The 72089-nt window shown below is 35.2% G+C and overlaps 1 protein-coding gene across 1 annotated transcript; it reads right to left on the bottom strand.

Annotated features, from left to right (window-relative positions):
• Window positions 1-28486: 28486 nt before the first annotated feature.
• LOC145673788 (uncharacterized) lies at window positions 28487-63124 on the bottom strand. Its single transcript, XM_081743546.1, has 4 exons — window positions 62991-63124; window positions 51343-51859; window positions 34128-34300; window positions 28487-29354 (listed from the first exon to the last, which is right to left on the bottom strand). The coding sequence occupies exons 2-4, from the start codon at window positions 51784-51786 to the stop codon at window positions 29264-29266; spliced, it is 708 nt and encodes a 235-aa protein (XP_081599672.1). The 5' UTR covers window positions 51787-51859; window positions 62991-63124; the 3' UTR covers window positions 28487-29263.
• Between the last annotated feature and the right edge of the window lie 8965 nt (window positions 63125-72089).

The following is a 72089-nucleotide window of genomic DNA, read 5'->3' as shown; positions in this document are numbered from 1 at the left end:
CTGTGTTAACTCAAAGATCTAAAACAAATCTGAAAAATACTAAGGGATGCACTGAATGTGTGTACAAAATTTTAATATTCTAGGTGCGAAAATAAGACTACCAAAAACTAATAAAATAAAAAAGGTCTAACAATTTTTTTAAGTTATGACGTAATCACACCCAATGTCTCAACGCAGAAAGGCGTGAATTCATATGTAACGTGTTTTACAATGCCTCCAGGATTAAAAAGACCAAAAAATCTTACGGTACAACTTAAAAGAGCTAAAAACAAACGATAAACTTTAAAAAAAATGGTGAATAGTATAAGTTCTCACGCTGCACCTCAAATCTCCCTAACGACTGAAAATATCCAAAAATGCTGACACCAGTATTTCAGTATTTTCAATTGCCACGATCATAGGGGAACAGAATTTAATCAAATTTGTCTCAAGAGGCAATATGCCAGGGATAACTTAGAAATTTTGAAGAGCAACCGGGATTTTAGCTATGCATATTGAGAAGCATATAATAACATTTGTTCCACTTCCAGATCGCCATATCTTTTAATTAAAGTGACGGATGGTATATAAGTTTCCATGTAACACATTGGATATTCAAACTGACAGAAAATATTCAAAAACTCAGAAATAAAGGAACGATGGTCGTCGAGAAAGTAAATAACGTTTTGGCATGGTTAAATAAAAACGAAAGATATCAGCACAAAACTTTATTTACAAAGCTAAAGGACCTTCCTCTACTTTTCTATGTAATCGCCATAGTTGTCAACACACTTGTTTTAACTATGCCAGTGTTTTTCTATGCCTATGTTATACTCATCTACCACCAAAGATTTGGGACAGGTTGTCACTGCTTGCTTGAGTTCTTCATCGTTTGCGAACTGTTTTCCACTCAAACATTCTTTAAGTTTCAGGAATAAGTGAAAATCACTTGGTGCCAAGTCAGGGATGTGAGCAGATGACCAAAGGTTTCCCACTTTAGACGTTGAAGTTTCTGCTGTTTTCGTGCTTATGCATGAGGCCGGGCATTGTCATGGATCAACAACACTTTGTGGACAGCATTCCACGTCTCTTGTTTTGGATAGCGCGTCGAAGACGTTGCAGAGTTTCACAATAGGCCTCTGAGTTTGTTGCTCCTCTTGTCATGAACTCCGTTCTTCACATTTGGCGGGATTTTCGATTGATATTGGCATTTTGAATCGCTGCAAAAACCAAGTAGCGTGACCGCACAGCATTGAGACTAGGCTCACACTGAGGTGAAGGAAGGAGCTAACTGCCGCGCACGCGATCGGAGTGGTAGAGAGTCGGCGCCGCGCGTGATGCTCATCATTCTTTACTTTCTGGACGGTTCTCGTACAATCCCTATATCCCATCATTTTAAGTTTTTTCGCACTGGTTTAGTGGCTAGCGCATGCGTCTTTCGGTGCATATTATTCAGGGCTCAATTTCTTGTTGAGACAGATTTGAAATTTGAACGCAGTATGGCTTCCATATTAAAACTAGGTTCACTTCCCGTATAACCTTGATGCTGAAGACAAATGGGACGCGAAACTCCAAACTACCCATCATTTTAAAGGTCTATCATTATAGCAACTTTCAATCAATATTCAATAAGAATAGTCGCAGAGATGGTACGGAAAACAACTCAAATGTCACAAGCAGTTTACTAACATATCACTAAATATTATGTAAAACATTAAAAAAAATCTTTAAATTCAATTGGAAGTCACTATTTTTTTGCTTCCAAACTACTAAACGTGATTTTTTTATCTCACAGAAAAACTACCTACTATTGCATTATATCAAGGTCCAAACATTTAACATAATTACATGAGAGGCTTTGTCTGAAATGGCACACGGGAAATAATAGACAGGGCTTAAAAAGCAAAGGAGATTAAGTGATCTATCGTTGAAAAGATCTCGATGGATGAAAAAAAAAATTCTGCAACTTATAACAGGTGCGGCAGTGAAACTAGCGATTTTTCAACCCTGGAAATAGCAAGTTAAGTTAGGAATCAGAAAATGAGAGTGGTGCCATCTGGACAAGAAACCTTTGACATTGACCTTGCTGTTGCTGTTCAGTCGAAATGGCGTCGTGGATCAGTGAATAACGTGCTTTTGTCGTGAAGGCGTTTTACAAAAACGACAGCTCCGTAGCCGCGCAGCGTGTATTTCATACTCAGAATCTCACACGTCATGCCCCAGTTCCGTCTCTGCCTTTAATCATATTCACCATACACGTTCAATTGAATACCGAGGTGGGAATATGAAATAAAAGGAAGGATAGGACTGGAGAATGAAGCATTTAGGAGGAAGAAAATTGTGAATCTTTGAGTAAGCAGAGAGAAAAAAAAGAACATAAAATCTTTGGTGTGGAGTATTGTGTTATATGGGGTAGAAATATGGACGTTATGCAAAAGCAATGGAAAAAGACTAAACATTTTTAAAATGTAGATGTGAAAAATAATGTTTAGAACTAGGTGAGTTGAAGGGAATGCGAATGACAGGGTGTTAGAAATTGTGGGAGAGAAGAGTAAAATTTTAGATGTAACTGAAAAGAACAAATGAAACTAGATAGAGCATTGGGTGAGAAGGAACTTTATCATGAGGGACGTGATACAGGGTATGGTGACAGGAAAGAGATGATGGAGGCGAAAGCTAGTTGGGCGATATTAAAATAGATAAATCGTACGTGAAGACGAAGAGATTAGCTGAAGACTACGGTACATGAAAGCTTCACAGTTGCGGCAAGTGATTTGTCGATTACGGCAAAATACTTATGATGATGATAATCATTTCCAGGAATATGAAATATTCGACTGTCGCATAAAGGATACTCAACCTACGATCTCTGTTTCAGCAAAGCAGCGGGACATCAATGCTTTAGAGTTGTGAGTCATGAATATGTGCGATGAAACTGAGAATCCTGTCAATTGTTAGGGGGTAATTGTGATAAGGTTTTCTATTTCTGCTTGTTCCTGAAATTGAAAGTTTCTGTCCAGAATGCATTTGTCCACTGATAGTGAACTCAAGAACCTTAGAATACATTGGCGGAAGCATAGTACAATGATGCTATGGAAAAATTGGTTTCATACTATGATAAGAACTTGAATGTGGATGGAAAATATCCTGATAAGTAGAGCAAGATATGTTGCTTTTGTATCGTAAATCATATGCATCATTTGTTTGTTTCACACCAAAATTTTTCTTATTTCTTTGTATGTCTGTACCTTTTTAACTCGTTGTAGGATCACCTTTAGCTTGCAGAAATGCTTCGAAATGTTGTGGAATGAGGCATATTAGTAATGTGTGATTTCCAGAGGAAGATTATTCAATTTCTCATGCAGTAAGTCACTCCCTTTCGTCAATGAGAACGGAAAAAGTTATCTGCGGCAGAGTCTGGCCTCCAAAACTACCACAGGTTTTCAATAAAGTTGAGGTTTGGCTATTTGGCAGACCAGACTAGGTATTGAAGTTTATCCCAATATTCATTGACCTACGAGCCTACAACTCCAACAGTATTAATTGGCAAATTGTTATCTTATAAACTTTTATTATTTGCTTAATAACATCTGCACCATACCTGTGGTTAAGTAAAATATTCATTGTCAGTAATGCGACAAGTCAGTATAATCATAGACTATCAGGAGATTGTGGCTCATAGCATCATAAAGCTACAGATTTGTTTCACAATAAACCGGACACAGTTTGAAACATAAGTCCTTTTGATCGTCCAACACACTTAAACATATCTTGTTGTTATAAATAAGGTTAAAGAGGACTCGTCGTGCCATATTAGCAATCATTTTGGTCTATTACGCTGTAATGATGCACGTTTCGGTAGATATACACTCGACCATTTTCAAAACTATAGCCTATACGAGCATCCAATGAGAAAGAAAGTGCAGCGCACAATTCAGGCCATAATAATATACCTAGAAATGTGATATTTAGACAAAAAACTTTTGTTTACGAGAGCAATGGATAAGAAAGGAATTTTGGAACACAGTATATACCTCTAGCTAGGTTTCAACCACCAGTTTGATTAAAACACATAATCCTAAAAGAGTATAGAATTCAAAATTAATGATAAAAATAGAGTATCTCATAAGCCCCTAAATTATATTTTTGAAACAGGCGTTATCTGAAGTTTATGATGGCATCTTGGAAAACGATATACCTTTTAGGAATGAATCTTGGAGCATAGTTAATTCCTGCCTCAGAGTTTTCATCATGTGACATTGATTAAGGGGCGTAAAATAAAGGGTTACAGGAGTTGAAAATTTATGCGAAGTATAGAATATATTATGGGAGCTTATAATTACACTTTCATTGAAGTGTGTATCATAAGAAGGGCAGAAAATTAAAATATTTTCCAAAAACCTATTCTTCCAGTGCGAAGAGATGGTATTCTAACTAGTATTGGAATAAAACTATAAAATCTCTCTTGTCTTGCTAGGTCTTTTCATTGATAATTTACATTTATATTATTTTAACCGCTCTTTGCTTTTCCTGACTAAAATCAAGTTTCCATCTTTTCCCTGACTTTCAAGTATTTTTAACAACTAAGTTTCAGCTGTTTTGAACTTACCTTAGCCTCAAAATAAGTTTGTTGTTAATTTTATATTTACTTGAAGTGTGAATTTATGGGCTTTTTTTTTTTTTTTTTTTTTTTTAGTGGAAGGTTTCCAGTTCGTGCTGGTACTTTTAATGTTATGAAATAGCGGTGCTAATTTTGTAATTACTACTTCCCATTCATCACTTAATCATCCCTTATCCAAATTTAATTTGGGTTTTCTTAAGTGAATAAATAAATTTTCAAATATGAGCCTCTCTACTTGACTTTTGGCATCCAATAAAATTTTAGAATCCTGTACTTTGTGTTGAGTTTTGATCTGACATCGGGTTTTCCGCTTTTGAATCCCTAATATTCTCCTTGGCACCGACCTTGAGATTCCTCTTCGTTTTGCCTATGTAACTTTCGTAGTAACTGCATTTTATTTCACAAATACCGTATTTTTCATTGGTATTCATTTAATAACACTTAAACTGTATTTTGTTCTTTTCTAACTATTTGAGGGGTTTGAAAGCTGTATGGAAACAGCTGTTTATAGACCTTATTCAATGCAGTTGTCAATTTGGGAAAAATAGTCAATCCATATATTTTAGGTCACTCGTGTTGGTTTCAGGTCTATCGAAACGTAAATCTTCTTTAGCCTACCTACACCAATTAAATTATAATGGGACTGGATACTCGTTCATACTACTTTAGTTCAATAACTTTATAATGTTATGCTCATTAGAAACTCAATCGTCTGGGCGAAACTAGGATTTATTTAATACACTTAACTTCTGAGAGCTTTCGGAAACGAGTATATTATAACTGACAAGGCTTATTGCAATTATCAATTCGTCTCCTGAAAAAGATTTAAGTGTCATGTACTAATGATAGATATTATTTTTTTTTAAATACGTCTTCAGTGTTTTCTCGAATGTACAGTTTTCTTAAAAAATATTGGCCACCCACTTTGGTTTAAAGGACCATATTCTGTCAGCTGTTCGTAGGAATTTCTAATACTTGAACTTTGTATAAAAGCCTCGATTAGCCAAAGAAAATCCATTTAAATCCGAATGTATGTAAGAGTGACAGGCTTGTGAAAGTGAGATGCGTGGTCAGATTTTTTTGAACAATACTGTTCAATACTTCACACTCTTGCCCAGGCTGATTGTTCAAAGGTATTTGTATTTGTATATCGTACTTCGTTAACAAGAGTATATACCTACATAATTTCTTTTCTTCAAAATTTCTGTATTTACGAATAGATTTTAAAGTAACTTAAAGAAGAGCATGATTTTTTAAAATTATAGCAGTATGTTTTCATTTGAATGTCACCGAAAGAAGAAATATATTAAGTTTATTACACCTAAATCGTTGGGCGCTGTATGTGAATTAATTGCTTCTATATTTTAATCAACTTCCTAATTTTTTTCTGGTTAAGTTACTCACAAAGGAACTTAACTGTCAAAAGTAAAATTGGAAGATATACGCAATTGCATTGTAAATTTCGTATCTGAGCGGATGCCTATTCCACAAACACATTGGAATCTAATATAAATAAACTAAAAAGTTTGTTCGTGTGTTTGTCTGTCTGTCTGTTTGTGTGCGGCCTGAGTACCAGACGAGTGGACCGAGAGTTACCAAATTTTGGTCAGGGGTTCCTTGGACCAGTCCCCAGTTTAAGAAGAAGCCCTTTTTCAAATTTAGAACCAGAGGGTCTCAGGGGGGGGGGGGGGGAAGCGTTTATCGGAACCGGCTTGGAAACCAGACAAATTGACCGAGAGTTACCAAATTTTAGTCACGAATACCCTGGTCCAGGCTCCAGACCAGAGTTAAACGTTTTTGTCAACATTCGAAGCAGGGGGGCGTTTACCGGGACATGTAAAAGTAGTAGAAAATTACCGATATCAGTGTCGAATTCATAGTTTTCGCTGAAATCAATGGTGAAACTTCGATCGCATTAGCTTCCAAATTCACGCTATTTGGCTCCGGGTCGGGGGTCTCCGGCGGGTGGGAGGGGTGAGATAACGAGACATATAAAAGTAATCCAAAGTGACCGATATTAGTGTCAAATCCATAGTTTTCGCGGTCGCTGAAATCAATGGTGACACTTCCATTAGTGATGAGTTGCAAATTTAGTTACAATTGGATGCGGGCCGGGAGTCAGCGGGGAGGAGGGGGGTGAGAAACCGAGACATGTAAAAAATAGCCCAAAATGACCGATAGTAGTATCAAATCCATAGTTTTCACCGTCACTGAGTTCAATGGTGATACTCCAACAGACGTTCACTTCCAAATACAGCCCCGGACCGAAGCATGGGTATATTCATCTAGTACTAAATATTTATATGAGTTCACCTACTTTTTCCGTCATCTTAGGTTATATACACTACCGTGCTACTGTTTAATTACAGTATTAGCATATCACTTGGCTAAACACATATTTGTAGGAAAGTGGTCGTCCTAATAACAGTGAAAGTAATATTACCAACAAAAAAAGATGGTTGTGGGTTGTAAGAAGAGATTTCGCTGTATTTAATTCACTTTCTACAGATCTCATTACAAGGGATTTAAAATAATCACACGAATAAATCACTGAAACCTGGAATGAACTAACTAACTCTATGATCTGTGGAACCCGGAATTTCAATTCCACATTCACAAAATATCTTTATTGACTTCTGTCCTTAGCCAACTAGATCGTTTCCACATTGCATTTCTATTTCTATGAGATCCATCTTAATATTATCCTCCCATCTGCACCTAGATCTCTCTAATGATCGTTTTCAGATTCAATTTGAAATCATTTATACTTTCTTTCATTTTAGCTACATAACCTGCCCACCCGAGTTTGTTATACTTGATACCTCTGACAATGTTTCGTAAATGCTATAAATTATGCAGTTGCATGATGAAACCTGAAATTGAGAAGCAAAATCCTAAACTTGATAGATTTCTTAATGTCGATCCAGAATTATAGGTTTCACTGACTCATCAAATGATAAATCACATAATCGATTTATTTGTAATGAGACCTGTTATTCATCAGTACAGTTCTTATATATATTCCGAAAACGAATTCATGCTTTCACTAATTAGATAAGTGTTCAGTAAGTCTTCTGAGAATGGTTTATTGTTGTGCACATTAGGCTTGTTTCTAACCCTTAATATGGGGAGTGAGAAAGTGTATATTCGATTTGTGGTGCTTTAGGAATTTAAACAAGACAAAAGTGCTAAAGTAACAGCTGTAAAAATATGTAGTGTATACGGTGAAGGACTCATAACCGATCGGGCAGTTAGAAATTTGTTTGCTAAATTCCGTTCTCGAGATACTACCATAAAACACAAACTGAGGGTGGGATGTCAGATCTTGATGACAATCTTTTAAAGTCAATAAAGGCAAATTCACGTCAAGCAACAAGAGATATAGCAGAAAGGTGGAATACATCATAATCAACTGTTTATCGCCAGCTGAAGAAATTAGAAGTATGGGTACCTCACCATCTCAGTGAAGGAATAAACAAGATTGCATGTCAATAGCCGAAGTCTGCTCGCACGGGTAAAAATTGAGCCTTTTTTAAATATAGAGGTATTGTAACAGGCGATAAAAAAATGGGTTAACTATGACAATATCGCCCATAGAAGACAGCAGTTTGATAAGAACCAACTACCCCTACTAGATCCGAAACAAACATTCATGGAAAAAATATTTTATTATGTGAATGGTGGGATTGTCGAGGTACAATTCATCACCATTTGTTGAAGTCAAATTTAACGATTAGTGCAGGTACATACATTTAGTAGTTGCAAAGAGTGAAAGAGAAATTCCATTAAAAGTGTCCTTCACTCATTAATCACAAAAACGTAATTCGTTTACACGACAAAGATTATCACACACAGCAAGGGTTACTCAAGAATAAAATTTTGAGCTTATATGGTCCGCTTTATCACACTTAACTCCTTCCTTGTATCAACGCAGTACCACCTTACAGTTTCTTACGAAACTTAATCTGTGGATAAGAGCAAACTAAAGTCAGACCGCTGTTTCGTTCAATTTAAATCAAGTGCATTTTTCAAGGAGACAACCTCCCAAGAAGATGGGAGAAGGTCATACATAATAGTGGTGATTATATATTAAATTAATATAATCATGTTATTTAATGAAAGCAAAATAAATGTCTGATAAAAAGGAAAGCTATTTATGAATCATCCTATACCAACAAATTTTAAGGGGACATTCCTCACATCAAAATAGGACAAAAATTCATATTCACTTCTGGGTTTGAGTACATAATGTCAAAGCTAGGGTTGTCCAAAATTGTAGAAAGCTAAATTTCAATGTGCGGTACTTGGAGTTCGATAAGCCATGAGTGGTACTCCTTATCACCGTAAAGGAAGTCAAACATGCAAAATCCAAAAAGGTATAAATTTATCAAAGTGCAATAACTGCACAAGGGAATCCCTACGGATATAATCCCAGACATGTTCTCAACGAAATTCTTAGGTATCCTCTGGTTTCAAGGAGGGTCCGAAGTAGGTAAAAAGTAAGCCCTGACAGCAGTAAACACGGAGTTTAGGCGGGGAATCGGAACTGTTAGGAACCGCTAGTTCATAGTTCCTCGTGTACGGAATAATGTGTGCTAACATGTAAATTATTTTACCACGGTAAATTTCATGCTACTTTCACGCATAAGCGTGAAACAAAACATTGTAGCACGCGTTATTCCGACCACGAGGGACCGTGAAGCTAGCAGTTCCTAATACTTCCAACTTCCCCTCGAATCATTCCGTGTCTACTGCTGTCATAGGCTACTTTTGCATATTATGGACCAACCTTTAGGTCAGAAAATACCTGAGAATTCTGTTGGGAGCAAGCCTCGGATTTATACCCTATAAGGAATCCCTTGTACAACTATTCCACATTGAAAAAACGTGCATATATGCATTACCTATATATGTCTTCCGGGTTAACTACCGCAGATGGCGGCCCCGAAATACAAAATTAACGGGCAAATGAACAGTATCATTCGAAATGGCAGGACGAGAGTAACAAAAAAAGACAACAGTCATCAGCGTAAGGTGATTAATTAGGGAGAAAAACGGAAGTTAAATTTTAGACTATATGTGTTCACAAATTGTTGGATATTAGGTTAATAAGCAATACAGCATAATATGACAGTGTTTCAAACCAACCATCTTATTAATTAACCTAGAACTTATATGTTGCTGTAATGGAGGCAAATACAGAAATGTAGACCGGAAACTAATAAGAAGGGAGTTGCATCTGAACTGAATGTACTGAAATGTTGAATGAAATTTTGAATGTTTTCCCATTTTATGAATGTGCGGGGGGGGGGGGGTAAATTAGTAAACTCCACGGAAGCAATGTGTTAATTGATTCTACAATAGAATTACACAAGTAATAAAAATACAACAGGATCTTACATCTTACGTCCATATTAAGGTAGAAATATGAAATGGGAGGTGTGTTCTTTAACAAATAGTACTCTACAAAAACTCATGATGAGATGAAGTACTATGCCAAGGCATTGTAGAAAATGATTCTACAAGTGTCACAAGCCTGCAACACGTAACGTGCATGTATTTTGTGCCATATAAAATGTTTCTACTAGCAACGTTTATTCGTATACATACCGTCGCTGACGCACCTGATTCCTACGGACGCATCCTCTCTCTGACGCTCGGGCCCTCATGTTGCGCTCCAGTCCTAATATGGTAAGGTAGCATTCGTTCTTTTTATTGGCTACCTATTACAAGTTGGCTCGTCTTTTATGCACTTTAGTATTTATGCACACGTTCCCATTGTATTTGTACTTAGCCCTTCTCAAGTCAATCTGCAACAACTAGTAATGGTGCTCCTTATTTAGTGCATGTTATGCTAAAAGAAGTGATTTTTTCACGAATATAAGTATGCATCCATAAAATGGGATAGCACTAAGGAAAGAAGTATTTTTGTATGTGTTTTGTAATTTTTAATACCCGAGAGATGTGTTTGATAGGAAACACCATTCCAAAACTCCCTCTAAAATTTTATTTACGTAACACTGTAATATTCCTTTTTTAAAATAATTCCTGTATAACGCATACTTTGCAACACTTAACAGTTGGAGTGTAGTAATTTTGTGCTGTAATACTATATAGGATTAGAATTAGGAATTAGATTTCTGGGCTGTCGGCATCTAAGGCCATTTAGCCCGTCACGTTTGAGGGATGACGTCCCTCGGCGAGCACACTATCTGGGGAAAGGAAAAGAAGGAAGATTTTGGGAAGGAAGGATGTGGCCTGTATCATCCCGGCGTTTGCCTGGTGTGAATGAGAGAAACCCAGGAGAAACCTCTCTCAAGATGGCTGCCCTGAGAAAGCTGTTACACTTTCTCGATCGAGAAGCTCCATCAAGAATCGAACTCGGGTAAACTCACACCGAAGGCGAGTGCATTAGCGACAACGCTACGCGGGGCCACGTAATACTATATAGATATATGCGAATGTGGGAAAGAGCAAAGTAAGTATGTAATTAAGAAATATGTGTGATTAAAGTGAAAAGTGAATGCCGTAAATGAAATAGAGATAATTATAGGTAAGGTGTACACTAAAATAAAATAAGGAAAGTAGTAATATAGCGTTTAAAATAGGTTCATGTGTGTCTTATCCGGTGCTGCCATCTTCGGCAGTTTAGCTTGACTTCCTTTGCACTGATATGAACCAACACTCTATGATTTTTCGAATTCAAAATAGCACGTGCTGAAATTGAGCTTTTTCACGAATCTCCAGACCCTAGCTCTGGAAATATGCACTTCCAAATACAAGTCCGTAAGATTTTTTCTCTTCATTTGATGTGAAGAATCTTCCTTTAAAATTTGTCAGTATAGCTCATTAATACCGTACATATATTGCACTAACTTGAGCAAATAGTGTAAATCCTTTTGTGACACTACCTAGATATATTCACACATTTATCAAGTAAAGCGAGAAACCTTATTGTTTACAGGTTAACTTTACAACGCCCGCTCCAGCAGGTATTTCACTCAGAAACGAGAAATTACTCTCTATTAATTTTATGAAAATGGGTAAAAACTTAACCTAACCTTAAGCTAGCCCGTTTCTACCCTTACCCTATTTATCAAGATTTTACTCTACTCTACTGTACTATACCCTTTTAAAGCGGCCCTACTAATTGATGTGCAGCTGCAGCGTGTATTGTAAAGTTTACCCTTGCTTACATATATATTTGCTCATTTTAATTGTACATTAGCCCCCAAACTACAAAATTATGCTTCATCCCCGGTTCTCTGTTTTCTCTATTAAGAAAATTACGAAAAACTCTGACCTGTGATTATACCTAGGTACTTAGAATTTAATAATTTTATTTTAGCTATTTTGACATTAATTAGTACAGCAATTATTAGAGTGCGTATTTATTTAAGTATTCAATAGCTTCGAATAAATCAGCTTCGAATAAATCAATATCGTTTATTTTTAATTATATTCAAAAAAAAATTACCAACTCAATGTTGGATCTAGACAGAAAGCTCATCCACAGAATAAGAACAAGAGTATTGTTCTGATATTGCGAAACTATGCTCACTTAATGCTCCTCTGATCAGCATATTTTTATTACGTGTACATAATAATATACAGCTTAAAATATTAATGGAAAATGTGTGCAAATTCGACAGCTACCTGCACAAAGCAGATAATACAAATAAGAAATTTCTTTTTGGATAATTACGATCTTCTTTGATAATAATTATTGCCTATTCTATTTGAACATGTGCACTTCCGATACATGACAGGTTAAAAATATATTTGCATATTGATAATTGCTACATATTTTTTTTCTCGAGCCGATTTCAAATTTGGAGAAAACTTTGTGAAATATTTAGCATCAATTTTTTTAGTTGTAAATAATATCCTAATAAATTCTAGTATTTTTTCTACGTTGTAACAAATCCACCCCGTACAGATTTATAATATGTGTACAAATTGATTTGCCATTTGAACTAGTATTCGTATATTAAGTAGGGGCCGCGGTGGCTCAATGGTAGAGCGTTCACCTCTGGTGCTTGGGGTCCCGGGTTCAATCCCAGCCCCCGCCAAATGAAATTTGTAGTGAACAAACACCGTGTGCGTGAGTTTCCTCGAGGTTCTCCCGTTGCCTCCAACTTTCATCATTCCGCCATTTTCATTCATTACTCATCATCACCGTCTTCTTTAGCCAAAGCGGCATAATGCTTGCGTCCTGAGTGGAAAAGATTATTGATTCTTGAAGATATAATTTCCCCGTCCCCAAACTGAGAGAAGTTAAATTGCGACCTCATTTCACTGTTCCATTGTTGTACATAGAACTTTTTTTTAAGGGAACAATATTCCAGTGCAGCCCACTCGCATTGTTACTCTGTAGTCTACACGTTTGCTTATACCTTAAATTTATATCATATTCTTCAGATCGCCTATGTTTTCACGAATATTCTTTGCTTCTATTTCAAACATGGTTCATATTGTTGACAGTCTATTTTCTTGAAAACTATTCGAACTGTTCACATTACATATTTTGTGACATTTATAATGATTAGGGGCCTTATTCCGTATCAGTCTTTGGAATATCTGGTGAACAAAATGGAGCACAAAATATGGTAAGAAAAACGGTGGTAAGTCTGTGAAAAAGATGCGGTTTATATTCGATCCTAAATGCAAATTTGCGGCAAAGACGTCATATAATTAGGATAGCCGCTTCATCTACTCTCGGTATTATATTAGTGTGAATATTAGATTTATGCTTCCTTCACTCCTCACCAATAGCTATTAGTACATCAATTAGTGTGACATCTGGGAGATAACATCATAAACAAACTGCAACATGCTTTGTTATTGGATAAAGAAATAAAATACTGACCGCTTGCTATTGTTGAAATATAAATTAGCGAAGCAATGACAATAATAATTGTTCAACGGCTTATGCTCCCAGGAACACGTGAGAGGGAGGGCACTCTTCTACCCAGCAGTAAATCGTATGAAAATAATTAAGTATGTATTTGTAAGTATATGAAAATGGCGACAAATTTCAAGTTTTATGTGCCATGTGCCGTTTGATTTTTATGGCAAGTTTTTTTTTACTAGGTAAATATCACTACGTATATGTTATTTAATAACGTAACAATATTTTCTTCAGCGTACTAGTAGTTCTGAAATATATATTGTTGCATAATTCTTTACTAATTTTCATAACAATGAGCGCCGGTGCAGGCTATTGATGCTATTTATGTTATTCTGTTTTTTTAAAAAAATGCTGGCAGAATGGAATTGTCGTTAGCGTCCTCCTAAAAATGATAAATTAAAGATTTAAATAAGTGTGTGAGCGTGCAGATTTACTTTTGGTTCACCACTCAAAATAATTGTTCAATAACTATAATTACTTCACTAATTTTCTTCTTATTACTTCCTAAATGATTTGCGCTGGGCGACATGAAAATATCTCATATGACCCAGTTAAAATTCAAAGGGTACATCATAAGCAATTGTTGAAAATTTACAATTCTTTTACGATTTGCGTATAAATACGGCGTGCCAATGTAAGCACGAAAACTACAGTCCAGAAGAAACACGTGCTAGATGTCCACTAGAAGGCACAAATGCTATTTAATCGACTTAAGGCAGGACGAAGCTGGGGTGCCCGAGAGTTTGCGAGAGCGTGCGTCCAAACGGAGCACTGCGCGGGTGGGTATACATATAATAGAGGATAGTGAAAACAAGTGGATTTTGGTAATGAAACACATTTCAATAGCACTTGTCAAATCTTTACATTAGTTGCGTTCCACATGTAAACATAAAGTGCAATTTCTGTGCACGGTGCAGAAATAAACCGCCGGTGTAAAATAGTTTCTGATATAGTCACCTTTTATATGCACTCACTTATTTTATCTGTAGTAAAGCATTTGTAAGGATTTTACACTTGTAACCCTACACTTGTAAACATAATATACACATGTATTATTTTGTATTTAATTCTATAACTTGCAGAAATTTATTCTGTATAAATATTTCTTTACTTGCAAAGTATTGATTTTTTACCTGTAAATCTTCCAAAGTGTGGTGTCCCAAAAGTAACCAGGACCATAAAGGAATGTATGTGGTATTAAATTACAATTTTGGAAGAATTATACACAAGGCAGGAAACCAACGTTTCATGAATACAAGTGTGATGTTACAAATATGGGATCATTACAACGGCTTAATACAATTAAAATAAATGAGTGCATATCAAAGTGGGCCGTGTAACATCCTAATTTCCACCCGTGGAATATTTCTGCAAGAGGCTGAAAATCTGTGTTAGAATTACAGGTGCTCCAATGTATAAGAATTTATGTGATATCAATTGTTGCTGCTCTTTCTTCTTTTATATGCATAACTTCCGTCGCTGACACGCTTGGTTCCTGCGGACGCATCCGCGCGTTACTATGTAGGGCCCATGGTGTGGTCCTGCTCTGATTCAATGAGATAGCATTTTCATTATTAGTGTTCACCTAGCATAACATGATTGTTTTTTGCAAAGTTGTTTATTTGGCATACATTAGGAGGCGTACTATTATTCGAAATGGAAAGTCTTCGTAAAGTAATTGCACCCATGAATTCAAATACCTATGAGAAACAATTCCTAATTCAGTTCAAGTGAATTTTGTAATGAAATAATTTCATGTAATACGAAAGCAATTAATACCATAGCACCTAACCATTTGCAGTATACATCAGTCTGTACGTATGTTATCAATCTATGAGCATTTATGTGTTTCGACATGTGCCCGGGTAATAATCCTCCACAATATCTTACGGAATCATTTAAAGCAAGAAAAGTGAAAGAGAAGTGCTCTTATAATTTAACGGACTATTCTCAATCTGCACCTTAACTTACTTTGCAAACGAAGACTGCTTAATTTGAAACTCAATATAGCAGCAACCGTACAGATTAAGAATCTGATATCATACATACTTTACGACATATTTAATTCTTTCATAATGAAAGTGTACACTTATGACCTTAAACATTGTTTCTTATCGGACCGGTTGCATTCTTGCCTACAAATTGATTTTAGGTGCGCTTAGAGTAGTGTGTGGTGACAATGCTATAATAACTGTCAAGCAAAAACAACTAACTGACGGGGCGCGGTGGCTCAGTGGTAGAGCGTTCACCTCCGGTGCTTGGGGTCCCTGGCTCGATCCCAGCTCGCGCCGTGTGGACTTTGTGGTGGACAAACACCGTGTTCGTGGGTTTTCTCGGGGTTCTCCCGTTTCCTCCCACTCTTCATTCCACCATTTCATTCATTTCTCATAATCACCGTCTCCTTTAGCCTAACCGGCATAAGTGTGGGACGTAAAACTTACATATTTCATTTCATTTCATTTTTACAACTAACTGACCTGTGATAGATCAGGACTAAGAGCCAAGAAGTACATATAACTTATATGGCTCACCTATGAGGAAGGGACGCAGTAACCCGGTGGATATTTTCGACGATTCCAAGAGGTTCATCCAATACTTGGAGCACGTAGCACTCTCATTGGCCAAATTAACGGATGGAGTTTGTAAGTACCAATGACGTCACACAGTTTATGCTCAATTTGCTTTTTTGCTTGTTAATTTTCTTTCCCATTGTCTGTGTATGTATTGTTGATGTTTATGTACTAAGTTTTATAATGGTATTGCATAAAACGGCCTTCATGACTACTTCCCATCCTCAACTAACAGTAAGCTTAAACTTATTACTTAACAAAGAATAACGAAGGAGAAACTTATTTTTGCAGGAAACACGCCTGTAACTGAAGTATTAAGGCACAAATAATTAAGTGATAAACCATGCAATAGCCACTCTTGGTGACCAAATGGCTCGGATGGTTGGTCCAATTTATTCAGATTTTTATTATTATTATTTTTTTTTTGGACTACTGGCCGCCGAAGAAGTGATTTACATCCAGATCCTGCCTCTTATATCCGGTTCAATTATCATGAACTGAATCAAATGAGAGGTACTGTACGTAGTACGCACAGCAAAGCTAGATTAATATATTTTCCGAGAATGTTATTGAGACGCCATATCTCTAAGTAGAATTGTAACGTAGGAACAGCATAATTAACGCTGCGAAGTATTTCTGGTAATGATTCAAATGCTTCAGGGAATATCTGTTTTCTTTTTGAATCCGTTCCAGTCGCAGTTGTTGTAATATATATATACACCTTATGTCGCTGTTTGTCCATGACACCTGTAGCGTCAATCATAAAGTGCTCGGATGCTTGTAAGACTACTTCATGACCTACAATCATAAGAGATGAACATATCACTTCACGGTAATTACCTCCTATTCGTGTTCTTGCAAACTTCGGCTTCCTTAAATTATGCTCGCTTTGTTCCTTTCAATATTTTGAATTTTGAAGCGTTTATTATCCTGACCGGTATGTCGATATTCCTCGTGAAATTCTCAACGAAGAAGGTTTAGATTTTATAAACAGTGGGTACAAAATATCAGTTTGAAGAATATATGATGAAATATTCATAACCTTTCTCTAGCAAAAGAATGTATTCAAGCTGTGGACGAAAGGCTGTCCTTGTCCAAAAAAAAAAAAAAAAAAAAAAAAAGTATTTAATATATTTTTTGTTTCTTCTGACATGTCACGACTGACAAGAGAACAAGTATTATGTGCTTGATATTTATGTCTGTTTTCTTAATGTTATAAGTGTTTACTAATCTTGGATTAAGCCATCCACAAATCTACTGTTGGTATTAAGTATGTATCTGAAAGAGGAAAGAATGATACGCAGTAATTTGGTGTAATATTTTTTTTATACCATTCAAATCTTCAATAAACAATTCATTAGTTTCAGTTACAAATACCTTGATTAGTTAGAAAATTTGAATTAATAAATATGAAACATGTTATAATGTAAGTAGATTTTGCATTTGTAATTTCTGAATTTAAGAAAAACTACACTAAGCTACTTATTTATTATGCTTGAGAAATACGACTGAAATTCCTTATTTTTCTAACATATAATTCTACTTCCAACTGAGTAATTGTAAGTTATATGTTGTCTTTAAATCTTGTTTATATTCTCGTGTGTTCTTTGAATAAAGGTTTTTGACATCCTTCTAATCTCGTTCAAGTTTTTTCCAATTTTCCGATGAACAAAAGGAAAGGTTTAAAACAAGAATTTAAGGAATGTTAAAAAAAAATGCATCAAAGATTGCGAACTTGGCCAATAGTTTAGTGTTTGGATCAGGGACCACAAAATTTTTGAACGTTCAGTAAATCGAGTTTTCATATTTTTTTGCGGAATAAGCACCTCTTACTGACTAAATTGTTAGTTTTGGTTTGGCTACATCATATGTAGTTCTCAAAATACGAGGCGTGCAAGAAACTGTTTGATTGAATGACATATATTGAATTTTTTGGATCAGGTGCCACACGATTTTTGAATGGCCCCTAACTCGTGTTTTCGTATGTTTTACGGAATAAGGAAATCATACTGAGTCAAGTCATAGTTTGGGTGTAGCTACACTATACCTAGGTATGTAGTTCTCGAGATATAAGGCCTACATGAACATTTTTGCCTCTGATCCAATAATCAGACATTTTCGCACGGAAAGCAAATAATACCAGGTTTATAATTGGTTATTGAGTATATGAAACACTCGTAATAAGAATTAAAACTAAACTTAATAATGTTCTTCTCACAAATTTTTAGCCAATATTTCAAGTACTTCCCGCGGACACTCTTCGTCAGAGCTTAGACTTAGAACTTTACGTAATTTTTGTAACAGTGGCGTGTATACATAGAATTTCTTTCAATATAGTATGATTTGGTTAGTGCACTAACATCTAAATTAAACCTGTTTCTTATGTTTTTTGAATGTTATCCAGTAATCTTCGACGTTACATATATCTTTCAACACGATGTAGTTTAAAATTCTCCTAAATGAACCCTGTTGCCAACTTATGTTCAAATTCAACCCTTAATTTGTAATTTTTGCATGGCCTGAAGAATGTATGATTAACTATTTAGGCCTTTTTTTTTTTTTTTTACGTAGTTGGTATTGATCGTATCCCAGTCCTTTGCAAGGCTTCCTTTTTCAATGTTCAACGACGGATTATTTTTTTCCTTATATAATAAGAATCAAATACGTTCAGTTCCTTTCAATACTAGTAGTGGCGCGATATAGAACTTCTACCTCAATACTTCTATCTAAAAATGAACATTCTGTTTCAGACTTGTCAAAACATCTTCGTGCCACAAAACATAGTTCAAATAATATAAGTTTAACATCGGGGCTTTACTAATATCGAAAGAAACGTATTTGAATTTTCTTATATAAGGACAAGTTCTTTATTGAACAGTGAAAAATGAAACTGAAAAGGACCGAGACGTGTTGATTATCAACTACATTAATAAAATAATATTTAAGACTGTAAATTATTTATGTTGTTTAGGCCATAGAAAATAAAGATTAAATGTTGAATTTTAACATAACATTAGTTCTGGAATATCGAAATTGTTAATATTAGAAAGGAGACCTTAGTGTCGTGTTGTTTATTTATTTTTGTGTTACGTTAAGCATCTGCTCCACACCATTTATTTCTTTCGTAATACGCTATCTGCTGAAAAGCCAGAAGTGACATATACGTACCTATAATGTTCGACGAAACTTGAAAGTCTGCAGAGAGGTTTTAAAACGTGCCTATGAAAGGTAATAAGTGAATGCCTTGTTGGTACGTTTCATTGTTTTATTGTTGAATTGCAAAGAAGACATAACCTTGCTTATAATACTAAGAGGGCGTTTAATGTAAATTCATAGCACCTACAAGAAGCGTTTCCAAGTTTTGCTTGTTTATTTTTCTTCTTGTTTGAATATTCCTTACGGCCTAAACTATCGACAGATTTCACTGTTTAGTTATGAGAGGTGTATCATCATTAAAGTTTTAATGTGTATTGCTTTTTTCTTTTCTTTTTTTTTTCTTTTTTTTTACTATGCTTGAATTTTTTTACAGAAGGGAACGTAGAGGAGTACTCGAATTCCGAACTTGGAACATATGCATCGGATAGTCGGAAAGGGAAGGATTAATGCTGACGTTGTGATAGGAAAAATCTGCAGCTCTAACAAGGGAAATGTTCTTCTAGGACGTTTGATTCTTCACAAGTTTCATCACACCTATCGCAATTAGAATAATTAGAGAAGCAAGTGTAGAGACGTGAACTTTTATTTTACTAATTCACATGAACTCAATCCTTTTTAATTATGGATTTTTTAAAGGTAAATTACAGACTTTCAGTCAAGCAGCAGCAGCAGCATTCCTACTTATACTAGAGTCATGGTTGGCAAATCATGCTTTTGAGAATAGAACAACCTTTCAAACGATGCCACTGATATTTCCTTATTTTGTCCCTGAGGCGGGGAATTTTAAGGAAATTGAGATTTTTTCTGATTTTTTTTTTCAAATTTTGATCCCTTCTGGACACCCCCTGTTTTTACACACAGATCTGAAAATCAACCGAAAAATACTAGGGAGTGTAGTAAATGTATGTACAAAGTTTCAAGCTTCTATCTTGAACAGTAATGGCAAAAAATGTTTACCAATGAGCTAAGAAGATACTCACAATCACCTAGATGACCCGGATGCAATTTAAAAGTTTCTTGAGACATCCCTATTTATCCTAAGATTATGATTTGTACATTATTCTTTTCAGAATAGAACAGCCGTTCAAGCGGTACCATTCACATGTCTCCACCATGTATCATAGGCGGTAAAATCGCGAGAAAGGGCATTTTGTGTTTTAAAAAAATTCTTTTTATACCTTTTTGCCCCATTGGTCTCATTCTTTTAACAACGCAGAGATCTGAAAACTACTAAGGGGTGCACTGAATGTGTGTGCGAAATTTCAATCTTCTACGTGCAAAAGTACGCCCGCTAAAAATAATAAAAACTAGGCATAAAAAAGTAAAGTTATGACGACATCACACCCCAAGTCTCAACGCAGAAAGGCGTAAAAGCATATGTAACGTGTTCTACAACGGCTCCAGGCTTGCAGGTAAAAACCGAAGTAAAAAGATTTATTGTACTTTTTCAAGCGAATAAGGAAGATTCTACCCTACCACCTAAAACTATGTGCTATAATCTAAAAGTGTTAAAGACATAGAAAGTTTACTTTGTACATCTACTTAACCACGATAGATTTCCTTAATATTTCAACCCCCACTGGGGTTATGATTACGATCCTATCCTGCTAGCTGGGAATTACTAATTTTGGCATCATGTTTGTTTCTTGTTTGTAGAAGAAAGAACGCTCCAAGTTTGGAGCAAACGCTTATATCAGTCTAACACCCGGTCAAAATAATATCAATCAACTATTAATAAAATTGACGTAGTTCTTGTTGGGAAAAAATTCAACCAAGAACTGTCTCAACTACATTAATAGTTGATTTATATTACTTTAAGCAGGTGTTAGACTTATTCCGCCTTATGCAGAGTCGTTTTGACGTATGATTAGCGTCATACTAAAGGCCTTACTACTACAGGAAACATATGTTAGTCGAACTCTTTAGTAGATCTCTAATCACGCGTCTGAACGACTCTGCATATGGGCTATTAGGTTTTTGTCCGAAATACTTAAGGTCTTTTTTATCTCACAGCCAATACGCAAATACGATGCCATGTCAGTGATTGCCCAAGTAGCAGTTACAGACTCGAAACCATGAACCCTATGTGGCTTGGGATATTGATGAAAGTAAACTCTTAAATTAAGAGTACTGATTTTCATTAAGGATGAACAGTCCGTTTCAATGTAAATACGTTAATTCTTAGGTTTAGCTTTATTTTCAATCACAAAATCCTCATTGTATTTAAACATAAATCACTTTGTTATACACAGTAGTGCTTTGTAGAGAGAAGGTAACCAGTTTTTCACAATCATGCATCTGAAATTTTTGTAAATAAAAATTGTTCAACAAGAACTCCAGCAGGATATTATACCTTAGAAACTTATACTACCATAGCTACTAGCTTAGCCGACGATGCTACATTATGGTAAACTATAACCGAAAAATGAAAATTCTATTTTAAATTGTACAATATGGCACATTTTCGGCAGTAGATTTCACGGCTATGGTCTCGTGTTTTACCTCTTATACATTCTCACAATATAAATTCTAAATTTAATACATAACAAGTAAAACAGTTGAACCTCTTACAATATATGTTTTCAGGATGCTTATAGGTCCTTCTTTTACTTCAGAAATTTACCGTGAAATTTTACCATTTGGTATTAATCACAAAAGGAAAGAAGAATTTTTGCACTCAGCAGCCAAGGGAAGAGGTAGAGAGCGAAAATGAAAATTGTATGCCTGAAATTCAAACTAAATTTTCAACTTCAATAAAATTTCATAATTCTTCGATATTCTGAGTACCCCTGTATTCATAGTTTCAACAAACTAGAGTAACAAGGTAATCACTGTAATAGTGTCTTGAATTTTTATGTACTGACATTTTCTAAGTTCTGACTAAAGATTAAAAAGAAACGGAAATTTTTAAAATTAAATAATTTCTTGAAAGCATTTTTTTTAAAAAGAAACATTTGTTTATCTCATTTAATAGTAAAAATAATGCCATTCTAGAATACATACGGTATAGTTTTAGTAACCGGTGACCACCGGTTACTAATGGGTGCCAAAATTATCACCATCCTTTCAGGTATTGATCAACACCAATATCCCGAGACATGGCTCCTTAAGTCTCCCGAAATCCTAATTTTTTTGACCAATATCTCAGGAAAGTTAAGTCGTAGAGAGATGATTTTGGTGTTGGTCAATACTTTAAAGGATGGTGAATATTTTGGTACCCATTAGTTACCAGTGGTAACTGGCCAAACCAGTGGCCACGGTTACTAAAATTGTAGTATATGTATTCTAAAATTGCATTATTTTTACTATTTAATGAAATAATTTTAATAATTGAGGAGTTTCATGCAATAAGGGCGTAAGTCTCAAACATGCAGTTGGAAAAAATGATGTTGAAAATTTAAATAGTTTTTTTTTTTCTTACATAAAACAATGTAATATGCAACATTTTATTCCGATATTGAATTGAAATGTTACCAGGAGGATAAACAAACATGGGAGAAGCCACAAATGCGTTTGATGCAAAAAGGGTGTAAACTCGCTTACGCCCTTATTACATCAAACTCCTCAATTTTAAAAATTTTGTTATCATGAAATGATTTAATTTTGAAAATTTCCTGTTTTTTTTAATCACTCTGTTCAAAATTTATTATTAAAGTGGGGGAAAATGTTAACAAAGTGGATTACTTACACTACATATATCATTGTCATTTACTGTTTTGATAGAATAAGAAATGATGATCTTGTATACAATTTAACGCTATCTGTCAGTCGCTATTTTCAGTAATGAACACTGTTTCATTTATATTAGAAAGTTTTTTTTTTAATCTACTAGGAAATATATCCTCATATCTAAATGAATTGCCAAAAGGAAGAAATTAAATTATGAAAAAACTGGTGAAATGAGAATGTGTTAGAGGAAGGGAGTACCCTCGAGAAGAACCCGTGAGCATCATCTTGTGTACTACAACTCTCATGGTCAGTTTGAACCACGAACCCTTCCAAACCAGAGTAGTACGTTATATATATATATCTTGTTTCACTAGAACAAATGTAAAATATTTGCTGTTCAAATTGTAATTATTCGTATTGAAAACTATTCATACTACTTGTAGCTCATACACTCAAGTGTGTGCATAATGACGCTATTGGGTAAAGTTTTCTGTTTCTTGGTACTGTTATAACTCTTCCAGTTAAAATAGAAGTGCAAAGTTTAATTTAGTCTTCTAAAGTATGTACAGTCTGTTGACTTGACCACCAACATATCTTTGAAACGTCATGTGTCCACAATTTGAATTAAACAAGTGTTTGGTTTTATTTGACGAGTTGAGCCCAGGGAATACCCTACTTGCGGTTGTCGCCGAAATATGGCCCTTTAGAGCGAGATGGGTGGCCAGGAGTTCTTGAACAAAATTGAATAATATCATTGCATCATAATGTTGGCTGTTCTAAAGCGAGTCATCATCGGCCGGTCTTCGTTCCGACACGTCTCAGCAGATGAAATTTCTAAATGAACTAGTGGCTTAAATTCGCAATTTAGCTGCGGCATGTATTTATTTCATCGTTATGCATATATTGAATACATTCATAGATATTTAAATCTTAGCAATGTGATGTTCCGTAACAGTTATACTACAATAAAATTTGTATTTTGCATGTATTATACAGAACTATTTTTTGAATGCAAGAAGCAATTTGTTACATCTGTCACGGAACTGCAGATTGCTAACATGGAAGTATTTATTAATTTAGGTGCATGTAACAGTGAAATAAATACATGCTACAGCTAAACTGCCAAATTTTCGAATTTAATCCACTAGTCTATTTAGAAAATCTGTCTTCGGAAACATGGCGGGACGATGATCACATGCAGAAACACTCTCGCAGAATTGCGCTCGTATAAGGCTGCTACAAAGCGGTAGCATGTAGACGGGAGGAAGGCCCCTGTCGAGACGATGGCACGCCTTCCTAAAATCGTCATTCCAGCTAGGCGGAGACTCCTGGGTGGCAACATGTCGTCGGATAGTGGGACATCCAACTATGTGGCGGCTCATGAAATGAGATCGTTACAGCTGCAACTAGCGTGCCAACAGGACTAGTAATGCCTATGATGTCCCTGCACTACAAGACATGCAGCACAATGCCAGTGCATGCTGAGGATTGAGGTTATCAATAAGTCGATGTGGTATGACATGCCATTCTTCAGTAAGTGCCTTCCTGAGCTCAGAAATGATTCTTGTAGTCATATGAAGGCGTGCAATTTGCCTACCAAGAATATATTAATGGTGTCAGTCTGGCGATTGGATCGGTCAATCGAGTCATTAATATTCTGCGTCTCAAGATACTTATATACTGTGCAAACTAGATAAAAACCTGGATAATCGCCTGTTAGAATAAAATCAGGGCCAAGTGCGCCCTGACAGAGAGCAATATAGTGCTTCAGATTGTCATCTTGATACCGTACCTCTGCGATGGTAACCCGTGGGAAGATATACAAGACCCCAAGATCATCTCATCCCTCACGATTCCTCTATCCTTGCAATGGTCCAGTTTAGTAACGTTAGCTGGAAGGTCTGTGATTTCAGGTTATCCTCATATGAATGCATATCGACATTAGACTACATTAGGTTTCATCTTTGAAAAGGATATGATTCCATTACTATTAGAGTCAAGCATGATATTTTCTACACCGTTTCAGCGGACTTTTTTCCCCAGAGGTATCACTGGAACAAATATTGCTGGTTGTCTAGCATACAGGTGTCCCTCAGCTAGCCATTTGTACACATTAAACCTTGGAAAGGCGGTGCTGTGTGTGCTGCACATGGATATTAAGCGTAATGACGGTGTTTAGGGGTAGTCATAATCCTGGAACAGCCCCCACCAAACCACCGAAAGATGTTTCTACCCTGTTGGAATCGTTGTCAGACCCTTGAAATGATGCTCTGTGGGATGGTGCTCGTCACTTACACGATATCAATGAGAATATACAGTACCGCCAAGGGGTAACATCCGGAATCATGTTCGACAAACAGTCAAAAACTTGTTCTGGGATAAACTCAATGCATTTATGACTGTTTCCAATAACAGCTTTCATGCTATTTCGTATTATTCTTAAGTTCTGCACATGAGTATAGTTAGTAAATATACCTTATCATGTATATAAATTACGCTAGACACTGGTCTGGTAGCAACAGTACGTCTTTGATATATGATGTCCCGGACTTGTTTCGCGGCAGGAGAGCCTTGAAACTTCAAGTAATTACTGTGGTTACGATTCCATTTAAGTTGTCGGTCCCTTCTCGTATAGTCTTGGTGATGGGAGAAACAGTAAATTACAAAACAACTAAAAGATCATGTGTGAAATTTAATTAAATAAATGTTAAATCGAGAACTTGTTTGGAAATTGGAAATTTCCAAGTCCTTTTCACTGTATAATTTTCACCTAGAAAAAATAATTTAGGGACAAATAATTGCATGTAAATAACACTCGAGACGCAGTAAATAAATTTGAGAAAAACAGGATTGATGGTATATTTATAGCAAAATACTTCTACAGGGGTTGAAAATTTATCTATGTTGCTTTTCTGGTCCAAATGCGAAATATCGATTAACATTTCTCACGTATTTCACTCGTAGTAGAGTTCTTTTACTGAATTCTAATACGTTTAACTAAATGTACTCCACTCCAGGAACTTCCAATTAGTATAACTAAATGAACTCTTGCACTGAATGTGTAGCACATTATATTTACTAAGATAGAGAGTTAAGTACAAAACTTAAATATTATTCAAATGATCAATTGCGCTGAAAGTGCGACACATTTCCTATACTAAGATACTAATTTATGAGCAAGATTTAGTTATTATTGACGCAATAAATGTAATACAGCAAACGTTGTGAGAAAATCATTATCTACTTACGGTTACACTAGTTTATTGAGGGGAGTATTATACTAATATATATAGCCTTGGGGTGAATACCGGTGCTTATATACTTTTTTCTTCTTCACGGACTACAGAACTCTCCTAGGAACGTCAATACATTATATAAAATATAATTCTCTGTCTTAAACATCACTGGAATACCAGACACACATATAGGCAAAGCACTGTCAGAATTATATCATTACATATTAATTAAACAAATTAAGTATATATTTGAAGATTCTTGAAAACATGAAACAAACATAAAATGCACTCCAGGTGTCGAAGTGGATGTTATTATCTATTATAGACCAGAGTATTTCTGATGACATAAGTATCCGGTATATTCGAGTCTTAGTATATGAGGGACCATGCACTATCTTGATGACATCCAATTTGCATACTAAAGTCTTAAATCCTCAAGTATTTTAAATCTTTAAATTAAAGCAATGGATACCAACATACACTGAATTCATAAAAATGCGGAGATATGGCTCATTGCTAGAAGGAATTTCTTTACATATCATTAGCTGAGAGAACAGTTGAACCAAGATTCTCTAGTTTTAGTCATTCCTCATTCAACACAATTGATAGAGTCTTAATCTATAATAATATTACTTGAAAACAAACACATATCATTAGCTGAGAGTACAGTTGAACCAAGATTCTCTACTTTTAATCATTCCTCATTCAACACAATTGATAGAGTCTTAATGTATAATACTATTACTTTAAAACAAATACATATCATTAGCTGAGAGTACAGTTGAACCAAGATTCTCTACTTTTAATCATTCCTCATTCAACACAATTGATAGTCTTAATCTATAATAATATTACTTTAAAAAAACACATATCATTAGCTGAGAGTACAGTTGAACCAAGATTCTCTACTTTTAATCATTCCTCATTCAACACAATTGATAGAGTCTTAATCTATAATAATATTACTTTAAAACAAACACATATCATTAGCTGAGAGTACAGTTGAACCAAGATTCTCTACTTTTAATCATTCCTCATTCAACACAATTGATAGTCTTAATCTATAATAATATTACTTTAAAATAAACACATATCATTAGCTGAGAGTACAGTTGAACCAAGATTCTCTAGTTTTAATCATTCCTCATTCAACACAATTGATAGAGTCTTAATCTATAATAATATTACTTTAAAACAAACACATATCATTAGCTGAGAGTACAGTTGAACCAAGATTCTCTAGTTTTAATCATTCCTCATTCAACACAATTGATAGTCTTAATCTATAATAATATTACTTTAAAACAAACACATATCATTAGCTGAGAGTACAGTTGAACCAAGATTCTCTACTTTTAATCATTCCTCATTCAACACAATTGATAGTCTTAATCTATAATAATATTACTTTAAAACAAACACGTATCATTAGCTGAGAGTACAGTTGAACCAATATTCTCTACTTTTAATCATTCCTCATTCAACACAATTGATAGAGTCTTAATCTATAATAATATTACTTTAAAACAAACACATATCATTAGCTGAGAGTACAGTTGAACCAAGATTCTCTAGTTTTAATCATTCCTCATTCAACACAATTGATAGTCTTAATCTATAATAATATTACTTTAAAACAAACACATATCATTAGCTGAAAGTACAGTTGAACCAAGATTCTCTAGTTTTAATCATTCCTCATTCAACACAATTGATAGAGTCTTAATCTATAATAATATTACTTTAAAACAAATACATATCATTAGCTGAGAGTACAGTTGAACCAAGATTCTCTACTTTTAATCATTCCTCATTCAACACAATTGATAGAGTCTTAATCTATAATAATATTACTTTAAAACAAACACATATCATTAGCTGAGAGTACAGTTGAACCAAGATTCTCTACTTTTAATCATTCCTCATTCAACACAATTGATAGTCTTAATCTATAAAAAATATTACTTGAAAACAAACACATATCATTAGCTGAGAGTACAGTTGAACCAAGATTCTCTAGTTTTAATCATTCCTCATTCAACACAATTGATATTCTTAATCTATAATAATATTACTTTAAAACAAATACATATCATTAGCTGAGAGTACAGTTGAACCAGCATTCTCTACTTTTAATCATTCCTCATTCAACACAATTGATAGTCTTAATCTATAATAATATTACTTTAAAACAAACACGTATCATTAGCTGAGAGTACAGTTGAACCAAGATTCTCTACTTTTAATCATTCCTCATTCAACACAATTGAGAGAGTCTTAATATATAATAATATTACTTTAAAACAAACACATATCATTAGCTGAGAGTACAGTTGAACCAAGATTCTCTAGTTTTAATCGTTCCTCATTCAACACAATTGATACTCTTAATCTATAATAATATTACTTTAAAACAAACACATATCATTAGCTTAGAGTACAGTTGAACCAAGATTCTCTAGTTTTAATCATTCCTCATTCAACACAATTGATAGTCTTAATCTATAATAATATTACTTCAAAACAAACACATATCATTAGCTGAGAGTACAGTTGAACCAAGATTCTCTAGTTTTAATCATTCCTCATTCAACACAATTGATAGAGTCTTAATCTATAATAATATTACTTTAAAACAAATACATATCATTAGCTGAGAGTACAGTTGAACCAAGATTCTCTACTTTTAATCATTCCTCATTCAACACAATTGATAGAGTCTTAATCTATAATAATATTACTTTAAAACAAACACACATCATTAGCTGAGAGTACAGTTGAACCAAGATTCTCAACTTTTAATCATTCCTCATTCAACACAATTGATAGAGTCTTAATCTATAATAATATTACTTTAAAACAAACACATATCATTAGCTGAGAGTACAGTTGAACCAAGATTCTCTAGTTTTAATCATTCCTCATTCAACACAATTGATAGTCTTAATCTATAATAATATTACTTTAAAACAAACACATATCATTAGCTGAGAGTACAGTTGAACCAAGATTCTCTAGTTTTAGTGATTCCTCTTTCAGTACGCTTAAAATTTACTTTCACTTTATCGTACGTTAATAGAACTGGCAGCCTGATCTATGAAGTTTAGTTTCTTGTCAGATCCTATATTAACTGAATTAGTACGCACCACATGTTCAGTGATTCAGGGTCACACGGATTAAGAAAGAGCGACAGCTTAATCGAAAGCAATGCCCTGGAATTAAAAAAAATAATAATTATGTTAGATACCATGCACTACAACAACTTCACATGGAAAACAATACACATTTTATGTTGATATAAATATATTCTTTACATTTTAAAATCATATTGTCTCTCTAATTATGACATAAAACATCATGTGATGGCAAGCATCAGTACGCTTCATGACAAAACACAGGGTACTTTTGATGACTTCTTTGGAGTAGCACGTAGGTCATACACTGACATACAAGCACGTTCTTTCTTTTAGAAAGTTGTGATGTATGTCGGATCACATCTCTGGTGACAATGTACCATATACCTGCATTCGAAAGAAGTTTCACATTTCACTCCAGATACACAGATTATCCGCGAGAAATAATTTGTATACATGTATGGTAAGTTAATTTGCACGAGTCAACATGGCATTCCACGTAAACGCTATTAGCTATATGTGAACGTATTTTTTAAACAAAAGCAAACGTCTTGAGCATGTATGTTAAAAGAATAGGCAAAGATATTTAATTTGTCATGGTAGAAAGAAGTACAGAATAATCCTTGCTTATTACCGGTTGATAGAACGTCTGTTCAGGCCTAGCTACTTGAACGAGAAAATGGTACTATAACACCAAAACTTCTATATTTGGTTAACTCACTTTAATAATCATGCTCAAACCTGGTTGACGTTCGTCTAATACTACACTTATTCTCAACACAATCGTGTAGTTCTCTTAACGTATGCTTCTAATCTTAGAGAGGATGCACATTAAGGAATTTTCCTTCGAATATTACGCTTTTTATACTGAATAATAAAAGATAATAATAGAGCTATACACTAATGTTGTTAAAATAAAACCAGTTGAGAATGCTCCATAAAACATTGACAGAACGAACTTAAAAAAGAGAGATGATGTGGGGAGGATAACTGTGATTTTTCCTACATGTAAAAGTAAATCCTTTCAACTGTTACTTCTTGTCTTTCTCGCAAAATATCATCTCTCTGTGACTTATGGTTCCCGAGATATGGCTCCGTAAATATCCCAAAATTTGAACTTGTTTGGTCGATATCTGAGAAGCGTGGCCATTTAGCCAGTGGCCACTGATCACCAGTTACTATTTAGTACCAAAATCTCACCATCCTCTTAGGTATTGACTAGCACCAATATAATATCTCTATAACTTGCTCTTCCCGAGGTATGGCTTCTTAAATCTCCGGAAATCGGAAATGTTTGACCAATATCTTGGGAAAGGTAAGAGTGATGCTAAAAAATTCCATCACTTTCTGAGATAGTTTTTGATGCTTTACCGAATGGAAGGATCAAAATTGAAAAAAAAAATCGCAAATAACAGACACACACCTAAGAGAATGGTGGACAGGCACACAAAGAGAGACATAGAGGATTCAGTAACGAACTTTTCAAGTTAGTTGAAAATAAAAATTTGATTGTTTACTTTTTTTTACCATTATTGATAATACAACGGAAATATATTTCAAAATGTAATTATTTTTGTTTCGTGGTTTTTGAAAAGCACTACGCTATTTTACCAGCAGACATATATTCCTTTTCTATGATACGTAACAAATTCATAGACATGAAGAAAATATGACACGATTTAAGTCTATATCTAGAGTGCTGTATTATCAGAGAAAATATCTCTCACGAGCACCTATAACTGAAATAAGCAAGGCCCAGACTGAGAAAAAATGTATGTGGCGTACGTAAAATCGTATGTTACATTTGTAAATCATGTAGTCTTTTGACTTAACGTACAGCAAACGTATAACTGAAAATGCATATTTTATAATACTTTCTGTATAAGTGTTCCATCTGTACGTGCTTTCCGTATGAAACAATATAGGTGTTCAAGATCTCACATATAGATAGACGTATATAACATATAGCTGACGAAGGTAACGTACATATATGTACGTAATATAAGGAAGACTGTTAGATATCAGACATCCTGCAACGTCATGATGTAACATCTAAGGACAGTGCCTATGTAGCATACGGATAACGTATGCTCCGTACTGATTTCTTTAGGAAGCAAGTGGATTCCGTATAATTATATAACATGCCGCTGTCAGTAGAACGGATTTTTTTTCAGTGCAAGAGGACATTTTCTAAGTGAGTCCGTTTCAGTTACCAAATCTTGAAAGGAATAAAATGATAACGACGGAAAAAAGACCCTGAATTTGAAATTATAGTTTATGAGCAAAATTTAAAAACCGGCTAATAATAAGTATCCCGATTTATACTCTACAATTTAAATTTATAGTTAGTTTTTTTTCTGTTTACATACATTCAGAATCGTTTATACTTTTCCGTTTAAAATTTTCATTTTAGGGGTATTATAAAGAAAAAATCAGTTAAATAAAAATTCTTTCTTCTATAAAATAAAATCTTATCTGTTAAAAATTGATGTACTAAATAACAACAGTATAATTAAAAATATGTTTATATTTGGTATGTACTGCAACCTCCGGTAAATGTCAAGTCCAAAAAGGTTGAACCCAACGAATTTGCATTTCATGAACCTTTTAAGTTACCAGCATGCAATAGGTTTTTACATTCAGATTTAAGCAAAGCGCCTGCACTGTCCGTCAACCCGCCATACATAACATCTCTACCGGTTGCCTAATACCGTAGTTTCGACCTGCAATAATGTTAATCTTATGGACTCAAAACGGCCCTATGAATAACGACACGGTTTTTTCAAAATTTGAATGAGAACCACCCAATCTACACAAAATTTTGAATCGACCAGTGAAAACGGCAAGTGCTAGAAATGTTTTCGAGATCTCATTGTCGAAAGGATTCGAGATAAACATATAAACCCAACATTTTAATATATATACTAGCTGAACCTGCGCTCTCTACACAGCGCATCATTCGCATATGAACATAAATCTCCTCCTCATTCCTCACAACATATGTACATGTCTCTTTACAGACACAAGTGAAAGACATCTTGATTTAAAAAATCGGCAAGGAGTATCATAAAGGGGAGATTTTTTCGATTATTTTTTCTCAATATCTCGCACCGTTTGCAAGATTTGAGCCAACATCCGGTTGGAGTTTCTAATTCATGTATGACCAGTGTTTTCTTTCTTCTTGCACGCAGTATATAATAAGCAAATACATTACTTATATAATTAATTATAATGTCAATTATATATGGTGTTCATTGGGCAAAACACTCAAAAAAATAAATATATCTTAGACTTGAGAAATGGTTATCCTTCCTTTTCCATTATTATTTGGCCATGAAAAGAACGCCTGAGACATATGCAACCCCAATACACAACAATGTGGTGTTGGAATGTATAACGCATAGGATATGATGCTTTAGTTTTTTTTTTTTAATTTCAACGCTTCCAGGGTACCCTAAAAAATGTAATAAAGAAATAATGGCCATGTTTTTTAAAATATTCAATTAGAACTGGACAATCTACGCAAAATTTCCAATCGATCAGTGAAAACGTCACCTTTCTAGAGCCTGTAGTTTCCGAGATCTCATTGTCGAAAGATTGACCACAAACATATAAATGTCCTCAACATTTAGTTTAAAAGAACTCGGAAGATTGAAGCACAATTCACATGCATTGATTTTAGAGAAGGCTTATTAAAATATAAAGGTTTTGAACAATGATTTTATATCATAAACTTTATGAAAAAAGACATAGTTAACTAATTTAGACTATTTAAAGTACAAATACTTAAAATGTTTGTCTCTGTTAAACGTGAAATCACACAAAACCGTAAATGAAAGATTTGAAAGCTAAAGTTATAGGTTGGAGCTCAGGCGATTTTAATTGCTATTGTAGCATTTTAATAGATAGACTAGCTGAAGCTGCGCTCTGTACAGAGCGCATCATTCACACATGAGCATGAGTTTCTTTGTTATTTCTCACATCTGTACATGTCCCGTTACAGACACAAGTGAAAGACGTCTTGACAAAAATCGACAAGATATACCGCAAAGGGGAGATTTTTTAATTACTTTTTCAATATCTCGCACCGGTTTCAAGATTTGAGCCTACTTCCGATTGGAGTTTTTAATTAATGTATGGTCAGTGTTTTTTTTTTCTTGCATGCAGTATGTAATAAGCAAATACACTACACACACAATTAATTATAACATCAGTGATATATGGTGTTCATTGGGCGTATCACTTCAAACAATAAAGATTCATCTTAGTCTGAAGAAGGGATTATCCTTCGTTTTTCACTATTATTTGGTCATGAAACAAACGCCTGAGCGATATGCAATCCCTCTATACAACTACGTTATGTTGGAATCTATAACTCATAGAGTATGATGCATTACTTTTTTTTAAATTTCAGCACCTCCAGTGTATCCCTAAAAAATGTAATAAAGAAATAATGGCCACATTTTTTAAACATTCAATTAGAACTTAATAATCTACACAAAATTTGGAATCCACCAGGAAAAACGACACGTTTCTAGCCCTTGTGGTTTTCGAAATCTCATTGTCGAATGAATGGAGAGAAACATATAAACTTTTCTTTGGAGTCAAACACATAAACCTAGCATTCTAATATATAGATTACATAATTAATAATATTATAAATAGTCAAAATTAGAGAAGAAATATTTACTTATTAATTTTAGCAAAAGATTTTATTTTTCTTATATCCAAGTTCTGGGTCATTAGTTTACGTTTCAGATGGAACACAGATAAAGACAATCGTTTAATAATAAACGCACGTTAGATAATTACTGCTACAAAATAATAAAAAATAAAAGTAAATATACTTACAGCCAGTACATGTGCATCTTCAGGAAGCACTGAGACTTGAACTTATAAAGTGCATGCTGTCTTGGTGCTATCCTAATACCCATATTCAATGCATGTACGGCAGTACGGTAGTCACCAAAGAAATAAGCACTGACGGCATGTTTGTAGTAGATTTGCCATCTTTCCAAAGATTGCTGAAACAAAATAAAATAATGTAATATGGTGAAATATATTATTCTATGCCGAGTATATACTGAAAAAAATCAAAGAAATAAACCAACTAAAATACTAAAGACAGATGGAAGTTTATTCCAAATAAAAAAGCCACAATGAGGCACTGCCACAGGTTTTGGTCTAATTTTGAACAAAAACTAAATAAGGCTATTTCAAGTTTACATACAGTAATATAACTAGCTGAACCTTCGTTCTCTACACAGCGCATCATTCATATATAAGAATGAATCTAATTGTCATTCCTCACAACATCTGTACATGTCCTTTAACAGGCACAAGTGAAAGACGTTTAGATAAAAATCGGCAAGGGGTACCATCAGTGACGTATTTACGATTTTGTTTCGGGGGAGGGGGGGGGGCTTGGCTAACTTGATTCCTGGAAATGTGAAAATTCTGCAATATATTTCATTTATTTTAATGTAGTAAATACAATTTCGGGGAGTTTAAGCCTGGAAGTCCCCTTAAATACGCCACTGGGTACTGTAAAGGGGAGATTTTATCGATAATTTTTTTTTCAATATCTCTCAAGATTAAGCCTACTTCCGGTTGGAGTTTCTAATTAATGTATGATCAGAGTTTTCTTTCTTCTTGTATGTAGTATGTAGTAAGCAAATACATGCACAATCTTAATTTCTTATCTCTTAATCTTTAACTAGATATAAAGCTACATGAGCTGACATAAATTATTGAGCACTTCCTGTAGGGCTACAATGATTAAATTTGGCATGATTGTAGCTTTCCGGAAATAACCCACAGGAAAATTGCCAAAAGTGAATATTTTTAATTTTTAGGGGGTCTAAAGATTGGATGAAGAATTTCCCCATGTTATTTAAATGGGCCTTTTTTTGGACCTATAATCTCATGTTTTAGGTACTTAGAATTGGAATAAAAACTTGAAATTCGGAGTAGTAGGCCCCCGCGTATATTGCGCCGAGTCAGCAAAAATTTTTGTGACGTCATAGGTCAAAGGTCAATGACCTTGGCCCGGGGTCAATGACCTAGGGGTACCTAGGACCACCCCCTCTAAATTTTGGCAGGGGTACCTTGGCCCACCCCCTAAATTTTGGCAGGGGTACATAGGACCACCCCGCTTAAATTTTGGAAATTGTCAAATCTAAAAATTTAGTATCGTAGCCTAGGACCATAGTATGTACCTCTATCAGTATTGGGTGTCTATGTCGTTCCCTTTCATGGGTAAAAAATTGCCAAAAATTCAAATTTCGGGGGTTTTTGACCTAATTTATCCCCTTTGATGAGGTGTTATTACCCTATATCGTTATATGGGCGTATACAGGGGTCCATTACCTTTCATAAGACATGTGAATAATAATGCACCCCTTTAAAAATTTGGGAGGGGTACCTTGGCCCACCCTTCATTTTTAGAAATTGCCCAATTTAAACATTTGGTATTATAGTATAGGACGCTAATATGGATCACTATAAATTTGGGTGGTCCACCTCGTTCCCTTTTAGGGGTACAAAATTGCCAAAATATAAACGTAAGCAATACGTTGTACCACGTGTTTGGTTTTCGACCTAATTTATCTCCTTGGATGAGGTCCTATTACCTTATATGATTATATGGTCATGTATAGGGGTCCATTCCTTTCATAAGACATAGGTACATTAATGCACCCCTTGAAAATTTTGGCAGGGGTACATAGGACCCCCACCCCCACCCCCCTTAAATTTTGGAAATTGCCAAATCTAAAAATTTGGTATGGTAGCCTAGGACCTTAGTATGTACCTCTATCAGTATTGGGTGTCTATGTCGTTCCCTTTCATGGGTAAAAAATTGCCAAAAATTCAAATTTCGGGGTTTTTTGACCTAATTTATCCCCTTGGATGAGGTGTTATTACCTTATATAGTTATATGGGCGTATACAGGGGTCCATTACCTTTCATAAGATATGGGTATATTTGTGCACTCCTTTAAAAATTTGGGAGGGGTACCTTGGCCCACCCCTTAAATTTTGGAAATTGACCAATTTAAACATTGGGTATTATAGCACAGGACCCTAATATGTATCGTGATAAATTTGGGCGGTCCACCTCATTCCCTTCTAGGGGTACAAAATTGCCAAAATATAAACGTAAGCAATACGTTATACCACGTGTTTGGTTTTTGGTCGATTTTATCCCCTTTGATGAGGTGTTATTATCCTATATAGTTATATGGTCATGTATAGGGGTCCATTACCTTTCATAAGATATGGGTATATTCGTGCACTCCTTTAACCCTCGAGTAGTCGCGCCGCGGTCAAAAGCACCGCAGGAAAATTATTTTCGATCGTGTGTCCATTCTGTTTGTCCGACTGACTTCCCCGTCTAGCTAATCTTCCCTCCCACCTTCCTGAACATTCCTGCTCAATCACTCCGTTATCCGCTGTTTAGTTTAACTACTAGTGATTGTTTAGTGGTTCTGCGGTGCTTTCCACCGCGCGCGACTAACCGTGTAATGTTTTTTCTCAGTCTGTCGCTCTTCACGTGACCTTTGCTTTGGAGATGTTTTAAGCTTTATAAAGATAAATATTATTTTAATGGACGGAAGAGAGGTGGACAGTGTTAACAAACTGATATCAAGTATGAAAGAAGAGCTAATTAGAAATGAACAGCTTAAAATACGGAGGGAAATGTTAGGAATGGACTATTTGGATAAATCAGTCGAGATGATTTCGTGGAAGCTTTGTCTGAGGAAAATCATAACATATAGGCTATATATATATATTTATACATATACGAGTGAACACGAAAGGTGAAGTGAAGAGTCTGCGAGCGAATCTGAAGATCTTAAACCCAGAAATGACCAGCGATTCCCCAAATGTAGTCAGAACAGGAGAGGACGAAATAAGCGACGACGAAGTGTAGAGCAGTGTAAATTTGAAGATAACCCAAAATAATTCAATGTAGTGCTCTATAGGTGAAGTTTCAAAATAACAGGACTGTAAAATAATTCAATGTAAATTTGATTTGATTTGAATTTAGCGCCCTTTCCAGCATCAAGGTTATGCAAGACGTGGACCTACTGCTTAACGAGGGATGCGAACCATATGAGGTCCCACCGGGAATCAAAGTCGGAAGTCCCACGCCAAAGGCGTGTATGCTAACCGCTTAGCTACGAGTGAGCTCTAATTCAATGTAAAATGCGCTGTGAAGCTTTGTTTTAGTGTTATGTTTTTATAGTATATTTTTAACTAGTTTACTATAGCATTTCTAATTTTAGACGAACCAGAGCTGACAAAAACAAAAGATCGTCATCAGATTTAGAATTTTCAATAAAACCAGTGCGTAGCTATCTATCTAAAGAAATATGTAACGAAAAAAAACATTTTATTCCAAATGAGAAATAAAAAAAAGAACATGTCTAATTGTAGGTTTCTCTAATAGTTATTACTGTAATACTTATTATAATAATAAAAATGTTATTCCCTCTTAATCAGAAAATGTACAAAATTACTTTCTAATACAAGAAAAATGTTTAAAACGATATTTGCATCACATTATGTTCGTGCGGTCCTTTTGACCGCGCGCGACTACTCGCGTTACGTTTTCAGCGCGACTTCTCGAGGGTTAAAAATTTGGGAGGGGTACTTTGGCCCACCCTTAAATTTTGGAAATTGCCCAATTTAAACATTTGGTATTATAGTACCGGATCCTAACATGTATTATGATAAATTTGGATGGTCCACCTCGTTTCCTTCTAGGGGTACAAAATTGTCAAAATATAAACGTAAGCAATACGTTGTACCACGTGTTTGGTCTTTTGGCCCAATTTATCCTCTTGGATGAGGTTCTATTACCTTATATGGTTATATGGTTATGTATAGGGGTCTATTCCCTATCATAAGACATAGGTACATTTGTGCACTCCTTTAAAAATTTGGGAGGGGTACTTTGGCCCACCCCTTAAATTTTAGAAATTGCTCATTTTATATATTTGGTATTATAGTACTGGACCCTAACATGTATTATGATAAATTTGGGTGGTCCACCTCGTTCCCTTTTAGGGGTACAAATTGCCAAAATATAAACGTAAGCAATACGTTATACCACGTGTTTGGTTTTCGGCCTAATTTATGTGCTTGGATGAGGTTCTATTACCTTATATAGTTATATGATCATGTATAGGGGTCCATTACCTTTCATAAGATATGGGTATATTTGTGCACCCCCGGGAGGGGTACAATGGTCCACCCCTTAAATTTTGGAAATTGACCAATTTAAACATTTGGTATTATAGTACAAGACCCTAATATGTATTATGATAAATTTGGGTGGTCCACCTCGTTCCCTTCTGGGGGTACAAAATTGCCAAAAATATAAACGTAAGCAATACGTTATACCACGTGTTTGGTTTTTGGTCGATTTTATTCCCTTTGATGAGGTGTTATTACCTTATATGTTTACATGAGCGTATACAGGAGTCTATTACCTTTCATAAGACATGGGTATATTGATGCACCCCAGGAGGGGTACCTTGGCCCAACCCTTTAATTTTGGAAATTGCTTAATTTCAACATGTGGTGTCATAGTACTGGATACTAATATGTATCATGATAAATTTGGGTGGTCCACCTCGTTCCCTTTTAGGGGTACAAAATTGCCAAAATATAAACGTAAGCAATACGTTATACCACGTGTTTGATTTTTGACCTAGGGGTTCTATTACCTTATATGGTTATATGGTCATGTATATGGGTTCATTTCCTATCATAAGACATGGGTACATTGACGCACCCCTTGAAAAATTTGGGAGGGGTATCTTGGCTCATCCACTCGGTTTTAGAAATTGTTTTAATATAAGCATTTGGTATCATAGTACAGGACTTCAATATGTACCACTATAAATTTGGATGGTCCACATCGTTCCCTTTCATGGGTAAAGAACTACCAAAAATCGAATTTCGGAGGTTATTGACACCTATTTAGCACGTTATATGGTTTATTACCTTTATATGTTTATGTTCCCTTTTAAATTTGGGAATTATCAAATAACAAAATTCGGTAAACGTTTTCTAGGACCCATTGGTGTTCCTCTTATGGCCAAATATTCAAAATTTAAATGTTATTGACCGGCTTTATTATTGAATAAGTACAGGATTTATTGCTTTTTTCATAAGACACAGGTGTATTTGTGTACCAATCTTTAATTTTGGGAGGGGTACATTTCTTATTGTCATATCAATAATTGGTAATTGTTCTTTGGGTAAATCATTATGATCACGTGATCAGTTATTGACCTATGATGGGATTAGGAGTCCAGGACATTGGTACATTGAAACTTTGTAGGATAATTTGAGAATGCGTCATTGGTATTGATTATTACAGCCAAATATAAACGTAAGCAATACGATGTACCACGTGATTGACCTTGATGAGGTAGTGTACAGGGATACATAGCTAACCTTATTGAATCTTATGACTCATAGTCTTAAGGGAATACATGCTACAACACTGGCAAAGTTATTGTTGATGCAATTTGATTGGTTGATCATTATCTTTCGTGCAATCTGATTGGCTGATCACTATCTTTCGTGCAATCTGATTGGTTGCTGATTTTCAAATCTTTGCTGCATTCAGTTTTTAAGTTTTGTTTAACATTTAAAAATCTTGGTTTCGTTCAACATTTTGGACTCACTGATAAATATGATCAAAACCGTTTATTTGTTAATCGAATAGTTAAAAACCGGATAAAGTTTGACGGTTAACCGTGAAACGTAAAAATTTTTTTTTGTTTCAGAATTTTGTTTGAAATTTGTTTCAAAATTTTTTGTTTGAAAATTTTTTTGTTTGAAATTTTTTGTTGCAAAATTTTGTTTGAATTTTTTTTGTTTAAAATTTTTTGTTCGAAATTTTTGTTTTGAAATTTTTCGTTTCAGAATTTTGTTTGAAATTTTTTTTGTAAATTTTTTGTTTAAAATTTTTTTGTTTGAAATTTTTTTCGTTTCAAATTTTTGTTTAAAATTTTTGTTTGAAATTTTTCGTTTCCAAATTTTGTTTGAAATTTTTTGTTTCAAAATTTTGTTTGAAATTTTTTTGTTTCAAAATTTTGTTTGAATTTCTTTCGTTTGAAATTTTTTTGTTTGAATGTTTTTCGTTTCAAAATTTTGTTTCAAAGATTTTTGTTTGAAATTTTTTGTTTCAAAGTTTGGTTTGACATTTTTAAAGTTTGTGCACTCATTAGTAAAGAACCGGAACTGTTTAGAACTAAAACCTCTGGCAACATTGTGGTGCAATAGTACACGTTAGAACATGGTGCAATAGTACACGTCAGAACATGATAATGAAACGTCATCAGTTTTGCATCATATATAAGTATCGTTCGCGTTAGTATTCATGATAACATCATCATGGCTACTTGTCTGCAGTTTCTAAACACGCGTGATGTGATGAAATCATTTACCAAGATTACTGATTTACAACAGAATGTACCTTATAGAATCTTAGCTAGCCAAATGATCCCTACAGAGTTTGGATTAAGAATCGTAGTGAAGCTTGAAAATGATAAGAATATAATTTTACCAGCAAGATATTTACCCATGGAAGCATCAAAACAAGAAGAACTGCTGCGTTTCTTAAATACTGGATCTGTATCTTTATGCTATAAAAGACTCTTGGGTCGAAGTCATCAGTTTGAATTTAGTACACAGCCAGATTCGTCAGCAATTGTGATGAAATCATGAATTCAAACGTCAGCACATCAGACATAGTTGTATGAATGTGGTTGGTCAGCATGACGTCAGCAACTGTGATGAAACCATGAATTCAAACGTCAGCACATGACGTCAGCCGTAGTTCTATAAATCAACCAATACCGTGAAATCATTTGAGCAAGTGCTTTTCAGGAGGAAAGATGTGTACTTCTAACGATAAAGAATTCATCTTCGCAAGCTATTATCCAATAAACAAAACATGTGATGATTGGTATCAGTGCTAGAACATTTGAACCAGTGATTCGATTGGGCAAAGCAGAACAATTTGGTGTACAACTGACCTGTGAAGTATGGCACGAATCGACCAAATGAACGATTATTTTCATGATGAGCTAAATGTGACCATAGTCAAATCATTAGGCTCAAATCATGAAGTTGTGATGCGTACAGTCCTCGAAGAGAAGATGGTGCTGTTACGTAAAAAGAGTACATTCCATGTCCCTCGCAACATGGTGTATCTAACACAAACAGAATGGAACAAATTCATCAGCGTATTTCAGTGTGCGAAACATGCAGTGGAAGTGTGCAACAAAACAAGTATATTCCTGAAAAAGTACTATTTTGAAAAATGTGTTATGCATATTGTACAACATGTATCTAGATATTGTGATGGTTGTCAACATCGTTCGTGGGTGCATACCTGTATTGATAAACAGTTTATTTGTGATCAAATGGACATTGAGTTTCCACCAATTGATATTGCAATAGACCTTAAAAGACTTCAATTGGAATTAAAATTATACGCTAAAGACAAACTAGTGCAAGATGTTCAAAATACATTGTATCGACAATATCCAGAACCACTATCTGGTATGGATGTATGTGGAGTGTAATAAAATGATCCATTTCAATGAATTGTGTTTTTTTCATTTCAAGTACAACCCCATATTCTAACGTGTACTATTGCATCATGTTCTAACGTGTACTATTGCACCACAATGTTGCCAGAGGTTTTAGTTCTAAACAGTTCCGGTTCTTTACTAATGAGTGCACAAACTTTAAAAATGTCAAACCAAACTTTGAAACAAAAAATTTCAAACAAAAATCTTTGAAACAAAATTTTGAAACGAAAAACATTCAAACAAAAAAATTTCAAACGAAAGAAATTCAAACAAAATTTTGAAACAAAAAAAATTTCAAACAAAATTTTGAAACAAAAAATTTCAAACAAAATTTGGAAACGAAAAATTTCAAACAAAAATTTTGAACAAAAATTTGAAACGAAAAAAATTTCAAACAAAAAAAATTTAAACAAAAATTTACAAAAAAAAATTTCAAACAAAATTCTGAAACGAAAAATTTCAAAACAAAAATTTCGAACAAAAAATTTTAAACAAAAAAATTTCAAACAAAATTTTGCAACAAAAAATTTCAAACAAAAAAATTTTCAAACAAAAAATTTTGAAACAAATTTCAAACAAAATTCTGAAACAAAAAAAATTTTTACGTTTCACGGTTATCCGTCAAACTTTATCCGGTTTTTAACTATTCGATTAACAAATAAACGGTTTTGATCATATTTATCAGTGAGTCCAAAATGTTGAACGAAACCAAGATTTTTAAATGTTAAACAAAACTTAAAAACTGAATGCAGCAAAGATTTGAAAATCAGCAACCAATCAGATTGCACGAAAGATAGTGATCAGCCAATCAGATTGCACGAAAGATAGTGATCAACCAATCAAATTGCATCAACAATAACTTTGCCAGTGTTGTAGCATGTATTCCCTTAAGACTATGAGTCATAAGATTCAATAAGGTTAGCTATGTATCCCTGTACACTACCTCATCAAGGTCAATCACGTGGTACATCGTATTGCTTACGTTTATATTTGGCTGTAATAATCAATACCAATGACGCATTCTCAAATTATCCTACAAAGTTTCAATGTACCAATGTCCTGGACTCCTAATCCCATCATAGGTCAATAACTGATCACGTGATCATAATGATTTACCCAAAGAACAATTACCAATTATTGATATGACAATAAGAAATGTACCCCTCCCAAAATTAAAGATTGGTACACAAATACACCTGTGTCTTATGAAAAAAGCAATAAATCCTGTACTTATTCAATAATAAAGCCGGTCAATAACATTTAAATTTTGAATATTTGGCCATAAGAGGAACACCAATGGGTCCTAGAAAACGTTTACCGAATTTTGTTATTTGATAATTCCCAAATTTAAAAGGGAACATAAACATATAAAGGTAATAAACCATATAACGTGCTAAATAGGTGTCAATAACCTCCGAAATTCGATTTTTGGTAGTTCTTTACCCATGAAAGGGAACGATGTGGACCATCCAAATTTATAGTGGTACATATTGAAGTCCTGTACTATGATACCAAATGCTTATATTAAAACAATTTCTAAAACCGAGTGGATGAGCCAAGATACCCCTCCCAAATTTTTCAAGGGGTGCGTCAATGTACCCATGTCTTATGATAGGAAATGAACCCATATACATGACCATATAACCATATAAGGTAATAGAACCCCTAGGTCAAAAATCAAACACGTGGTATAACGTATTGCTTACGTTTATATTTTGGCAATTTTGTACCCCTAAAAGGGAACGAGGTGGACCACCCAAATTTATCATGATACATATTAGTATCCAGTACTATGACACCACATGTTGAAATTAAGCAATTTCCAAAATTAAAGGGTTGGGCCAAGGTACCCCTCCTGGGGTGCATCAATATACCCATGTCTTATGAAAGGTAATAGACTCCTGTATACGCTCATGTAAACATATAAGGTAATAACACCTCATCAAAGGGAATAAAATCGACCAAAAACCAAACACGTGGTATAACGTATTGCTTACGTTTATATTTTTGGCAATTTTGTACCCCCAGAAGGGAACGAGGTGGACCACCCAAATTTATCATAATACATATTAGGGTCTTGTACTATAATACCAAATGTTTAAATTGGTCAATTTCCAAAATTTAAGGGGTGGACCATTGTACCCCTCCCGGGGGTGCACAAATATACCCATATCTTATGAAAGGTAATGGACCCCTATACATGATCATATAACTATATAAGGTAATAGAACCTCATCCAAGCACATAAATTAGGCCGAAAACCAAACACGTGGTATAACGTATTGCTTACGTTTATATTTTGGCAATTTGTACCCCTAAAAGGGAACGAGGTGGACCACCCAAATTTATCATAATACATGTTAGGGTCCAGTACTATAATACCAAATATATAAAATGAGCAATTTCTAAAATTTAAGGGGTGGGCCAAAGTACCCCTCCCAAATTTTTAAAGGAGTGCACAAATGTACCTATGTCTTATGATAGGGAATAGACCCCTATACATAACCATATAACCATATAAGGTAATAGAACCTCATCCAAGAGGATAAATTGGGCCAAAAGACCAAACACGTGGTACAACGTATTGCTTACGTTTATATTTTGACAATTTTGTACCCCTAGAAGGAAACGAGGTGGACCATCCAAATTTATCATAATACATGTTAGGATCCGGTACTATAATACCAAATGTTTAAATTGGGCAATTTCCAAAATTTAAGGGTGGGCCAAAGTACCCCTCCCAAATTTTTAAAGGAGTGCACGAATATACCCATATCTTATGAAAGGTAATGGACCCCTATACATGACCATATAACTATATAGGATAATAACACCTCATCAAAGGGGATAAAATCGACCAAAAACCAAACACGTGGTATAACGTATTGCTTACGTTTATATTTTGGCAATTTTGTACCCCTAGAAGGGAATGAGGTGGACCGCCCAAATTTATCACGATACATATTAGGGTCCTGTGCTATAATACCCAATGTTTAAATTGATCAATTTCCAAAATTTAAGGGGTGGACCAAGGTACCCCTCCCAAATTTTTAAAGGAGTGCACAAATGTACCCATATCTTATGAAAGGTAATGGACCCCTGTATACGCCCATATAACTATATAAGGTAATAACACCTCATCCAAGGGGATAAATTAGGTCAAAAAACCCCGAAATTTGAATTTTTGGCAATTTTTTACCCATGAAAGGGAACGACATAGACACCCAATACTGATAGAGGTACATACTAAGGTCCTAGGCTACCATACCAAATTTTTAGATTTGGCAATTTCCAAAATTTAAGGGGGGGGGTGGTCCTATGTACCCCTGCCAAAATTTTCAAGGGGTGCATTAATGTACCTATGTCTTATGAAAGGAATGGACCCCTATACATGACCATATAATCATATAAGGTAATAGGACCTCATCCAAGGAGATAAATTAGGTCGAAAACCAAACACGTGGTACAACGTATTGCTTACGTTTATATTTTGGCAATTTTGTACCCCTAAAAGGGAACGAGGTGGACCACCCAAATTTATAGTGATCCATATTAGCGTCCTATACTATAATACCAAATGTTTAAATTGGGCAATTTCTAAAAATGAAGGGTGGGCCAAGGTACCCCTCCCAAATTTTTAAAGGGGTGCATTAATATTCACATGTCTTATGAAAGGTAATGGACCCCTGTATACGCCCATATAACGATATAGGGTAATAACACCTCATCAAAGGGGATAAATTAGGTCAAAAACCCCCGAAATTTGAATTTTTGGCAATTTTTTACCCATGAAAGGGAACGACATAGACACCCAATACTGATAGAGGTACATACTATGGTCCTAGGCTACCATACCAAATTTTTAGATTTGACAATTTCCAAAATTTAAGCGGGGTGGTCCTATGTACCCCTGCCAAAATTTAGGGGGTGGGCCAAGGTACCCCTGCCAAAATTTAGAGGGGGTGGTCCTAGGTACCCCTAGGTCATTGACCCCGGGCCAAGGTCATTGACCTTTGACCTATGACGTCACAAAAATTTTTGCTGACTCGGCGCAATATACGCGGGGGCCTACTACTTTCGGCATGCTTGTACGTTTTCGTTAGCGTTATCTAAGTGAGTCATCAGAAGTAACAATTTCCAACCGTAGAGTGGTTTTATGGGAAACTGAAAAATCTTTGCCATGTTATTTATATGGGACGTGTTCTACACCCCAAAATGTTTAGGTATTTCCGGCAGGATTAGAATGATGAAATTTGGCATGATTGTAGCCTTCCAGGACTAACCGACACAAAAATTGCCAAAAGCGAATATTTTTAATTTTTTAGAGGCCTAAAGGGGGATAAAGAAATTCCCATGTTATTTAAACGGGCGTTTTCTTGGGATACAAAATGTTATCTTTTAGATAGTTGAAATAGGAAAAGAAACGATAGAATTGTGGGTTCAAGAGGTGCGAGTCCGTAGGTCGAGCAAAGACAGTGTGTAGGGACGAAGCCACCGGATGGGCAGATTCAGGAAATATGAAGAGCAAGTTCACAAAATTCACTGTTGATGCATAGGGCGATAGATAAGAAATTAGAGGCCGTAGGCACAGCAGACTTGGGGGTCTGCAGGCGGAGCCCCCAGCTAGCCAAAGGCTAGTCTTCTATATATATATATATATATATATATATATATATATATATATATATATATATATATCAAATTGAAAATCATTATGTTTGTGACTCCAAATCTCCTAAACCGACCAACCGATCTCGATCAAATTTGTAACATGGATTAGATTTGAGGCTGGGTTGATTTTAGGCTATTCACTTTGATGGTGGAACTGAAGGGCAGGGGACGGGGAAGGAGTAAAAAATAAAACTTAATAACTCCTCAACCACTCGACCTATCTGGATCAAATTTTCCACATAGATGAGGTTCAGGCCTGGGATTATTGTTGTGATTTAAATTTGACGAAGCAACGTAGGGGAGGAGAAGGAGGGGCAGAAAAATCAATTTATATAAGACTGAAAGTGACTATTTTTGTAACTTAATAACTCTTGAATTATCCAACCGATCTCAATCAAATTTTCAAAATACATGAGGTTCGGATCTGGAAACATTTTCGTAATTTCACTTTAACGTAGATCCTAGTGGAGGGGATCGTATAAATAAAAACTAATAAAACCTAATAACTTTTGAACCACCCAACCAATCTCGATCAAATATGAGGGTCTGGCCTCGGGTGATTTTTTATCGTTTCACTTTGACGAGACGATATTTGTGTTGAATCCATAGTTTTCGAGGTCGATGAGAGAAACAGTGACATTTCTGATGCTGTTTCAATCCAAGTTCAGTCCTGATAGTTGGGGGGAGGGTACAACGTAGGGGAGGGGAATAAACATTTAAAAATGATCGAAAATGACTAATATTAATGTCAAATCCATAGTTTTCGGGATCATTCAGATAAACAGTGATATTTTCGATCCTATTTAAATCCAAAATCAGCCCCGCCACTGGGGGCAGGTGGTTATATATATATATATATATAAATGATCGAAAATGGGCACTTTCAGTGTCGAATTTATAGTTTTCTGGGTCGCTTAGATGAACAGTGATACTCTTTTGATCCCTTCTAAATTCAAACTCAACTCCGCAACTTGGGGGAGGAGAGGAAGATATATTTAAAAATGATTAAAAATGACCGATATTAATGCTGAATCCACATTTTTGGGGGGTGAAACGGTGACACTTCCGATGCCCTGGCCCGCAACATGAGGATGGATATATATATATATATATATATATATATATATATATATATATATATATATATATATGGTCAAAAATAACCGATATTGGTGTTGAATCTATAGTTCTTACGGTCGCCGAGATGAACAGTGACACTAATTGAATTACGGAAATAAAATTAGTTGTTTCTGCTGTATTAGAACACGAATTATACTTAATTTACAACTAAAAGAAAAGAGTGTTACTACGTCATTAACAAAAACTGTGTAAACATGCTTGCTGCAATAAACAATAAAATACATGAGATACAAAGATGCGCATTTAAATTATTTATTTCAACACAGCGAAGCGGGTAATATATGCTAGCTAATTATAATGTTAGTGATAAAGATTCATCTTAGGCTGAACAAATGTTAATATACAAATCAATCAATATTTATAATTAATTTTTATTAATTACTTCTAAACTTCTAGCTTTTGATGCTCTCAGGAGCGGATTAAGGGCGGAGCCAATGGAGCTCAGGCTCCGTGGTCCCCAGGATCAGGGGGCCCCCCAAAATCCCTCTCTTTAATACTAAAATATAGCAATCAACTTAATGTAATATTATAGGCTTCAGACGCTCGCGGTATCGCTAGATTTAAGTCTCCTTCCACTAGCGTCTTCACGATACTTATTTTGTGAGGGAGTGAGCTAGTTTGGGCCTCTATTAAAAACCAAATTATTAGCTTTTGGTGATAATTCCTTTGAAATATCTCTGTCATTGCTTAGACTATTTGTCTTTTATTTGGCATTTGTGTGTTACACTGCAGTATATGAGCATTTAATTGTTAATAATAAACGTAATTATTGTAAACTCGGAGAACATTAAAATACTAAAAAAAAAAAAATTAAAAAATATGCGCTGGAATTATTTGTAACATAGGGTCCCCTTGAAATAGTCAGCTCCAGGGCCCCAAAAACCTCAATCCGTCCCTGGATGCTCTATCAAATGGAGGGCTCAAAATTGAAAAAAAAGTCGCAAATAACAAACAGACTCACAGACAGAGAATTCAGTAACGAACTTTCGAAGTTCTTTGAAAATTAATAACATTTCGTAGAACTTTCAAAGTATTCGAAACCGACTATGAAGTCTAAAATTTGAAGTTATTTCATTATTTTAAAATTAGTTTTCGAAAAGCTACAAACTGAGAACTACTTCATTTTAAAAACGCTCATTTGACTTTACACACCGTAGAAACTTAGTTGTATTACATAAAATGCACAGGAGGTCGCTTCACTGTTTAGTAAATAGTCACATCCTTACTACCTTATACTTGGTGCCTGCCTTGCATACAAACCCGCTTATGATTCCACTTTAGACAGTAAGTTCCGTCGTGTATAAGTTCGGTGCTGAGAGGAAACGTTACCGGTAAACAGCACACGTTCTGTTCGTCAGGTACAGGGACGAAATGGGTTCCTTTATTTTCATGAATAATCATAGTAAAACCATATAAGTAAATAAAACACATTTTTAACTATGACATCCAGTACGTCTCGAGGCAGAACTTTGAAAGTTGTCGTTTGAAAAGTTTCTAATTCTAGAAGATACATCTAATATAACTGTAAATATCAAATAAATCTTGGGGGCCGCGGTGGCTCAGTGGTAGAGCGTTCACCTCTGGTGCTTGGGGTCCCGGGTTCGATCCGGGACATGGACAAACACCGTGTGCGTGGGTTTTCTCGGGGTTCTCTCGTTTCCTCCCACTTTCTTCATTCCACCAGTTCATTCATTACTCATCATCACCGTCTCCTTTAGCCTAACCGGCATAACCGTGGGACGTAAAACTGAAAGAAAGTTTTTCAAATAAATCTTATATTTCATTACTAATATTAAAAAAGGAACTATGTATTAGAATATATACGAACACGAAACATTAAGAATAAAGTAAGAGCAAATTGCCTCAATGCCCGTTCTTCGCACGGGGAGAACAGGTTTGTAGAAAATATTTAAGCGCTTCCAACTTGAGTGAATTCTTTAATTCGGCACTTTGTGATTAAACAAAATGAAACTTTTAGTACTATACAGGGTGTTTCAAAACAATACCGACAACGTTTGGGAGGTGATTCCTGACACCAAGATAAGACGAAAAGTATAGACGAACTTGGGTGCACAAATGCTTCCTTTAGGAGCTATAGGCTGCCGAAAATATGAAAAAATGAACTTTAAAGGCCCATAGCTCCAATACTATGGGACCTACCGTAGTCGGATCAAGACTTCACTTAGGAACTAATATGTGCCCTATCCAAATAGCCAAGTTTCAGAATCCCGCGGTACTTTCGCAACAATTTTTGTAGAGGTAGTTGGTGAGTACTTCACATTATATGCCCGTAGCCAAGCTGCCTCTATAAAAATTGTTTTGCGAGTACCGCAGGATTCTGAAGCTTAGATAGGGCACATATTAGTTCCTAAGTGAAGTCTTGATCCGACTACGGTAGTTCCCATAGTTTTGGAGCTATGGACCCTTATAGTTCATTTTGTAAGTTTTTGGCAGCCTATAACTCCGAAAGGAAGCATTTGTGCACCCAGGTGGGTCTATACTTTTTGTCAGGAAACTCCTTCCAAACGTTGTCGGTGTTGTTTTGAAACACCCTGTATATGAAATTCTCACTAATTGGCATTCTTTCTTAACCAACGTCTAATGTAACACAACGTTGAACACTGTCGGGTGACATCAGAAGTTTATGACATGGGTGCTTAAGATTCACCCTTAGTAACGTTCGAGTCATTTAAACTTTAAGAAAATTGTAAACAAAAGCAAAATGAAAATTTAGAAACCATAGTGCTTCTAAAACTTTGAAGATAAATGTTGTGACATCATAACATAATCATGGTGTATTTCATAGACATAAAAACTAAGACAACATTTTGTCCCTAACTCGTTACGTTTTCTTTGTTCTGAAGCACTATCATCTTTAAATCTGTTTTGTCCTGTTTGCTTTACTGCAAACTTTGGATGCGTTAAAATATCAAATAATACTTTCGATAAAGTGGATACTTTCAAAAATCTAGGATCAATATTCACAGACCAAAACCATCTTCATGAGGAAATTAAATGTCGACTAAAAGCAGGGAATTCGTGTTTGAATTCGGTTCAAAATCTCTTATCGTCGCGAATTCTCTCAAGTAACTTGAAGCTTAAAATATATAAAACGATAATCATGCCTGTGTTCTGTATGGTTGCGAAAGATTGTCGCTGACTCTGAGAGAACATAGACTGAAAGTATTCGAGAACAAGATTTTGAGACGAATATTTGGACCCAAGAGGAACGGAAATGGGGAATGGCTGAAACTTCATAACGAGGAATTACATAATTTATACCACTTACCAAACATTGTTAGGGCCATCAAATCTAGAAGACTCAGTCGGGCAGGCCATGTGGCCAGAATGGAAGAAAATAGGAACGCTTTCAAAGTTTTAACTGGAAGTCCAATCGGAAAACAACCATTAAGAAAAGCTAGGAGCTGATGGGAGGACAATATTAAGATGAATCTTGCAGAAATAGGAATACAAAGTAGAAACTGGATCCAGTTGGCTAAGGACAGAAGTAAGTGGAAAGCTTTTGTGAACGCGGCATTGAACCTTCGGGTTCCATAGGTCATAGAGTTAGTTTTGTTTTACACTTCTCCTTAAAAGTATAAAATATGATCATTTTAAAAAAAAAACTTTACGTACCTGATGTTGCAGATGGGATATCAGGTTCAACATGGAAGATGGTCTTGAAACATTTACTATATAGGTCCAAATTAAAAATCCTTGTTGGTAATTAAACTCTTTAATATTTTCACTGTCATTCAGGAAAGTTTCAAATTGTTGAATGTTAACCAGTTCGTTGTTCGTCACGTCTTTTAAGACCAACCAGTTCAGCTCAATCTCGCCCGTACCTTCTTTTGTTTGGTAGTCACTTGTATCACTAACACTTTTTATCAATCCTATACCACATGTCATTTGTAAATCATCAATGTTCACAAATGCATAAACACGTGACCTTTTTTGTAAAATTTGGTTCAATACGAGGTTATCACATGGAGCAACTTTTAGTTTTCTAAATTTAACAGCTATGGTTGCTGTTGAAAAATTTATCCTAATGCCGACGAACCCAATCATCTTTCGTAGCATTAGGTCCCTTTCAAACACAGTTAATTTCGTTAATTGAGGTGATTAATCAAAGTAGTAAGTAACCACTTCCACCCTGAAAGAAATAAAGTAAATGTTTATGTTCTTTCTATAATTTCATAATTAGCCATAATTTAAAGAAACATGATTCTGCGTCATTTGAAAATAAAGTTTAGAGATCCCGGCCACATTCTCTTAAACTGCCCAACCAACACATGTTCCAGGAAACATATCAAAGTCCAAAACGGTTCATCTCATGCCTCAAACGCTAAAAACATACATCACTAGAACCATACTCGTTCAACAATCCTTTAAGAGTTAATTTACCGAGACAATCTGAAGTGCATTGTTGTAAGGAAACAAGCCTTCTAATGTTGGCTATCAATACGGGGATCCATTTAGTTGTAATGCGACATTATCAAATTTGAATTTTAACTAGGTCAGAATTTTGTCCAATTTTTGTCCATTTTTGTCCAACCAAGAAAAATCTTTGTAAAATTCAAATTAATAAAGGAGGGCTATTTCAAAATTTCGGCCACTTCCATCACCTGTAGTGCAACTTCTTCCAATTCGAATTTTAACTAGCTTCGTGGTAGAAAAATCTACAAAAATGAAAAAAAATCTAAACTAGTTAGAATTCGAATTTAAAGATGTCACGCTACTGTGATCGAAGTGGCCAAAAGTTTGAAAATCTGACTCCTTTGTTAGTTTGAATGATACATTTTTTTCTCTTGGTGGTACAAATATTGAACAAAATTCTGAGTTAATTAAAATTCAAATTTGAAGATGTCTCATTACAACTAAATAGACTCCCAATTCGATAATAGTGACACCACATCAAATACTTCAAACGGTCTGGAATGCCTCAGCAAATGTTCTGAAGAGTTGTTAGTATTAGGATTGCAAACAGACTAACAATGAAACAGTGGATGTCAAACAGAGTTAAACAGTCATTAGAACAAAAGTCATCAAATCAGGTTTCATCCAACTCTTCAAGATGATTAGAATTATGTATTTATATTGTTTAATTTTAAATTTTTACTTCTTTTACTATTATTATTTTTGTACAGACAAATATACTGCACTATCGGATATATGTATAATGTGTCAGAAATCGTTAAATGTTTCAAGAAAGTTTAAAACTCGGCGATATTATTCAACTTAACATGCTAGTGAATGTGATAAGTTTGAATGTAGTTTTAGTAGGAGTTATCCATAGCTAAATGGTTCGTCTGCTACAGGTGTATTCCAGTGTGGTAATTGAAGCACTTGGAGGTGGGGGAGGGAGTTAGTGTGTGCCTAAAATATACTTGTACTAAGAGAGTATTCTTGCAGCAGTGGCGTATACTGGTTTAATGGTTTGGGCTACGCCTAACCTTTGTAACATCTGCATTATTATTATTATTGTTATTATTATTATTATTATTATTATTATTATTATTATTATTATTATTATTATTATTATTATTATTATTATTATTATTATTGGATTTTTCCACTTTATTGTACAAGCTTCAAAATAAGAAAAAAAAATTACACCATCCTTTTATCAAGTAGATAAATATCATTTTCTCTTCACTAGCAAGACTTATATTATCTTATTAGTAATACGGAAAAACGATCGTACATTTCTACCTTTATTTGTTGCATTAAGTATCACTACATTTCGCATTGTATAGAAGGTAACCCTACTCACCAGAGCAAATGGAAGCTGTCCGAGTAATAATGAAGGCTGAAATAGACGATTAGCAAAGCAGGAGCCTCAATCTGCAAGAGATTCGCAAACTGCTGTAAATCAAAATTTTCGTTACTTTAACGCAAAACGCTATGGGACGAGGCTCATGATATCCAAAACAATTCCCAGAGACCCCCAAAATGCACTGTCATTACTCGTATAATTTTCCTTTACTCTTCGCTCACGCCCAAGAAACCGATTTCTCTAGACGCAACTGCTGTTACCTGGCAGCCGTACGCTGTGAGCGGAGGTAGAGCGAAGGAGAATGCTCTGATGCGATTCTTGCTGTAGTAGCTAGAGAGTGGTTTCCCCTGCGGTGTCATATCTAAGACCTTTTAAGTTCGCGAGACAGGCTGTATGCAAAGAAGTTGGTGGATCTTTCTAAATGCATACAGTTCTCTGAAGCTTGTGTTACTGAAAGAAGGTACTAAAGTATAAAATTATTAATATAATTTAGTTTATATTATTGTAACTTTATTTTATAATATTTTAAGGTTACCGCCGGTAGGCCAGGTAGTCCAAAAAATACGCCACTGTCTTGCAGATTGTGTTAATTTCTCAACGCATTCCAAAAGGAACTTTTACTCGCAGGAAAATACTGCTATATAATATGTAAAGGGTTATGATTTGTCAGTTCACAGTATTTTCTTTACAAAAGACTCGAAAAATCAGTTTTTCTGATATACATACCACATAGCGTATAAAGGTGTTTGGGTACCCTCTGTGAAAGCGTCTCCATAAAGTGTGCCCATAATTGTAATTTGTTTAATCGCTAGAACACCACGTTAAATTTAAGTTATAAATATGCATAACTACAATTATTATGAATATTTATTCAAAGTAGTTAACCTTCTATTTTTTTAAGTAGTATTATACACAAAAGGTAGAACAGATACTTATATTCATTGTATATTCTTATATTCATTGTTCACAGTAAAATAGTTTTTAACGTAACACAGAACTAAACCTGAGAGACTGCAACACACCTCAACCTGTTCACTGTTCAGGAGATGTTACTTTTCAGCGTTTCGGATAACTCACTGTACTAAAACTTTGTACTCTGTCTCCTTGGAGTAAAATCCATTTCGATACAGATTCCTTAGTAGTAAGTTGAAAAACTGATAATTTGATTTCTTATTTGCTTATAAATTTAATTTTTTTAATTACTCATGAAGGTTTGATGTCATTACCAAGTTCCTCCCCCCCCTAGAAAGCACAAAGGGGACGAGGCTCCGGGGGAAGTGTTCAGATGTGCCTGGGAATTTCCCTCCTTTCCCCCCTTCAATTACCACACTGGTGTATTCTATCCTGGGTTTGACAGCTACTGAAGAGCAACAGTATTTTAAATTATTATTGGTGTTCATGTGCTCATATACCTGTCATTTTAATAAAATGAAAAAGTAGAACAGAGATCCAAAGTAAAAATATTGGAGATGTGAGAAAAAAATTACTTCAAAATATGGTCTTGCGGTGTTTTTAAAAATTAAAAAAAAAAGAGGAAAGAAATTGTCTAGTGAACGTACTTTCGGTGAATATGGTCTCGGGTTCGATTCCTGGTTGCAGAACACCCAACGCACTGCAATGATTCAGAACCCATGTATACATTGTAGGTCTTGTCACATACAGGGTTTGTTCGGAAAGTAGTAATACTGATTTTTTTTTTTAAATATTCACAATTTTGACACTTCGACTTATTAGTTCTCAAAATATGCCCCTTCTGCATCAACACAGCATTTCCAGTGACTCTGCCAATCACTGAAGGCTCTCTGGAAGCAGAAACCGGAATGCTCTTCAGCACTCTCGTTACGGCCTCTTGAAGAACCTGGACCGAGCCGTGGTGCGGTCCTTTCATGACTTCAGTCGGGGAAAGAGGAAGAAGTCTGCGGGAGGGACATCTGAGCTATAGGCTCGCTGGAGAAATTGTGTGATGCCACGTTTAGTCTGGAAGTCCATGACAGCAAAGCCGGTGTGACTCGGCGCATTATCGTGATAAAGTTTCCATGTTACAGAGATTGCTGGACGGACACGAGCGAATCGTTTTCTGAGTCTTTCAAGTACTTCCACGTAGAATACAGCATTCATAGTCTGACCAGGCGGTACAAACTCTCTGTGAACCACCCCTTTGTGGATATGACAAGGTACCTTGAAAGGGGTTCACCATAATCTCGATCTACACTCCGTGAAAGCTTGGAGGAAACTGGGGACTGGGGCGCTGGTAGTTAAGACACACCACTACCCAACCAGCGCAGTAACATTCTCCTCCTTTACCATGTTTAGTCGGGAAGAAATCAGATTTACTACTTCCTGGACAAACCACGTACATCTTCATTACATGCATACAAATTAATCAATCAGGCAATAAGTTTGGAGCAGGTATGGCCTAAAATCTGCTCATACATTATCTATAGATCAACCTCTTATCCTAAGTATCGAAAAAAAATGGTATAAAACAGAAAAAGTTACAGCTTTCAGATACTTAAGTACAAGTAAATTGAAACTATAGGATTTTAACAGCCAGTGCTAGTGTGATTTTCTATTGTTCTTATTATTTACTTAGTATCCCTAATTAAACTTCAGACACAGCCGAATAAGGTATATAGAGGACAATACTTTCAACAAGTAACCCTTAACGACTGAGTGGCTAAAATGTGTGTTTCCTGTGCTTGTGTTCCTTCCTCCTTGTGACTCCTCGTAAGAGTACCTGTTTCATATACAAACCCGACTACAAACTCGGATCGTACACTAAACAGTATCCCCTATACCATATAAGTTTGGCGCTACGAAAGGATATTAAACTCAAAGTCAATCTAAAGGCGGATAGCATGTAGTGGCTCAGTTGTAGAGCGTTCATCTCTGGTGCATAGAGTCCCTGGTTCGATCCCAGCTCGCGCCAAATTGATTTTGTGGTGGACAAACACCGTGTGCGTGGATTTCCTCGGGATTCTCCCGTTTCCTCCCACTTTATTCATTCCACCAATTCATTTATTTCTCATCATCACAGTCTCTTTTAGCGTAGCCGGCATAACCGTGGGACGTAAAACTAAAGATTTAATTTGGTTTGATTTCAATCCATAAGTTTACATCTAACGAAGCCTCCATGATGAAAAGGAGGAGGAGGAGTACGTTTAATTGTCAGAATTTGTTTCATAAAAAATCTCTTTGAATTTTCAAAACTTGTATTCCACTTCTCAATTGTACAAGTTCTTAAGATATTAATTTGAATTATTTTAGAAGAAGAAAAAAATGCAAATTCAACTTTCCTGGAAAAGTAGTATATTCAGAACAAAACTAATTCGTTTTGTGGAACTTACATACTTGAAGAATATACCACTCAGAAAACATTTTGAAATCGTTTAATGAAGATATCACATTCCGTAAGAGAAAATTTGTAGTGTTAAAGATAGGTTTTAAAGTTCACTTCAGAAGGAAAGCATTTGAACTTTCTTCAGAAATTTAACTTGAAAACTTTAAATGTTTAATAAAACAAAACAAAACATGGATTTGTATTTTCTTAAGAAGCCACTGGTGCTGGTACATTTCACATAAGTACTATATCTAATCATTAGAATGAGTATTATTATATTTTGTTCACCAGTCGAAGTTGTAGTGATCAGGATAACATATTACATTTCTTTTTTGTTAAACAAATTATCGCATATGCTTGAGTACTGAAAGTCTCATACTTACTTTTGCTCTATTTTTAAACGTTCACTCATTATTCATTAAAAGCCAGCGCTAGGCAATTTGCTGCCCTGTTCAATGGCATCATTTGCCGCGTTCCCTGTCTTCAGAAAGAACAATTCTTAAAAGCCACGATTTCCAGTATGCTACCCCATCATGAACAACGAAGGGAAAGGAATAAGCACCCGCATTCAGAAATGCCTAAACACTACAAATACAATCTTATTTCTCTGTTTTTTCTTTAAATAATGATCTATTAAGTTAGTGAAAGATAAAGCAAATAAACCTGTTGAGGAAAGATTTTTTTTTTTTTTTTTTACAGAAATCAATATCGAGCTTCAATCTCAATATATCAGTTTGCAATTCAAGTAGAATTACCTCTTTTATATTTATTTTTTTGATTTTCCTTCTACATCTGTTAAAAATGTTTTTTTTTTTAAAAAAAACTTGTTCCTCCTTCAATGATAAGAAACTTGTTTGTGACAAAGACAAGACTAGTTTTCATATCAAGACTGTGAAACTAACTAAATGGAACAGGTGTTCGCTACTGTTCGAGAATTGAATTCTTGTATTTGACAATAATCAAGCAATTCATGCTGGAATTTGTTTGACCATTTGCTTCAGCACTGTCCATATGACTTTAACATGATTTACGAATGTAGTATTCAAGTAGAGGATGAGCTTAGTAAATTTAACTATCATCATTATGAAGTCCGTTTCCAACAGGAAATATTTATTATAAATAATATAGTTATGACAAATTCTGTCGCCCCTCGAAGCTTGCCACCCCGTGCGAATGCATGTGTTGCACATGTGGTAGAGCGGCTCTGATTAAAATATACTTGCCTCAAGAGCAAACAAAACTATCTAGTTTAACATTTCAGCAGAACGTTATTGCCTTCCTCAGTACATATCTTTTCAGAAAACTAACGTTGTTTGAAGAATTACTTGCCGAATAGCATTACTTTTCTTACTTCCAGTTCTCCACCAAAAATTAATCTTGTACTTAAATATTATTTTATATGAATATTCACCTTATATTAAGTAACTGATAAGTAATTAAAGAAACATTGCTCATCTGCCTCACTGATCAAAATTTCCAAGTCCATTAGATTCAAACACTAGAAGTGACTCTTGTACTAAAACTAGCAAAACGTTGTATTAATATTTCAAAGAGTAATATTTGGTTACCAGAATCTGATTTGGCTTTAGAATTATGTCAAGTATATATTTAATTAACTTTTCATAATATTGTTGATGGTCAAAACATCGTTAGAAGCTCGAGGCTGGGTGATTTTAGCTTTTATGTGTACTCTTCTAAGTTAATGAATTATAACTCAAAGATTATTTACAAGATTTATATGCTCAAAAACCTTGGTTTTTAGAAGAAAAATGTGCCAATTTTATAGCGTAAGTTTGGTTGCAGTGTTTCCAAAGAGAGGGAAAGTATGGAGGGAAACGTAAGAGTAAAAATTCACAAAAAAAAATACCTAACCGAATTTTAAGATTTTTTTTGGAGCTGAGACCACTGTTGCCACATGGCTCAAATAACGTCAAAAAATTTTTTGGTGTGTCTACAGCCCACAGTAAAAATGTGAAGTCGTTGGGTGCCCTACGAAAGCAGAAAGAAAAAAACATCTTCCTTCGTACACACGAAATTTTGACACTTTTTCCGCCTCAGAAGCAAAAAATCAACAGTTATGAAAGTGCCGTAGCGTCCCTAATTATTCTATTGAAACTTTCTATTATGCGTTGTGTAAGCTGAAGAGGAGGGCCGCTGATACGTTTGAATGTAGCCAATAAGAGGCAAACTATATAGGGAAAATGGGATATTTTTCAAATTTTCCCCTGAAATAGGAAATTAAACTTTTCTATGGCTGGAAACACTGCTACCAGATAGACTCAAACTATCTGTAACTTTGGTACACTATAACAAGTATTATGTCGATATCGAAGTAACGAAGCTTGTAATTATAAAAAAAAATAGATTATGGTAAACAGAAAAGTAAAAATAAAATCAAGGATTAGAACCTATATTCGACTTTTTCATGCTCACCCTAATTACTCAATTGTAATAACCTGTACTTACTTTTGTTCAGTAAGGACTTATGTTCGACTGTCATAATTTGACCGGAGTTTGTACGTATAGGTACGGATTATAAACATAAATTTTGAAAATTTCAAATTTATTGACCGGAAAGTAGGAAAATTTTAATTCCCCTAGTTGGCAACACTGATTATGAATTCAAATTACTTAAAAAAAATAGGTATCTATATGAGGTATATACGTGACAAGTCGTAAGTAGATATCTTTAAAACGAAGGAAGTTATATTGAGAAAAAACTAGAAAACTCGGAATTTGAAAATTCTCGAATTTTATATTTTTGGCTCAAATTTGAGAGGGAAATTCGACACTCAGGAAAAAAATTACCATCAGGGTAAACTGTGGTCCAATCATATTTGGAATAGAAAAGATCATCCCGGTATGTTAATTATTGTTCACATAGCAGAGGATTAAGTAAGTGTCACTATCGTAAGTGACACTTTAGCCACCCTGTCTCGAAAGGGTTAAAGAAACCACCAATGTAAAGTTTAAAATCTACTAAATTTAAAGTCACAAGTGATTATTAATCAAACCATTAATAATATAGTACATGAATTACATAAAGTTTCAACATTTATAAAATTTACGGTATGTAAGATTGTACAGTATTATACACTTCGCTTCAGCAAGCAATGTTACATTACACACATACGTTAAAGTTGTAACCAGTAACATATTGAAATAAAAAAATAAAATCTCTTCTGGCTTTTGAACACTGACATTTGCATTTTCCTTTATTTGCTCGTTAACTTTGCCTGACAAAAATGAAATTCCCTCATTTCCCTGACTTTTCAGGTCTTTCAAAAACCCTGTTCAATTAGTGTAGCTTCAAAAAGGAGTTCGTAATAAGTGTTATATTTACTTCTTGCATGTTAATATTTATGTTGTTAATGAGGAATGCATTTATGTGTAATAATAATAATAATAATAATAATAATAATAATAATAATAATAATATGCTAAACTCGAAAATATACTGGAGCCGCGGTGGCTCAGTGGTTAGTGGTTGAGCGTTCACCTCTGGTGCTTTGGGTCTCGGGTTCGATCCCAGCCCCCGCCAAGTGAACTTTGTGGTGGACGAACACCGTGTGTGTGGGTTTTTTCGGGGTTCTCCCGTTTCCTCCCACTTTCTTCATTCCATCATTTCATTCATCTCTCATCATCACCGTTTCCTTTGGCATAATCGTGGGACGTAAAACTCAAAAATTTCATTTTTTCGAAAATATACTACAGGAAAACCTGCCTTCAACGGACTCTATTAAACGGAAAACTGTCTTAAACGGAAATATTTCACGGTCCCATTAATTTTGAAGTAAAAAAAAAAAAAAAAAAACATGTAAAAGTCTCTTCATTAAATGGAAACTATGTTATGTGGACAACGGAAAGCAAAATAAACCTTTAACGGAAAATTCTGAGTTTCGGACTACAGCGTTTAGAAAACTTTTAGATATCCTGTGAAGCAAACATATACATTACATTCTTTGTGATAAATTCTTCGTTCTTTTGTTAAATCTTTCTGGACAATTTGACTTACGGAAAAATGACTCTTTGTTAGGCTAAAGTGTGTGCGGAAAGACTAGCAGCCAAGCAGCAATATATACAGAAAACCTTGTTTGACTAATGGGAAAAATATTTTTTAAAAAAATTAAAAAAGAAAAACATGCGCATATTTTATGTTCATTTTAAGTTTTTTTGTGTATTAATCCGTAGAAGAAAGAAGTACTGTAAAAAGTACGTACAGCAATATATTTTCTCAGTATGTTCGTTATAAGCATGTTTTTTTTTTTTTTTTTTTTTTTTTTTTTAAAGGAAACATCCACTTCCATTAAGCAAAAACCTGATTTTAACGGAAAAGTTTGCGAGTCCCGATCGATTCCGCTAAAGACAGGTTTCACTGTGTTTGCTTTTCGGTATAGTAATGAAGTAATATTAATTATCAAAAGGAACTTGACTAATCTTTTTTTGACGGTGGCACAGTGACTCAGTGACATAGCACTTACTTCTGGTGTGTGAGGTCCCTGGTTCAATTCCTGGCTAAGTAATTTTGTGGTGGACAACATTGTGTTCATGGGTTTTCTCGGGGTACTCTCGTTTCCTCCCACATTCTCATTCCACCATATTAACTTGTTTTAATCATTCGTCTCCCTTAGTGTTAAGGACATATACGTAGGACGTTAAGCTGAAATATTTCATTTCATTCTTTTTTTCTTTTGACGACTTGAAAATTTGAATTGGTTTTGAATGTATTTAATAGTGCAATTTTCTCTAACTTTTAAATAGTAAACTAGATAGGAGTGATTTTACACTGAATAGCTAAAAAAAAAGTCGCTAATAATGTACGAAGTTGTAAAGTACTTGCACACTTTCGCATTTTTTTTTTTTTTTTTTAAGATGGTTGGCTACAAGGCCAGATTTAGGAAGTACATCAGTCCAAGTGCACTCTCATTCGCTTCGTTGTAAACATGCACTATCTAAGTTGAGAAGCAGACTTCATTCGTGACTAAGCGGTTAGTGTACGCGTCTTTGGCGTGGGAGACCCGGGACCGATTCCCGGTGAGAGCTCACGTGGTTCAGATGTCACGTTAATCCGTAGGTTCACGCCTCATATAGCCTCGCTGCTGAACGGGACATTAAACTCAAAATTAACTCAACTCAACGAAAATGAGAAGCTAGCAGTCAAAATAGCAACACTTTCTGAAACTTTCTGCCGTTATGTTTCCGTTTGGGGCTTAAAAAAGAAAGCGGAGTTTTGCAAAAGCAATAGTTTAAGTCAATTTTCTGAAGGTTGAAGGAAAAGGATTCACCGAGAGCAGACACTTAGCATTTCCAGGGCAATTCACATCGCAGATGCCTGAAGGCATGTAAAAAGTTCGAATTTAATTCAAATGTACTGAGGGTTATTGGTTCAGAAAATCCTGGATCCGGTCCTGGTTGGGTGTATCTAGAGTTTTCAAGACATGACTAACTTCAGAACCCTTTTTCATACATTTCTGAGACATGTACATTCCAACCTACCATTTTGTGTTGCAATTATATCTTCCCTACTGTGTAGAAGTCAAATGTTAGGTGTTCAACTCATTTAATATTGTAATAAATATTATATTATTGAAGATATCTAATCTTCAGTTCTTTTAAGAATGTACAATACTCGACACGCCTGCCCAAGTAAACTTTTCAAACCCATCTATATTTTTATATGGTACAGTCACCAGCAAAAGTATCCACCTACGTAATTTCATTTTTTTTCAAAACCTCGAAATGTATGAATAAAAATTGAAGTTACTTGAAATAAGTCATGCTTATTTTAAATTAATCCAAGTATGCCTTTGTTTGTCAGTTACTGAAAAAAATTGGAATTTAGATACCTTGTTCGTTGGCGACTGCATAGTCAATTGACGATCAACTTAAAGCTAACAGTAGCAAGACTCCAATTTAGGAAGACAGACAAAATGCCGTTGGTAATGTTTACTGGCTATGCACCACCTAGGTAAACGGGTCGGATATAGCCTTTCGTGAACGTTGACTCCATGAAGCCCAGTTTGTTTATAATACGGAAAGTTTAATAGAATATATCAGCTATATACAAGTTAATGTGAAGCTATTTTACTCAAGGTGACAGTATATGAAGAGTACTACAATCATCTTAACTTACAAACGATTGAAAATATGAAAAATAGTTATACTTACGTTTTTGACTTAAAACTTGTGAACCTTAATTAGCTAGTTGGCTGTATCCCAATCAACGAGAATGTTGGAGATGTACCATCCCTTTTCACAATCCTTCAAAGTTCTAAAGCTCAACTCCGGGCATAATCTATGAACAAATATCATGATGGAATGTAGTTATCTGATAATGTTAATCCTTAAAATAATATAATAAGGATGTTAATGTTTCGGAAAATTCTTACTTGTTTAGAACACTTACAGAGCATCACTAAATATACACATTATTCGCCACTTTAAATGCAAAGTGATAATCTCAAAGTTGTACTCTAACACTTCTTTTGTTAAGACTTTTTCAACCTTTTGCTTGAACCTATTTGATATTCAAATTACTGATCTGTTCCGCGTGTACTTGTCTTGGCAATGTACTAATACAATTCAATTATCCCTAAAACGTCTTAACTAATCTAGACACTAACATGTTCACATTTGACGCATGGGTTTCCAGGTTCGATTTCTGATGGAAGAGCATTGAGCGCATTACAATGCTTTGAATTCCATCTTAACTATAAGTCCACACCTTATATAGCCGTGCTGCTGAGAAGAGACACTAAATTTCAAGAAACGAAACAAAATCTATTCTTGGTATGCCAAATTCATTTTCATAACCGTTCTCGCTATATAATACCCCTTTTAATTTCTAAGTACTACTGTTGAAACCGGAAGTGATGGTTAGATTTTTTATCACTTTTGTTTTCATGGGATGGAATGTACTTTTCAGAGGCTGAAACTATATTTTTAAAAAAAATTCCTTATCTCTTACTGTTTTGGTTTGGATTCCGACCACATGCCTGGCCACCACAAAGCCCAGACCTCACGACCTGTGATAATGCACTATGGGGATTCACAATGGGCAATTTTGCACAAAACAATACCACTGCCGAACTGACAGTTGTTGTGAAACAAGCTTTCGCTCAAGTTACACCTGCAATGCTCCGCAAAATGTCGCACAAAATTTGCCTGCGTATTATCCTTTGTCATGAGAATGACGGTCGACACACTGATGCTTTGGACACTTAATGTTTATTATCTGAATACATTTCTCCAAAGCATTGCTGTTCATGTCATTAAGTTCTTTTCGTGTGGCTATTTACGTACGTTTAGTGGTTTATGTGACTTATTTTTCACGAGAAACGAAATTTTGTGGCTTCACAGAGAAAAATCCGTTCTCCGAACAGCGGTATATAGTACAAATATACGGTATCCTCTTGCTTACTATAAAAATCAGTACGGAGCATATGTCATCCTACATTGCACTGCCCTTAGATGTTACATCATGCCGTTGCAGGATGTCTGACATCTAACAGTTTTCCGTATATCACATACATATACTTATGTTACCTTCGTCAGCTATATGTTATATACTTCCATTTGTATGTGAGATCCTGACCGCCTATATTGTTTCATACGGAAAGTACGTATACATGGAACACTTATAAAGAAAGTATTATAAAACATGCGTTTTCAGTTATACGTCTGCTGTACGTTAAGTCCAAAAACTACAGGAATTACGCATGTAACCTATCTTTTTAAGTACGCCACCTACATTTTTTTCTCAGTGTACCCTGTATTTTGGGCTGCTAAGTTCATATCAAAAAGACATTTATGGGTATTTTTTCTCTGTTTTTACTCTGACATCTGTTCAATTACAGTACATTTTGCATTTTCCATAGCTGACCAAACGTGAGTTACAGATCAAAAATTTCTTTCTATATATTTATCGAAGTTTTCCCAAATTCCTGTTAATCCGTATAATCACAACATTGTTCCCACTATGAAACAATTATGGAAAAGTAATCCCTTATGTGTAGTTGATAACATACATACTGCATTTTTTCATAAAACTAGTCGCGCGCTTCACTTGTTGTGGCCTAGAATCAGGGGAATCATTTAGGGGGGCAGGAAGGGACATTTCCCCCCTGAGTTTGAGATTTATATAGATTTTATCAATAGAATAGTAGTAAGTCAGTGAAAAACGCGAAATTTTACTTATATGAAGGAGTCTTGCCCCCCCCCCCAAGCCAAATCTGAAATGACGCTACTGCCTAGAATATTATAGTGAGAGACATTTAAATACTGTAGTTTTTATACAATGTACAATACTCCATTTATGGAGGGTTGTGAGGTAGTAAACTTACATTATTTAAAAATTTTTACGATATTACTTTAATTAGGGTTATTCAACCTGTACAAATGTCACCCTGATACATTAGGATTTCATAGCGACATAATAGCTTTCTCCTGCAAGTTTTGCAAAATTTGGTCCTCATATTGTTCAACTGCACCAATTCTTTCTTTTTTATCCTTGTAAGTATTTACTTTTGGTACGGATTTAGAATAAGAGGACACTATTTCGAATATTTGCTGGTAAAATCTATAGATTAACAAATAAAGAGTAACATCTAAGCAACTTAATTGTTATCACAATATGGTAGAAATAACCCAAATTATATGCTTATAACTAAAACAATACAGTGAAAGTATCAGAATTAATATAAGTGTCATTATGTATAATCTACCGTACAGAAAGCAATTAGACACAATATGAACTCTGTAAGACCTGATACATTATGCATTTCCCAAAGTACTTTTTTCCCACATTTACCGGTACTATAAACAGCACCCCCTTCAGTACCTTTGGCGTCCTAACGCTTGCTAGTGACTGCCTTCGCTCGCAATGAATTACGAAGTTACTGTTGAGGACTAATAAGTTGAGTAACATTGCTTGTAAATAGCGCCCGCAGCAGTGTCATCGGCTCCCTAACCCTCGGTGCCAATTTTCACCCTTTGGGCTCTAATAATTTCCCTCGCGCGAGTATGTTTAATAAAATAGAACATCGCCAATATTTTGGAGGGTTTTGTGCTGTTACGATTTTATTTTGTGCATATCGCAATATTATATAGCTATTGTTTTACGCTCTGCTCTTGTTAATCTGTGCGTGAGAGATACGAAATAAATCTTTGCAGGTGCAGCTACCGAATATAACTTTTAAAGTTGTTAGCATACATTAAAAACACACTTTCATAAGTCATTTTATACTTTCTCTTTACTATCAAGCTGACGTTTTTTTTTTTTTTTTTTTTAATCTTTATTATAACTGGTAAGTCAAATTAGGTGCTGCAGAGTAGGATCAGAAATGTTGAACATGCTCTTTGTACCATAAAGTAGGTACAATATTTTCAGGTTTAAAAACGTTAAAATATTGTCATTTATCAGGAGATTTACTGCCACTACCTTAGAAGGTGTTTCTCAAGAATGAAATTCCATTCTTTGGTACAGATTCACTTTACGAGAGCTTCAATATTTTGGAAATAAGTCTGCATCCGAACATATGCTATAAAAACTATTGTAAGAAACACAAAGTAACATGTGCTAGGTGGCCGCTAAACTGCACAAAAAACACTAGGTTCGGTTATTTCCTTTCATAATACATTAACTGCAATTACATTTGCACCACCACTACCGTGTTGTCAATTCAATAACTGTTTTCAAATTTTCTTAAGATTTTTGTACATTTACAAAACTTTCTACTCAATTTCAGTACTTCGTGCTTCCCCACAAAACGTAATAACTCCTGTTCCTCATCAATATACGTATGACATAAAACTGAAGATCTAAATGACACATTAAACTGCCTTCTTACTATAAGAGAACTAGTTCAATCATTACACCCTAATATGCCTGCAAGCCAGTCAGCCTACACATTAAAAAAATGAAATGAAATCTTTAAGTTTTACGTCCCACGATTATGCCGGTTAGGCTAAAGGAGACGGTGATAACGAAAGATGAGTGAAATGGTGGAATGAAGAAAGTGGGAGGAAACGGGAGAACCCTGAGAAAACCCACGAGCACTGTGTTTGTCCACCACAAAGTCCACACGGCGGGAGCTGGGATCGAACCAGGGCCCTCAAGCAACGGAGGTGAACGATCTACCACTGAGCCACCGCGTCCCCATGCACTTAAAATAGTACTATAAGATGCCTCTATTAACATTTCAAGACAGCACATTAAACTTTGTATACTTTGTGTTGATCTCACGAAAAATAACCGGTTCACTATGTCTTTCCTGTAAATTTTACGTATTTTTCATGAAATGAAATGAATTTAAGTTTTACGTCCCACGATTTTGCCATCTAGGCTAAAGGAGACGGTGATGATGAAAATGAATGAAATGGTGGTATGAAGAAAGTGGAAGGAAACGAGAAAGTCCCAAGAAAACCCAAGCACACGATGTTTCTCCACCACAAAGTTCACTTGGAGCGAGCTAGGATCAAACTAAGAACTCCATGTACCAGGGGCGTCATTTCAGACTTCGCTTGAGGGGGGCAAGAGCACTACCGACATAAGACTTTCGCGTTTTATACTAGTATATTAGTAGAAAATAGATTAAAATATATGTATTCCTCATATCTTAGGGAGCAATTGCCCCCTGCCCCCCTAAATGACGCCCCTGCCATGTACCAAAGGTGAACTCTCTGCCACTGAGCCCCGCATTTTTCATATTTCTGCACCTATTGTTTGGCACTTAACCTATGAACGTAATCGAAACTAAAGTAAACTAGCAGAACCTAACCTAAACGGATGCACATTTAACGACTCTAACCTAATCTAACCTAAATTAACCTACCTTACCTTAAGCTTACCTAAGTCCTAAAATGCTGGATATACTCTGCGGTATACAAGGTGGAATGTCGTTTATGTGAAGAAAGTGATCGTTTTTTTTTTTTTTTTTTTTTAAGTACGTAAAATCCTTCTTTATTTGTTGTCTAGGTTTCTGGTTCTACCACGATGAGGTACTGGAACGAAGTGCAAATCAAAAGTTAATTTGATGAAGTGCACACTATTTATACTATCTAGTATGCACTTCAATTGTATATTTCGAGTATGCATGCACAAAGTGTCACTTCACACTTTTAGAAATGGCCCTGGTTCCAGTCTTGTCCTCTTTGACATATCTGGCTGCCGTTTTATATTATACACATTTTCGTGTTTGAATTGTGCAAATACTTTTGATCAAACTATAAGCATGTTTGGGCATTTTCACTTTATTATGTATACGTTGCATTTGCTAAGAAAAAAATGTTAAACAGTCCTTATTTTCTAATGACAACATTTCTTGATTTTCATTTGGATAATTGTTATTTTTTACATGCCTCATTATAAGCGACTCTATTATGTCACATATATCACAAAAGTAAATAACTGAAACCTGGAATTTTGAACGGTTACTATAAGTAGCATACATTTCTTACATCTTTGATTTACAGCTCCACACCAGGATTCACTGATTCACTAGTGAGCTAAATCACGTAATCGTATCACTTGTAATTGTACCTGTTAGTTTCAAGTACGGTTCTTTTAAAATATACATTGTTTGTTTGTTGGGCAAGATTTTACTTTAGGTAATTCATTTAATGGTTCGACTCGTTAAGGCACCTGGAACCAAACCGGAAACCAAACCTAACCTATCCTAATTTTTCACTACTGATCATTTATCTCCTGCAATAGCTATGACTATTAACTACCGAAAATGTTATTATAATAAATGAATTACCTAACATAAAGTCTTGCCGTTTGTTGAATTTTAGCATCCGTTTATGGCACCGAGGCATATGAAACGTACATTTACAGTTTAAGGTCTCCCATCGGAACCAAACCAGGGACCCATCAATCAAACGTGTACTTAATTGGCACTAGACAAGCGGGGAGGGCAAAAATAAGGGATATTTTTGGATTTGGGGATCCAAAATGAAGCTCAAACCAGAATGTTTACAGGAGAAATGAGTTGAAGTTACGAAAATGTAATTACTAAGTGAAGGTAAGTACTAAGTTAACTGAAGGAACAAAGAAGTACAGAAATTCTTGTAAAAAGAGTACGAATTTTGACTAAAAAATGCTTGTCCCCCAATTCCAAAAATATGCCAAACAAATATTCTTCTAACTCAAGCAAGTAAATTATAGGCCTACTTTGCCATATTTACCGACTTATGTAAACAACTGACAGACAGTAGTTTATTTGTTTACATGTCAATCTAAATACTGAAAGGATCATATCGCATATTAAGCTTCTAGAACAGCTCCACGACATCTTTATTGCAAAAAATCATGAAAAGATGTGCATTTGCTGTCATACGCAACAGAAATATAATCTGCATTTAACTTACCACTATTATTAATACCACACTAGAATGACTATATTTTTTGTTATCTAAAGATTTGAATCAACCAGTTGCATTGTTATTTATTGAACAAATTTTTAAGATCTTACTGTCTTTGTTTAATTTTATACCAGGGTTAAATATATCATTTCATCGAGAAGTTTTACTCACCCATTAAACAGTTGCTCATAACGAGCACACTTCCACAGGCTAATCAGCAAGTTAGTTCTGACAGCACAGAAAAATGCTCCGATAATTTCTCCTCTGAGCAAATATGCATGAATCGCATATTTCATGCAAATTTATAATAGTCCATCAAATTTAACACAAAAATCGGGTTAACTGCTGTAGATGTCAACTCTAAAATACAATATTTACGGAGGAATGAACAGAATCAGACGAAAGGTAGGCATAAGAATTACAAATATAATGAAGGTAATCAGTGTAGAGTGATTACTTACAGAGAAGATCGAAGCTAAATTCTGTACTATATGAGTTTCCGCATTGATTTAACATAGGTAAACAGAGAATAGTGTATAATATGACAGTGTTTCAAACCCACTGTCTTAATAACTGACTGCTGGAATAAAAGAGGGAAATACGAAATGCAGAGCGTAAACTAATAAGAGGAGTGTTGCATCTGAACCAAATGTGATGAAATGGGGCAAAATTTTGGGTGCTATCCTATTTTATGGGGGCATAAATTAGTAAAATCCACGGAAGAAATGTGTTATTTGATTTCACTAAAAGATTGTACAAGTAATCAAAATGTTTCGGGATCTTACATCTTATATATATAATAAGGTAGAAATAAAATTTTAAAGTGTGATGTTTACTAAGTAAGACTTTCTCTCTCTGTAAGACTCTAATTAAGTGTAGAGCGTTGTTTACTCTCTGAAAGAAAGACATGAGTGAAGTTCTATTTGAAGGCAGTGTACAAGGTGTCCATAGAAATGTCGCAAAGCTGTAACATACACAAAGCATGTGTTTTATATAATAGAAAGTGTTTTTCCACTATCCTCGTTTAAGCATATACCCACGGTCACTGACGCGCCCGCTCCGTACGGACGCACCTCGTCGTTACTTCTCAGGTCCCCTGCTGCGTTCCTGCCATGACTCATTTATATAGTATTTGTGCTTTTTAGTGGCCACGAGTACAGATTAACAGTGGCTAGCGCCACAATTTCCCCTGGCGGTAGAAAGTTGACCTAATAGTTTTTCTGCGTAACTCGCTTCCGCATGCTCTCATGAGCAGATTTACTGAATTTCAATGTAATGCGTTGGTCACAGCTCGCGCTAGACCGCCGCGAATAGCAGCACTTTAATTGTAACTACATTGTATAAAGTTAACAAAGAAAGTTCTGTTGCTTTTTCTCTCACCATCTTCAAACATCGATATGTCACCTAAGACGTACCTGCAAGATCAAATAGAGTCCCCTTCAGCATCGATAAAATTCTACCAACGTTCTAGAAGGCCATGGATTCCATCACGGTAGAACTTCTTGGGCCGTGAAGAGAAGAAGGTATCAATTGCATTTTGCATCTTCACTAGGGATTTGAACTGGCATTTTCTAAGGTGATTGTCCAAGGAATGGAACAGGTGATAATCGGACGCTGCAATATTTTGGGGGAAATGGCGGAATCAATAGTGTTTCCTATCTAAGGTGTAAATTGGTGTCTCGGCTCATCGTAGCCAAGTAGGGCTTAGCGTTGACCTGTAACAAGAGAACACCTTTGCGATTCAGAAGTGCTGGCTCCACAGTTTGAATTTTTCTTGAACACGGCTCAATTGCTGACAGTACACAGCTGTATTGACGCTCTGACCAGCCGGTAGCAGTTTCCGATGCACGATGCCGTGAGCAGTCCTCCAAACAAATAGGAGGAGCTTCTTCTGGTGCAGTTCTGGTTTCGGCTATTTTGGAACCGGTTCACGGGACGCTAACCAATGATGATGGCGCCGTGGAGCTTTGTACAGAACGCAATTCTGATCACATGTCAACAACCTGTCCAGAAATGGCTCCTTTCTCAGACGAGACAGCAAAGAAACACAGGTGTCTACTCGCGTTGTTTTCTGGCCCGGTGTCAAATCATCTGGGACACATCGACCCAACTTGTAGTGCTTCCCAAGATGATGGAGATGCTGCCGAATGGTTTCTCCACTCACACTAAATTGTAGCCTCAGTTCTTCACATGTCTGGTCAGTGTTCGCCTCAATTGCTGCCTGCAGATCTTCATTTCGTACATGTGTTGGTCTTCCAGTACGTGATGCGTCTTCGAGTGTTTCGTGCCGTCCATAACTTGTTAAACCACCGTTGCACTGTCCGCGTAGTCACGACACCCTCACCAAAGGCCTGGCATATCTTCCGCCCCCTGGAGCGGCATTTGACCCCAGTTTGAACTCGTAAAGCATACAAGCCCTTATGACGCTCTGTGGAGGTCCCATGTTCACTCTGTCCTTACACAAGTTCACGGTGTAACTGAACTGCCACAACCAGGTAGTATGTTGGATATACCCACATCAACAACCGATTTTCGTCTTATCTCCATTCGCATTCAACTCACGGTGTGAGGATCGATGAAACACAGACCTCCACAATAAGCGACAGAACTTTCTTGGTTCACTTCTCATGTAATCTCGGTATTGAAAAGAGAAACTAAACTTAAAATATCAAACAAGCCGCAAGTCTAGAAGGATCCAAATTTACTCAACTCCTATGATTACTCCCCTTCCTCCAACTTACCACGATAATTCTTACCTCCAGGGCGCTGCAAATTATAACAAATTAAAGTTTATGTATTTTTCTATATTTATGAAATACATAATTTGAAAACTTATTTTTCGAAATCTTAGTTTCCTCCACTTTCCTTATTTTATGACAGTTTCAATTACAAGTGTAACATTTG

The sequence above is a fragment of the Thermobia domestica genome, chromosome 17 (genome assembly GCF_964235325.1).
Source record: "Thermobia domestica chromosome 17, izTheDome1.hap1.1, whole genome shotgun sequence".
NCBI classification, from domain to species: domain Eukaryota; kingdom Metazoa; phylum Arthropoda; class Insecta; order Zygentoma; family Lepismatidae; genus Thermobia; species Thermobia domestica.
The sequence above is the reverse complement of the archived record's forward strand: the minus strand, read 5'-3'. Positions and strand labels throughout refer to the sequence as shown.

Bases quoted from the DNA above. Each gene is read 5' to 3' on its own strand.
- LOC145673788 (XM_081743546.1), bottom strand. From the start codon at position 51,786: ATGCTACGAAAGATGATTGGGTTCGTCGGCATTAGGATAAATTTTTCA. The intron at 34,301-51,342 runs GTACGTAAAGTT...ATTTTGTTTCAG, and splicing joins TATCCCATCTGCAACATCAG to CAATCTTTGGAAAGATGGCA. The intron at 29,355-34,127 runs GTAAGTATATTT...TTTTAATTCCAG, and splicing joins AAGATGCACATGTACTGGCT to GGCATTGCTTTCGATTAAGC.